The 72,089-nt window shown below is 39.4% G+C and overlaps 1 pseudogene; it reads left to right on the top strand.

Annotated features, from left to right (window-relative positions):
* Nucleotides 1-13,490: 13,490 nt before the first annotated feature.
* LOC141583598 (histone-lysine N-methyltransferase SETMAR-like) lies at nt 13,491-53,052 on the top strand (annotated as a pseudogene).
* Nucleotides 53,053-72,089: the final 19,037 nt, after the last annotated feature.

Here is a 72,089-nt window from a genome sequence, read left to right as displayed (position 1 = left end):
TTGAGCTGCTTGAAGTAGTGCTATCGATCACTAGCATTCTTTTTTCTTATTTTTTATTATTAAATTACTCTTCTTTCAGTGGTTCATTTTAGTTTCTTTCTATTGCTATGTCTTCAAATTTGCTAATCCTTTCTTCTAAACTTTCTCATCTGACATTAATCTTATCCAAAGTACTTTCATGTCACACATTGTCATGTTCTTTCTACAAGTTCAATTTGCCTTTTTTTAAAAAAATTTCCAGCTGGGCATGGTAGTACACACTTGCAGTCCCAGCTACTTGGGAGGCCGAGACAGGAGAATCGCTTGAACCCAGGAGGCAGAGGTTGCAGGGAGCCGAGATTGCGCCACTGTATACTCCAGTCTGGCAACAGAGCAAGACTCCTTCTCCAAAAAAAAAAAAAAAAGAAAAGAATTCATATGGAAAATAAACCCCACAAATGTGAAGAATGTGAAAAAATTTTTTCCATGTCTTTAGTTAAGCTTATGACTATATGGACTGCATTTATAATGACTGCGTTAATGTCACTGTTTGCTAATTCTATCATATGTGTCAGTTCTGGATCAGAATCTTTGATTGGATATCCAACATTGTAAATTTTACCTTGTTGAATGCTTAATATCCTTGAAATTTATGCTAAGATACCATTTTTTTGGGGGGGGGGGAGTTTGCCCCTTTAGAGTCTTGCTTTTATCATTTGTTGGGAAGACACCAGAGCATTTTAGAGCTAATTACTCTCCATTATTGAAGCAAAATTTTCCTGAGGATTGTATGCAGTACCCAGGGAATAATGAGATTTTTCAATCTCAATCTGGTTGGCGGAAACAGGAAGTATTTCCTGACCTGTGTGAGTACTGATCACTCTTTCTTTTAATCCTCTGGATGGTTCTTTCTCAAGCCTTGGTGCATGGCTTGACCAGTATTCTGCTGAAAATGTAAGAGGATCCCTGTGCATTTCTCCAGGATTCTTTCTATATATAGTTTTCTTCTCTTCAATACGTTATTCCAGAAACTCTAGCCTCCTTGGTATCCCTGAAATCTCGGCTTTGTTTCTTTATCCAAGGAGTCCACCAGGCTCTTCCTGGGTGCTCTCCCTCTGCATTATGGTCTGCAGACTCTCTCAAGGGGGTAAGCAGGGAGAGTTGCAGGGTTTATTTCATTTGCTTTCTGTTTTGCATTGATCACGGTGGTCTTTCATCGCCCAGTGTTTACTGCCTTGAAAATCCATTCTTTCACGATTTTTGTTCATTTAATTTTTGTTTTCAGGTAGCATTGTAAACCCAGTATTGTTTTCCCATTTTGGCTACATGTGAAAGACAAATTTTATTACTTTTGATCCACATGGTTATATTTCCAATATATAATAAAAGCCAAAAATCAAATATAATTCAATTTACATTTGTTTTCCACACAACTTTTCAGAAGTACGTACATAGGGGTGCACTGGGATGGTAATTACCAGGAAAGTCTGGTTCTGTTTCCTTTTTGATCTTATCTGGATCCAGCTAAAATTCCATTATGGTTGTTCTGAGGACAAAACATTATTGATCTGTGGCATGTAAGAACTAATTTTGTGTTAAATTAAGTTCTAACAATCACTTAATAGGTGACACTTTTGTGGTACCCTGAGTCACTGGGGAAAAGCAACCGTTTGGAAATATACAACCTGAGAAGTCAGTATATCCCATAGAGGCCGCAATCTCTCACAGGCCCGCTGGAGAGCCACATTCAAAGAAGGTACTCAACAAATATTGTTGAGTGAACCAGTCAGGGAAGATAGTATGACTGTAAAGTGATGAGACTGGTTATTTGGTATGCATATGCAAATGGATGAAGGAGAAGCCTTTCCCTTGGGGAGGGAAAAAGAAAACAGCCCTTGGGCTCAGAGAGAATTAGGATTTAATTGTAGTTCCTTATTTAATAGTTAAGTAAAAAAGAAGTTTAAAAACCCAAGCTTAATTGTTTTCATCTTAAACGTGAAATAACATTGTCCATCTAATTAAAAAATCGGATGTGTTTAAGATACACCCAACATAGAGTATGGTAAACATTAGGCATCTGATGAATGCACCTTCTCGCTCCTATAGACCACCCTTCTGTGGAAGTTAAAACCTTTGCGCTGTTGCTGCTCACAAATGTGTAAGAGAATGATCGAAAGTGGGGAGGAAATGAGTTGCAATTCCTTCACTCATGTTACATCTTTGACTTTAAGAATGAATTTGATTTTATAAGGAGCCAAAAATCATTCAAATCCAAGGCAAGTTGATAAGCGAGGTGACTGATCAATGGGGTTAAAAATAAATAAACACAAAAGGATGTGACTAAAAGTCATGTCACACAAATTCCAGTGATTCATAAGCAAGCTTGATATCATTTCTCAATTTGGAGACCAAAAGTGTTCTGAGGATTACTACATCATAGGAATAAGTTTTCCTCCCTCTTGAAGGAAGATCCTGGAAGTAAACACACTCCTGTGGATATATACCTTCTGCTCTATTTGTTAAAAAGAAAAAGAGTGGCTTGCCTGTGATCACACATGGGGAACTCTCAGCAGCGCGTTTGGAAGATAAATTGTGTTTTTCCCACCATGCTGCCTATCCCTTTTTTGTACCCTACTCTAAAAATGTTTTGTTTTCAGAACAAAATTAATGGTGGTCAATCAACTGATAATATAAATGAAAACATTCAGGGAAGCAAGTAATACTATATATTATTGCTATTATCATTATTAATTTTTATTCCCAATGTTTCACGATGGAGATAAACTTAATCTGCATGCATTCTTAAAGAGTGACTTCAGTTCTGTGTAGCTGGGTCTTGGCAATTGGGAAAACACCCACAGTGACTTCAGTGAGATTTTGAATCATTTTATCTCTGGATTCTCCCGTGGGTTGTAGGTTCAGACAGAATGAAGTGGGAATTGCCTTTCCCACTCTCTTTCTTTAGCAAATTCAGACTCGGAGTGTGGGGATGCTCCAGCTGCATCCAATTACACTCCCCCAAACAGGAAGGAAGAGGAGCTGACTGCAGTTGCCACAGAAATATTGAACAGTCTCATTTCCATGGACTGTTCAGCCTCCTCACCAGGACACACTCAGACCGTGTCATGTAGAAAGTCCATGCTCTGGAATAAAGCAGTTTTAACAAGTGGAGCATTGTCCTCTGGCATGGACAGTTTATTGCACTTTAAGAGCACACACTATGGTCTGTGCCCACACTGTGAGTCAGCGGGGGCCGGGGAGCAGACCTCAGCTCCAAATTAGCTTCCCGCTGCCTTTCCTGACCCAGATTCAGAAAAGACTGACTTTAAAAACCCTGCGCCTTTATGATCAAGTCTGGGCTTTCCCCATCTCTAACCATACTTGTTATTGCAATGTGTCTAGGACCACATTTAGATGAAATATAGAGGCCTAAGATAAATAATACTACAAATTAAGCAGCTAGGCCACAATAGAAAACCTGTCTTAGATTATGGTGGGAGAATATTGAACCATTGAGCTTTCACAGTTTTTGTTTGACCTTATCAGAAGAAACAAATCTTAGTCTACGATGAATTACTAGTGCTTTTTTTTTCTGCCTTGCCAAAGCCAGTATGTCTCACCAATACTCCCTATTGTTTGGCATTTTTTACTTAGCTCATGAAGAAGGCATGTATGGAAAGGTATGTCAAGTGGTCAAGACTACATTTAAAAAGATAATCTTACTTTTCCATTGTACTAATTGATGATGCTGTTACATTGCCACAGTAGAGTCAGTTACCATTGAATTGCATTGTTGATGCTTAAAGCTATGCAAATAGAGTGACTACCAATGCATCTCATCAAAACCAAGATAAAGATAGTGCATATTTCTTGGCTAGAGTCCAGTATTTGGGTAGTTTCTTCCTTACCTAGTTAATGTTAAGGTCAGTGATACCAAGCTAGCAAATTTAACATATTGTGAACAATTTTGACATCTAATCTGAAAAATATGAGGTAGGTATTATTATCCCTACTACGTAGAAGAAAAAAAGACTACAATTCAAAAGGACCAAGTGCACACATTATAGTCATAAGACTAGTGAACAGCAAACTTAAACTTGGGGTTCCAGTCACCTGACAGATTATTTTTATACCCCTTGAAAGCCCACAAAATACCCCTTAGTAAATTCAAGTAACTCTTGCAGAGCAGAGTGCCCTGCCAGTCCTGGGAAAAACCTCAGGTTGTGGATGAGTTTATGTATTGATAGAGGAGGGAAGGAATGAAAGAGAATTGAGTGAACAGAGGTGCAAGGGCCAGGCCTGTCTCCCTATGCATCGGTTATGTCACCTCAGGGTTGATCACAAATCCCCAGCAAAGTCTTTATGGGAATTAAATAGAAAAATGCATGTCGGATGGTTCGCCTGGTGCCTGTATGTCCTAAGAGCTGAACTTTAGATCTGGCATGGGTTTCAGAGGGAACCCCGAGCTTGAAGTCCTCATTCTTTGGGAGCCTTTTAATGAGCTTTAAGTTGGAATGTGTGAAGGTCAGACTCAATCAGTGACATTTGTCTCTTGCAGACTGTCTCACATGCAGGGAAACTGTATTGCAAATACTTGTGCCTTTTCGACTAGTGACCACTCTCCTACCTGAAGGATAGGCAGGCAAGCATTCTTGGCCAGTGACTTAGACGATGTTGCTCAAGCTGGTTTCTCTGTTCCTGTCCAGAGCCATATTTTCGGAGCAAAGTCGGACAGGTTTTCCAGCAAACCATGGGAGAATGACTTAGAGCCTTGGGGAGCCCCTTGTTGGTGGTCTAGCCTCAGCTGTGTTTGGCTGTATCTAGGGCATGATGTAAGACTGAGTATTTTGCTGTTGGGTGAGACTCATATCTGAGGCTCTGCCTGCATTTTTTTCCCCATCCCGGATGTTGCCGTACTGACATCTATTTCCTCCTCTTTCAGAGCCACTTACACACAATGGAAGGGTTTCACAGAGGTTTCCTGCACCCTCTATTCCCACACCTCCATCTGCCCCCTGCTCTCTCCCCAGGTCTCCAGGATTAGGATAGATCCTAGCTGATTAAAAGAAGCATGTTTTCAGAAACCTACCTTGTCCCACATCACAGTGAACTCTGAGAATGAGCCTGGGGCAGCAGGACACCTGGGGTGGGTGGCGTGTGTCCTGCAGTCGTCATCTGTCAGAGGGTGATTTAAGAGTGGTGGTGGGTGTGCCCATGTTTCCAGTGCTTGCAATGACCTGGTGGCTGTCCTCACCCTGGCTAGCAGATTTATATCTCACTTCAACTATGGATTAGAGTTCATAAATATTAACATATGTCAATCTCCAATGCAGGACTACGTACTGAGCCCCTTTATACAAGGGACTGCAGTAAACTCCACCTGGCTGTTTTACAGACAATTTCAACTCAACAGCTCCAAACATGAAGACGTCATCACCCCCATCCAACTAGCCTCAAATCCTGTATTCTCTCTAGCCCTACGAATATATGCATCATCTGCCAAGACACTGAAGCCAGAACCTTTCTTTTCTCTCCCCACTTATCCAATTCATTACTGAGTTCCCTTGAATCACTCTTGGATGTTTCTTCCACAGCCTTCTCTGCAGCACATTCTATCATTACATCAGTTCTTCCTCTTCTTCCCTCATTTCTTCCCTGGACCATTACAATATAGTCTACTCACCAGGGAAGTTTATATGTCATAAGAATGTCTTGAACCCATTTCTGACAAATTAGAATTACTGGGGGAGGGCAGGAAGGGTAGAGTCTGGGCACCACTACTGTTTTTAAAATCTTATGTCATTCTGATGCATAGCCAGGCTTGAAAACCACTGTCCAGCAACGCCAGTCTGTCCCTGACACTCTTTCTTGCTTGAACAGCATCTCCCATTCTTTCCTGGTCTTTAAACAGGCTCTTAGCTGGGACCCCTCGTCCTGGTCTCTATTACTATTTTCTTTGTCCTGTTAAACTCATCATGCTTAATGGCTGCCTCTCTTGCCTTTGAACAGGCTCTGCCCTGTACCTTCTTAGTCTAGCAAAACTACCCTTCTTGATGTCAAATGCCAGGGTTGTTGCTGTCTAGCTGTCCTGCAGCAAAATAAAACAAATCATGCTTATATTTCAATTTTATTTTTATTTGGGCATCTCCCAGCAGGATAACATTTTGAAAAACCTTAGTCTGAGAGGTAAGAAATCTTGTCCCTGCCTTGACATAAAAATAGCATTTTATGTGATCTTGAGTAAGTTACCATCTCTCTTACTCTTGGCTTCAATCTCTCCATCTATAAAAGGAAAGAACTGGATTAGATGTTCTCTTATGTACTAGGTACAAAATTTCATGAAAATCTTTATTAATGGTACATATTTTGCTCAGTTATTTGTGTTCCTGAAAATTATTTCTCACCTTGAAGCATTTGTTGTGCTCTGTAACTGAGCTTTGTTTATGATAAACATTTTTGTCTGTTTTCTATAACATTGAGCCCAGCACAGAACAGTATAAGTTTAATGAGTGACTGCATTAAAGACTTCACGCTAAGTCTGAGAAAGGTAAAGAGAAGGGGAGGAGAGAAAAAGAGAGAGAGAGAGAGAACATGGTCCTTGAGCTTCCAAGAGGTACCAGTGTGGTAGGAACAAAGGAATATAGACGATTCATAGTTCCCTTCCAGCCACAGTGCCTCACCTCTTCCCTAAATGCAGCCATCAGTTTTATCCCCAGACCTAAAAATAAATAAATCAGTAACTTTGGGATTTCTTAATAATTGAATACATCTTTGGAAATAGGCTAGAACCTTTGAGGTTTCAACTTTGCCTCCTTGCCCACCCTCCAACTCCACACTGAGCAACCACGTCTTTCCAAATGGAGTCCTGGGGCATGAACAAGCTTTTAACAAAATCACATTCCAATGATGACTTCAGTGTCACTAAATCAAAAACAGATGTTTCATGTTGCCTCTTAAATATATGTGTTAGAAAACTAAAGGAAGGAGTATTGGACACAAGCTCATGTCAAGTTGTTTGTACCAATCTTTTGGTGGTTTGAAAGCCAATGTTAAATATTTGGTTGACTCCAAAGGCCTCATAGTATGCAATTCATCTGTCAGCTTTCTCACTTGTAGAGGTGGGACAAGCTCCCCTCATCCAATAGATCAGTGTTCTCAACCTTAGGTAGCCATAGGAATCACCTGGGGAGTTTTGACAAGCAAAGTGAGGCTTTGTTCATTCCCCCAGAAATTCAGATAATTGGTCTGCAATTGGATCTGGGCACCAGGCTTTGTCTAAAGCTTCCCAGATGACTCTGCAACAAAGAGCAGTTTTTTTCAAATTATTAAGATGAATCAGAAGGAAAATAAAATTAATATCTTCTGTGTCCACGAGGCTAGAATTACGTAGAAAGAAACCATGAAGTTTTAAGATGGCCGTAAATTGAAAGGGTTGACTGGGATGGCAGTCAATTTGTATTACTTGCTCCCCAGTATTACAGGTTAAATTATTTCTTCTTCTTCTTCTTCCAATTTATATGTTGAAGGACTAGCCCTCAGTGTCTGAGAATTTCTGACTGTATTTAGAGATCACTTCCTTACGGATGTAATTAGTTAAGATAAGGTCATTAGGCTGGGCTTAATGTCTTTATAAAAGGGAAGATTTGGACACAGAAACAAGCACACAGAAAGAACACCATGCGAAAATGAAGGCAGAGATTGGGATGGTGCTTCTACAAGCCTAAGTGAAGCAGCTTTGGTGTCTGGGATAAATCCCTGAGATTTGTTGTCTCATAGCCATGGAACACTAGGACACAGACACACAAAGAGTGAGGTTAAGGGCGGAAGTTTAATAGGCGAAAGAGAGGAGCTCTTTGCAGCAGAGAAGGGCCCCACAGAAGTGGGTTGCCACTTGTGGGGTTAAATGCAGTGGGTTTTATAGATGATCTTGAGGAGGCAGTGTCTGATTTATATAGGGTGCAAAAGATTGGTTGGATTGGGTGTGCCACTTGCATAGGGCATGAAAAGCTGGCCTAATCTTTTATTATGAAGATGGATTCTCTACCTAGCCAGCACCATGTTACCTATTTCTTTTTTATTTTATTTTATTTTATTTTATTTTATTTATTTATTTATTTATTTATTTATTTATTTATTTATTTATTTTTTTGAGACAGAGTTTTGCTCTTGTTACCCAGGCTGGAGTGCAATGGCGCAATCTCAGCTCACCGCAACCTCCACCTCCTGGGTTCAGGCAATTCTCCTGCCTCAGCCTCCTGAGTAGCTGGGACTACAGGCACGCACCACCATGCCCAGCTAATTTTTTGTATTTTTAGTAGAGACGGGGTTTCACCATGTTGACCAGGATGGTCTCGATCTCTTGACCTCGTGGTCCACCTGCCTCGGCCTCCCAAAGTGCTGGGATTACAGGCTTGAGCCACCGGGCCTGGCCGCCTATCTCTTTACTGTGCATGTGGTGACAAAGAAAAGGGAAGATGAGGCCTCCATGTTGGATATACCTGGCCCCCAAGTAGCCCTTTTCTATTGGCACAGCTGCTGGCATTCACCTGTGCAAGCTTCTAACGTCTGCACTTCGATTTTTCAGTATGATCTTTGTCAGGAAAGAAATGATTTGCGAGATGCTTTTTTATTAAAAGAGGAATTCTAATGAGGAGTCTGTTGCCCTTAGGGTCTGCCTAAATAATTTCTTTCAGGCTCCTGTATCATAAGAATGTCAAAGATATCCCAGATACTAGGAGAAAGGTATGGAAAAGATTCTTGCTTACAACTCTCAGAATCAGCCCACCTTTCCAACACCTTGATCTTGTTCTGATGGCTTCTAGAATTGTGAGACAATAAATATCTGTTTTTACCAGTCTGTGGTACTTTGTTTTGGCAGCCCTAGAAAACTAAGATTATGAATTTGATGGTATTTTAAGGTTTCTTTCATTCAGTGACTCTCAGAAGAGACAAGATAAATGATGGGAAACAAATCAGCATCAACCGAGCACCTACTATGAGAGGACTTAAACAAAGTTAGTGGAAAGTGGAACTAAAAGATAAAAATACAAAACATAAACTTTATTTCTCAACATAAGTTCCATTAAGTTCAAAGCACCTTTGTAAGTGATGATACCAGCTACTTAGTCTATCCCTAAAGAGCTGAGAGTCCCAGGAATTTAAATATGTCACTATGGTCTTTTTCAGATTATTAACTAAAGAAAACCAGATACCCTTTAAAGATGCTTTAAGATAGGGGGACAAAAAAGAAGTCAGATAAAGCCAAATCAAAATTGTAAAGTGATGCCTAATAATTTCCCATTGAAACTCCTGCAAAATTGTCACTGTTTCATGCAAGGAATAAGCAGGAGCATTGTTGTGGTGGAGAAGGACTTTCTAGTGAAGTTTACCCAAAACTTTGTTTGGCTGAAGCTTTGTCTAACTTTCTCAAAACATTCTTATAATAAGCAGATGTTATTGTTCTTTGGACTTCCAAACATTCAACAAACAAAATTTCTTGAGCATCTCAAAAAACTGTTGCTGTGACCTCTGCTCTTGGCCGGTCCTCTTTTGCTTTGACTGGAGGGATCACTTCTGCCTCTTGGTAGCCATTGCTCTGATTGTGCTTTGTCTTCAGGATCATACCAGTAAAGCCATGTCTCATCTCCTGTTACAGTTCTTTGAAGAAATACTTCAGGTTCTTGATCCCTGTTGTTTGAAATTTCCATCAAAAGCTCTGCTTTTGTCTGCAGCTCATCTGGAAACCAGGATTTTGGCACCCACTGAGTGTAAAGTTTGCTCCACTTTAATTTCTGAGTCAGAGTAGTCTAAGTGGAACCATTGAGATGTCTATGGTGTCTAATAATTGTTTTTGCTGTTAATTGTCAGTCCTCTTCAATTAAGGAACAAATGAGATGTATTTTTTTTTCTCAAAAGTTCGTATGTATGGTCTGCAGCTGTAGGCTTCATCTACAACATCATTTCATTCCTGCTTAAAATGAATTATCCATTTGAAAACTGCCAATTTCCTTGGGGCCTTGTCTTCATAAGCTTTTCAGAACGCATCAATGATTTCACGCTTCTTCTACCCAAGCTTCACTATAAACTCAGTGTCTGTTCTTGCTTCAATTTTAGCAGAATTTATGTTGCTCCTATAGTAACTCTTTTCAAACTGATGTCATATCCTTCTTAGTGCCTCAAATTAGATCTTATTTGGCATCAGATAGTGTGCATTTATTTTGCTACAAAATGATTTTGAAATCTATGCATCTTTTTTTCATAATACACATTTTTCATGAACTGTTTAAAGACCCCTTATATATGCCAAGCATTCTGTTAAATGCTTTGTAAACTTCATTACAACTTAATGACTGGTATGATTATCTCTAGTAACAGGAGAGAAAATCTAAATGAAGGTCATTTAGATAAAGAAACCATTACAAATGAGGGGATAAAAGAAAAAAGAAGGAAAAGGGTATCTCTGATTCTGTTGGAAGGATACTTCTGGAAGTTGTATGCATTGAAATTCAGTCATTATTTTAAAAAGCATTTCTGACTTTCCAAAGATAATGTCCCTACTTCCCTTAGGTCCATACTATAAACAACTATTCAATTCCATCCTTATAGGAACAGATATAAATGCTTGTAAGTGCAGTAATATGAGCATTTGGTGGAGAAAAAATTACTTCCACTTGGAGTAGGGTAATGGTGTGCCTAGGGGCTGGATTCATCTACCTAGGCCATAACCAAATACCACAGACTGGGTGGCTTAAACAACAGACATTTATTTTCTCACAGTTCTGGAGGCTGGAAGTCCAAGATGAAGGTGTCGGCAGGGTTGATCTTTTGCGACCTCTTCTCTTGACTTGTAGATGGCTGTTTAGTGCCTGTGTCCTCTCATGTTTTTCCCTCTGTGCACACACATTCTTGGTGTCTCTTTACATGTCCAAACTTTTTCTTCTTAAAAGAACACTAGTCCTATTGATTGAGGGCCCACACTAATGACCTCATTTTATCTTCATTAACTCTTTAAAGGTCCTATCTCCAGACACACTTTCATTCTGAGATACTGAGGGTTAGGGCTTCAATAAACACATTTTAGAGGTACACATTTCAGCCAGTAACAAGAAAGTGCAGGGGAGATTCCAGGCAATGACACATTTGCTCTGATCCTTAAGGGACAAGTGTGCACTGGAGGCAGCTCTGATGCCAGAGGGCAGTCATTGTCCGAGGATTCTGACCCCTGTCTACCATAAAGACTGTTGTTTCTGTTTTCCATGCTTATTTTTCAGTAGTTTGATAGAGATTTATTTGAAGAGTGAAGCAGTATATTAGCAAATACACTTGAGGGCCTGATGCCATTTTGTGTTGTTTATTTTTGTTGTTGTTTATGCCTGGTATGCTACTGGCCTTGTTCAAAAGGCCCTCCTCTCGACTATGAGACTGTTTAATGACACAGATACCTGCAGATCCATTTTAAGGCTTGAAATAAGGCAATGTAAACCAATAGTGAAAGGTAGAGCTGGTGGTTTTCCTTGTGTAAAGTGAGAATAATAATAGTAATAGTAATACTTCTATCACATGATGACTGAGGACACTGGCCTCATCTAAAGGGCTGACACAAATAGATACTTAATTAGAGTTGGCTTCCTGCCCCTGGACTCAAAGCCAGCTAGCTAGTCATAAAGCAGTAACAAAATTGTATCCTAGGAATAGAGGCATTTGACACACCCTGAGATTTTAAGGCAGAACCAGAGTCGTAAACACTTGCAGGGTTAAAAAAAAAAAAAACAAAAAAAAAAACAACAAAAAACAAAAAAACACAGAGCCATGCAATGAGTGACAGGAGAGCCTTCCTGTGCCAGCCAACAAAGACAATTGCCTTTGGATTCTGAACAGATTTTGTTTCAATTTCTTCCAGAAGAAAGAAGAGGCGGGAAATCAGAGGAAAACAACTCAAAAGACCGTTCTATCCAGTCCTAAGGAAATGCAAGGCAAGGCCTGTTAACCTCAGCCAAGCGGATGGCTAGTTTACAACTTAGGCACTGGCTGGAGTCAGCTCTGGTGCCCCTGCCCTACCAGTATGCAGTTGGCTGTCCTTTGGCTGTTCTTTTCCTTCACAAGTGAACCAAGCCTGTTGGCCAGGAGAGATTGCCAGGCTAAGAGGAGGCACCATACTGTGAGCAGTAGACATTTGTGCTGTTTTGGTTTGTTGTACAAGACTTGCTGTCATTTACTTTGGCCCCTTTTGCAGGTTAGTGCGGAGATGGGTGAAAGCAGAAGGTGTCATCTGGCATATCATTAAAAGAAGAATCTAAAAATCACCAGGCAGAGGTGACTGGTCCTCTGGAACTTTCCACAGGAGTGTGGCTGAAAAGTCTCTATGAACTTAGAATCATGGGAAATTGCAGAGAAGAAGGGTCTCCCATTGTTTCTTCTTATAAAGCTGAGAAAGTCGGGCCCAGAGAAGGAGATCTATCTTAAATACACACAGAGCACTTAAAACTGTGTTGGGAAGAGGATATCCAGAGTTCTTGAATCTGGTTAGTGTCTCCCCACTTCCTTGTGGTACGTGTGCCACTCCACACCTCTGCTCGCACTGGCCTTCCTGCCTGGAATGCCTTTCCTCTGGGGCTTCAATGTGCCCTAAAATCCTCCCTTTTGGCTTTATCTCCTTCAGGAAGTCTTCCCTGCCCAGGCTTCTGTTCTGGCTTGAGCAGTGGAGCCATTCTCTATGTTTTCAGGGCACTGACCTCACTGTCCTAAAACTGTGGCCCTGTCTTCTCTCCACCCCACCAGAAGCAGCTCTTTGAGGGCCGAGACACAGCATATAACACAGCATAGCCTGGGGAGCTGGTGTTTGGCCATGAGTGTTAACTAGATGACCGAGCCTTTGGAGCTTTGGGAATGTTGTGGTCAGCTAGGATTTGCGATGTTGCCTTGTTTCTAAAGGAAAACAAATCCTTCTTTTACTACAAAGACAAAATAATTCAAATATTTGGGCACCACTTTCAACTTAGACTCAGAAGGTTGTTTTCCAAGGAAAGTTTGCACCCCAAGTAGGATTGGCTTGGACACACTAATAGCACTGGGTTTCCTATACAGGCTCCTTTAGAAGCCTTCAAAATGCTCCACAAATATCCCATGATTTGATTTTTGCTGTTGTTGTTGTTGTTGTTGTTGTTGTTAAGACATCAATGTCCTCTTTCTAAACAACAACAACAAAAATGTCCTCTGAGTTAGGAAATCCAAAGAGTTAGTGCCCAGTGTGGAATTATACATGCCATTAGCAGGTTGTATGAGGCTGAGGGAAAGGGACACTGAATAAGAAGTCCAGAAATGAAAAGAAAAGGGTCATCGAAATTGACAGGTAAAAGAGGAAGGTGACGTCATATGACTCTTCCTTTAAATTGCACCTAGCAAACAAACTCTACAGGAGAAGACAGAGTTCTCCAAGTCTTCAAACTTACTGCATGTTAAATTCATGCTGGGAGATTTAAAAAACTGTGAATACATGGGATGCATCACAGACCATGACATACACACACTTTCGGGCTGAATTTCAATCATCAGTATTTGCCAAACCTTCTCCAGATAATTCTGATGTCAATGTGATGGCCAAGGAGAGAGCTATGGATGTGAAGCCTCAACTTAGAGATGGTGAGACGACACACCTGTCTCTTGGTAGGAGCTGAGGTTCATTAAAACATTATCTCAAAAATTTTAAAACTGGACTCTGGGTCATTTACCTGTCATGAGAACCTAGTTGAGGGGACCTGAGTTGACTGAACTTTTGGAATCTGCTTTCACCATGCCAACACCCTTCATAGCCACAGCACTGTGGCCTCCCTAGCATACACATCCACCTTGTTCATCCTTCTTTGCTTTGCAGAAAGTGGACCCATCCATTAGTTTGGCAAATCCATGCCATGCACTTCCGTCTTTCAGCATAAAGACTCAAAACTCAGGGAGTCTCTGTTTAATTTGAAATATAGGGAGTCCTTGTGTAATTTGAATCTTCTTTAGTTTAGCAAAACTGAGGCCATTGAAGACAGGAGATACTTTTCATTCCTCCTTGGAGATATCAAGAGAGCAGACACCTTGGCACCAAAGGCACCTGGCTGCAAGGCCCAGCTCCAGTGTTTCCTAGTCATGTGCCTTTGCCAATACCACCTAAAAACCTCAATGTCCTTTTCTGTTGCATGGGGACAATAGCAATAGCCCATGTCTCAAAAGACAGTATGGAAAGCTGAAATGAAATAGCATAGGCCATTTAGCAAGCCCTGTGTAAAAATTAGATTTTTCTCCCTCCTTCCAGTGCCTACCATGATTCAAAGACACTGGGGATGAGAAAGTGGGCTACTTAGAGAATGGATAAATAAATAAATTGATTCCAAGTGTGCCATGATAAAACATCATAGCATGAACTTCTGAGGTGTCCTAGTTGAACAGTAAATGGCTTTAAAAAGTCATATTTTATGGGGTTTTAATTAATCATTTACTGGGGGCTTTCCTATAAAATGAGAAATCACCTTAGGGTGCACAGAATGAAAACACCAATTACCCTGCTACGCAAGCCCAGTCGCCCCTGAAGAACAGCCATAAATAAGCCTATCAATCCCGTGATTGTTAGGCCCAGTCCAGTCAGGAAATGCCCATCCACAGAGTGGGCCCTGCCATTTCCTTCCTGAGGCCTTTCACTGCAGACTGCAGGTCTGGGCATTCTCAAAATGACTCCCTTTCATTGACACCTCCCCAGCACCAGGCGCTGCTCACCTCCTCATCTACTTCATACTAATCCTCACAACCTCCACTCCCAGTCTTTTACCAGTGAGGAGCCTGAGACCACTCACTAACCTCAAACCACTCATTAAGTGGCAAAAGCCATCCTCACTCCCTCGTGCATCTGTGCCAGTGTCCTCAATACCATCTTGCCTTCCTTCCAGATCCGGGGAGGGAAACTTCTAGGAATGAGGAGGTGCTGAGTCATGGCCTTCTTTATAGGCCAGACCTGGACCTGCAGGCTGGTTGGGCACAAAGCTGCATGGTTTGAGGAAATACCAGGGGGCCCCAAGTTGAGACTCGAAGGGACTGGGGAAGATCTGGAAGAGGCAGAGACACAGGCAGATAAATCAGAACCTGTAAGATAAATATATTCCAACACAACGATTTTAGGCAACGTTTTCTGATTTCTATAGAACAAACGGATGGTGACAACCATAATCATGTCCCTCAGAGTGTTTCAACAAATCTATTCTTTTCAGGGAGAGGAAACCTTCCAGTGTATAAGTGTAGAGAGAAGATTGATGGCCGTCTGTACCCTCGTGTTTTGAAGTATTGGAGTGAAAACTTGCCCCAGGCATTTAAAATGCTTTTTCATAGAAAGTTTAAATGGTGTGGGAAAATCCACATACTACCCCTCGTGTCATTTGTCCTTCTAGCTCTGGCCATAGAGGTCTTATTTTCGGTTCCTTGTACACCCTGTTCACCATGCTCTTTCCTGTCCCCGATAAACCAGCACAGGCTGTTCCCTTACCTCATCCCTCCTTTATCCTAATCCCTCCTATTTATCCTCTAGGTTTATTTTCTATATTCTTCAACAATACCCACAACAGGTTTGATGAGTATCATTTTTGAATTTGCTTTCTCTGCATCCACCTGCTTTGCTGGTTTTTTAAAATTCTCTGCACCATTCTCCCTTATTCTCCCAGGGTCTGTTACACATGCCTGAAACAGCAGAAGCTCAGCTACTTTGAATGAACAAATGAATGTTGACTTTTAAAAGTGTGATTCAAATAGTACGTGCATGTATGGATTATGTAATTTCCTCTCAACAATATGTTTTAGAGATCCACACACAGAAAACATAGGATATAAATATTTATCATTAGTGCCTTATATTATAGATATACTTTCCCTTATTTTAGTCTGTGTCATCCATATTTTTCACAATAAGCCTATATAATTTTCATAATCAGATCATAATATAATCAGATAATAAAAATGAATATAATTGCCCTAAGACTTGGTAAGGAATACAAAATAATGCATATGTAGTTTTCTTCTCATAATGCCTTTTTAGATAAAATGTGTTTCTATTTGCTGAAAAGTAAAAATAGTTATTTCAAGTTCCATTGTAGTGCTTCATAGCTTTTAAGGTGGTTATATATCCATGCCCACATCTTATTTTCAACAACCCTTGACATACCTAGCAGAGGGGCCTGCTTTTCATTTTATAGACAAAGATGAAGAGGCACAGCCATGGCACACAGCCAGGCTGAGTGCCCACATGGGAAGGACATTTGATTTATCGTAGCTTCAGCTACTTTATAGGTAAAATTGAGGGAGAAGCACTTACTTTCCCAAGTTAAAGGACCGTGCTTGAGGGATCGGGCCCCTCCTTGCACGTTAAGGATGCTCAGAAACTTGACTGAGTGCACAGGCTTTGCCACCAAAACAAATCAGGAGCTTATTTGGAACGTAGGATTGCTCAAGCCTTTTCCATACACCGTACTATTAACTGAAAATAAATAATCACTTCCATCTCCACCACCTTAGGATACAACATAACAGATCCCACTTGTTGGAATAAAGGATTGGTATGTATCTGGTGGAGAAATTGCTTATGGTGGCCTTTGTCTTCTCAGGATGGCACAGGTTCTATCTGCAATGAGTTGGGCAAAGTGCAAGTCAGTGGGTCTAAGTGTGCCACCTCCTCCTTCTCCTATACTCATGGAGCATCATTGCTTGGGCCACCTTCATCTCACCTGCAGATGTCTAAGTCATAGCCTGGGAAGTTCTATGCTTATGAAATTAACAGCTGAGGAAAAACCAAGGTGGCAAGAACTGTTTAGATTTTTATGGTCTGTATAATGTAATCAAGTGACAAGGATAGCTTTCTCCCATATATGCTTCTACGGGGGCAGTTATTGCCCTGGACTATATGCTGTCTGTTCTCTGTCTCTACCTATGGAAGTTTCTCAGTCAGACATATGTTTCCTTTTTTAAAAAAATTTTTTTAATTGCATTTTAGATTTTGGGGTACATGTGAAGAACGTGCAAGGTTGTTGCATAGGTACACACATGGCAGTGTGGTTTGTTGCCTTTCTTCTCCTCACCTGTATCTGTCATTTCTCCCCATGCTATCTCTTCCCACCTCCCCACCCCCGTCCCTCCCCCATTTCCCCCCAACGGATACCAGTATGTAGTACTCCCCTCCCTGTGTCCATGTGTTTTCATTGTTCAACACCCGCCTATGAGTGAGAACATGCGGTGTTTGATTTTCTGCTCTTGTGTCAGTTTGCTGAGAATGATGGTTTCCAGGTTCATCCATGTCCCTACAAAGGACGTGAACTCATCGTTTTTGATGGCTGCATAATATTCCATGGTGTATATGTACCACATTTTCCCTATCCAGTCTATCATCGTTGGGCATTTGGGTTGGTTCCAGGTCTTTGCTATTGTAAACAGTGCTGCAATGAACATTTGTGTGCATGTGTCCTTATAGTAGAATGATTTATAATCCTTTGGATATATGCCCAGGAATGGGATGCTGGGTCAAATGGGATTTCTATTTTTAGGTCATTGAGGAATCGCCACACTGTCTTCCACAATGGTTGAATTAATTTACACTCCCACCATCAGTGTAAAATTGTTCCTATTTCTCCACATCCTACCTGGCAGAGACTCAACAAGAAAAGAAAACTTCAGGCCAATATCTATGATGAACATAGATGCAAAAATCTTCAATAAAGTACTGGCAAGCCAATTGCAACAACATGTCAAAAAGCTCATCCACCATGGTCAAGTAGGATTCATCCCGGGGATGCAAGGCTGGTTCAACATACGTAAGTCCATAAACGTAATTCACCACATAAACAGAACCAAAGACAAAAACCACATGATTATCTCGATTGATGCAGAGAAGGCCTTTGACAAAATTCAACAGCCCTTTATGCTAAAAACCCTCAATAAACTAGGTATTGACGGAACGTATCTCAAAATAATAAAAGCTATTTACGACAAACTAACAGCCAATATCATACTGAATGGGCAAAAACTGGAAGTATTCCCTTTGAAATCTGGCACTAGACAAGGATGCCCTCTCTCACCACTCCTATTCAATATAGTACTGGACGTTCTAGCCAGAACAATCAGGCAAGAAAAAGAAATAAAGGGTATCCAAATTGGAAAGGAGGAAATCAAATTGTCTCTATTTGCAGATGACATGATTGTATATCTAGAAGACCCCATCATCTCAGCCCCAAATCTCCTGAAATTGATAAACAACTTCAGCAAAGTCTCAGGATACAAAATCAACGTGCAAAAATCACAAGCATTCTTATACGCCAATAACAGACTTAAAGAGAGCCAAATCAAGAACGAACTGCCATTCACAATTGCTACAAAGAGAATAAAGTACCTAGGAATACAACTAACAAGGAACGTAAAGGACCTTTTCAAGGAGAACCACAAGCCACTGCTCGATGAAATAAGAGAGGACACAAACAGATGGAGAAACATTCTATGTTCATGGTTAGGAAGAATCAACATCGTGAAAATGGCCATACTGCCCAAAGTAATTTACAAATTCAATGCTATTCCCATCAAGCTACCAATGACCTTCTTCACAGAACTGGAAAAAAACACCTTAAACTTCATATGGAACCAAAAGAGAGCTCGCATAACCAAGTCAATTCTAAGCAAAAAGAACAAAGCAGGAGGCATCACACTACCGGATTTCAAACTATGTTTCCTTAACCTTTCACTGAAAGCTTTCCGTATCAAAGACCCTCTGCTGTGCTGGCATATGGAAATGCAAAGCAATTGTTGGTCTCTACGAATCTTTGCATTCCCAGTCTCAAGTAGTATGCATGATAGGCCCTCATTAAATTGAGTGATGAGTGAATGAATGAACATTTACGAGCCTTCTCCAGGCTGCAATTCATTACGTTTAAAAATCTCTCATTTGCTAGATTTAAATGCATGTTTTAAAGAATCTGTGGCAAGTACCCAGATCTAAATATCTTTAACAATTGCTCTTGGAAATGCTGCACAGGGCCTGCTCTCAGAAAGGCTCCATGATTGGTTTAATAATATATTATCATCACCTTGAAATCCTAAGCAGTTTTTGAACCAGGAATCCCATGTGTGCACTGGATCTCACAAGGTACATAGTTGGTCCTATGCATTTTAGGGGTGGCTACTCCTATGCTGTTTCCATGATAGTGGTAAGTTCTCACAAGATCTGATGGTTTTGTAAGAGGCTTTCCCCCTTTGGCTAGCATTTCTCCTTCCAACCGTCATGTGAAGGACATGTTGCTTCCCCTTCTGCCATGATTGTAAGTTTCCTGAGGCCTCTCCAGCCATGCTGAACTGTAAGTCAATTAAACCTCCTTCCTCTATAAATTACTCAGTCTTGGGTATATCTTTATTAGCAGCATGAGAAGGAACTAATACATTACCTAAACTGGTTTCATCTTTTAAGTGAGTATGTTCCTTGCCCTCAGCAGGAGATGTTTGCTTAAAACTGAACCAGTACCTTGAAACTAAACCAGTACCTTCCACACTGTAGAAAAACTACACACTGTATTAGAAAAACTACAGTACTGGTTAAGTTTCAAAATACTGGTTTGCTTAAAGTCCAGGTAGCATTAAACAATGTGTCCATTCTGCCCCAAGAGAATGAAGGCTGGGTCCTGAGAACTGGAGGTTCCTTCAGTGCAGAGAAAGTTTCTGGGAGTCTGAGCTCCAGCCTGTATTGGTATGTGTAGAATGGAAAGCTGTCATTAGTTTCCCTTGCCATGTCACATTTTGTTCAGAGGCCTTTATAGCAACAACCAGTGAATTTATTGGTGTCTGAGGTCCTATTCTCTGACCTCAACATGGAGTGAGACTGCAACATGGAGCTGCAGATTGACAGCCAAAGGGACGATGTGGCAAGAGGGGCCTATCTATCCTTTTTGATGATGGGACTGAAAACTTTACAATAGGAAGTCCTCCCTACCATGACACCCCCCATGATATGTTTAATCCCGTATCTTAGTCTATTATTTTTCATATGTTTTTCTGTAGTCCTGCCATTTGAGAGAACTGCAAATAAAATTGCTGATGATGAAGAACTTTGTCTCTTAAAGAAAGGAGAAAGGAACTTATATATTTGTTGAGTACCTAAAGGTACTTATATTTTTGCATTTATATATCCCAGAAATCCCATGAGTAAAGCATCATTATAATCATTTTATAAATAAATTAACTTAGCTTATGAGATGTCAAATAACACAGTAAACTATGGAATTAGTATTTAAATATAGCTAACTCATTCCCAATACCGTGTCCTTTCCATACCGTGAAACCTCAGCCCTGTGCATGAGAAAAAGTGAAGAAAATTCTGTTCTGGGTTGACTTCAAAAGAAGTGGTTTTCATAAGAAAATCTCCTTCTTCTGAGAGTTTAAGACCAAGGACCAGGATCCAGTTTGCCTGATGCACTTTATTATCCCAAGGAGGTTGCTTTGCTCCCCTGGGCCTTCATGTTCCCATTTTGCCAGTGCAAATAGCAATACCTTTCCTGCCCACTGCACTAGGTTGTTTGGAATTACAGGGAATGCATTTTAGGTAGAAGTAAATGCCAGCGTGATTGTGTAGTTATTGTTGCTGATGTCATTTGTTTTTGCAGAGAACTGAATAGGTTTATTCTGGAGGTGATAATTGGGAAGGTCTGTCCCCATGCCGCCAGGCATCATGGCTAGCCGAGCAGAGTGCTTTCAGTTGAGAATTTCATGAGCAAGGCAGAATATGTCGCTCAGCTTCTGTGCAAGCAAAGCCAGACAACAGCATTAATTAATGTGGGTGAGAAGAGACAGGCCCTTGTTTGTAATTAGGAGACTCTGTGAAACCTGTTTTCTTCTCCAGGGTCTCTTTAACGTGGTGAGAGCTGTGGCTTCCATGGGGTGAGTAGTTGCCCACCTCTCCATCTCTCTCTCCTCCCCCAGCTGATTTCCAGCCCTGGGATATGGGGTACAGGAAGATCAGGTTTACATTCTAATCCCTAGGAAACTTCACTTCAGCTCACTCGGTTCATTTCAAGCAAAAGGTGAAAGGAAACTAAGAGTTAGCTGATGCCAAAAAAGGCAATCAGACCAACATAAGCCAGGACCGAGTTATGTTACTCTGGGCTTTCTGCACTGTTGCCGCCATTAACACCTGGAAGGCCTTTGATTCTCACATTAGCAAAACATGCCATAAAGCATGAACTTCCCTTCTTCCCACAGAAACCCTGGCCCCTTTGCAAGAGGGGAGGTGGGGCAGTATCACAAAGGCAGCTTTCAGCCCTGGAAGGCTTTCTTGATTAGGCCTCTGAGGGGAGACTTCCACCAAGTCTTCTCACAGGAATTTGCAGCCAGTTACAGCACCGATTTCCAGCAGCTTTTAGATGAAGGACTCCTGGAATGTCTGAGCCCAGAAGGACAGTGCAGATTGGTGGGTCAAATCACCTAATTTTATAGCGATGAAAATTGATGCCTCAGGTGAAGAATTTAATTTTCAGCATGATTTTTTTCTGATCACCATGTGTCAAATGGTATGCAAAATGTTGAGGATGCAATGATCTCCAACTTCATCTCATTCAGAAGCAGAGACAGCCTGTCATGTGAAAAATGCAGGAAATATTTACTAACCAACACCAAAAAGAGCAGAGCTGTCAATATAAGGACAGCCGCAGGTTCCCTATTAGGAAGTGCAAAATAGGATCACACACACACACACACACACACACACACACACACACACAATATCTATACAAATAGGTAAGGTGGCCAAATAATAAGCTATCTACTTTCAAAATAGCTACACATTTAAAATTCAATCGTGTGAAGGATATTAATTGTTCTTCACTCATTTCCTGATGCAAGTTTATTCAACCTCATCCTGTCTCCTTAGTGTCTTCTCTTCCTCATCAATCAAAGTGCTCTTTGAGACATTCAATGCACCTCATCTTTATTTCTATTTGGTTTGAAAGGCAGGTCTTCTTGAAACTTTATAAAAGGTTGCCACTGGAAGTTTCTTCCCAAGTCACAAGTTTCTATTTACTATTCATGATCTTTGCAACATACATCTCTTGCCCAACTGTGTTCTTAAAGTCGTTTTAAAATCCTTGTTTGTGACAATGTGCAATAAATGGACTGGGGAGGTCATTACCGACTCCCAATCCCCAGAGAAATAATTACACCCAAATTAAATTCCTTTGCCCCCTTTGTTAATAAGCCCATTAAGTGACTTCTCTGGGGATCCAATACCAGCGTTTATTGAGATTGCTTCATGTTAATGTATCTCCTCCAAATACCAATCTTATTTGAAGACTCAAATATTGGGAAGAGTCTTCTATAGTAGATTTTATACAGAACTAGATATGCTGTAAGTCCTTATTCTCAAAATGATGTGTTTGGGGTAAGACAGTTTTCCTTTTAATCTGACCTTTATGGTACAAGTAGAAAGGTAATACAGTAGTCCCCCCATTTCCATGGGGATTATGTTCTATGAAATATGTTCTAAGACCCCCACTGGGTGCCTGAAACTGCAGATGGTACTGAACTGTATACAGATTACACTTTTTCCTGTACATACATACCCACGATAAAGTTTAATTTATAAATTAGGCACAGTAAGAGATTAATGACAATAATAAAATAGAACCTTGATCACAATATGCTGGCTTCACTACTGTTGCACTCTGAGGCCATTATTAAGTAAAACAAGGTTTCTTGTACACAAGCGCTGCAATACCAGGACACCAGGTTCTGAGAGCTGAGAAGGCTACTCAGTGACTCACAGGCCAGGAGCATATGCAGTGTGGATATGCTGGACAGTGGGATGAATCAAGTCCTGGATGGGAGACAGCAAGGCAGCACAAGGTTTCATCATGCTACTCACAAAGGCACACAATTTACAACATGAATTGCTTCTGAAATTTTCCATGTAATGTTTCCAGACTGCAGTTAATCATAGGTAACTGAAAAGTAAAACCGGAAAGGGAAACTATAGGTAAGGAGGAAATACTGTATGAAGGAGAGTGTGATCAACTTTTTCTAGAAGAAAAGGGGTGAGTTAAGAAAATTTCCAGGAGAGAGATCCAAGATGGCTGATCACTAGCAGCTCAGGATTGTAGCTCCCAGTAAAAGCACAGAGAATGAGAGGACACCACACTTTCAGATGAATTCTTGTTGCTCACGCACCAGGAGATTCCCAATGGAGGAGCCCCACGGGTCACCAGCATGACTCTTGTGACCGGCAAGGCAGTTTTGCTGGCGCCTCAGAGCATTGGTTCTTGGTGCAGAGTCAGAAAAGCACCATCAATCTTAACGCCGCGTTTTAGTCGGCGCAGTGGGTTGCTCAGATTTCGGCGCTGAGAATCAATAAGTTGGACGTCCACTCAGAAACCCAATTACAAAGACAGTAATTATAAAGAACATAGATGGATAAATCTACAATGAAGGGAAGAAAACAGCCAAAAAAGGATGAGAATACCCGAGATCAGAATGCCTCTCCCTCAGCAGGGGATCACAGTTTCTCATCAGCAATGGAACAAGGCTTGATGGAGAAGGAGTGTGTTCCAATTACAGAAGCAGGCTTCAAAAGGTGGATAATGAGAAACTTCTGTGAATTAAAAGAACTTGTTCTAACCCAATCCAAAGAAACTAAGCCCTTTGAAAAAAGGTTTGATGAAATGTTAACAAGAATACACAATTTAGAGAGGAATATAAGTGAATTGATGGAGCTGAAAAATACAATATGAGAACTTCATGAAGTATGCACAAGTTTTAACAGCCGAATTGATCAAGCAGAATAAAGGATATCAGAGGTCGAAGACCAACTTAATGAAGTAAAACGAGAAGACAAGATTAGAGAAAAAAGGATAAAAAGGAACAAGAAAAGTGTCCAAGAAATATGGGACTATGTGAAAAGACCTAATCTACGTTTGATAGATGTACCTGAATGTGATGAAGAGAATGAATCCAAGCTGGAAAATATTATTCAGGTTATTATTCAGGAAAATTTTCCCAACCTAGCAAGGCAGGACAATATTCAACTCCAGGTAATACAGAGAACACCACAAAGATATTCCTCAAGAAGAGCAACCAACCCCAAGGCACATAATCGTCAGATTCACCAGGGTTGAAATGAAGGAGAAAATACTAAGGGCAGCCAGAGAGAAAGGTCAGGTTACCCACAAAGGGAAGCCTATCAGACTTAAAGCAGATCTCTCATTAGAAATCCTACAAACCAGAAGAGAGTGGGGGCCAGTAGTCAACATCCTTAAAGAAAAGAACTTTCAACCAAGAATTTCACATCCAGCCAAACTAAGCTTCATAAGTGAAGGAAAAATACAATTTTTTTGTGAACAAGCAAGCACTCAGAGATTTCATCACCACCAGGCCTGCTTTACAAGAGCTTCTGAAAGAACCACTACACATAGAAAGGAACAAACAGTATCAGCCTTTCTAAAAAATACCAAATAGTAAAGAGCATCAATATAATGAAGAATTTACATCAACTAATGGGCCTAAAACCCATCAGTATGCTGCATCCAGACCCATCTCACATGCAAGGATACACAAAGACTCAAAACAAAGGGATGGAGAAAGATTTACCAACCAAACGAAGAGCAAAAACAAATACATAAACAAAAGCAGAAGTTACAAATTTTGCCTCTGATAAAATAGTCTTTAAAGCAACAAAGATCAAAAGAAGCAAAGAAGGACATTACACAGTAATAAAAGGATCAATGCAACAAGAAGAGCTAAAGATCCTAAATATATACACACCCAATCCAGGAATACCCAGATATATAAGACTTATAAAGAGACTTAGACTCCCACATAATAATAGTGGGAGACTTCAACATTAATATTAGACAGATCAATGAGACAGAAAATTAACAACAATATCCAGGACTTAAACTCAGATCTGGAACAAGCAATCTTAATTAACATTTATAGAACTCTCCACTTTAAATACACAAAATATACCCTCTTATCAGTAACACATCATATCAACTTACAAGTTTAAATGAAATATTGGTTGACTCCTTGTTTGCTATTTTCTTCCCTCATTTTTTTTTGATGTCTCCATTATTAAGGACAATTATAGGCATACCCATATTTAGACAACATTCTAGCCCGGGCAATAAAGCAATACCCCCATTCTCTCTCCCTCTTCCTCTTTCTCTTTCTTCCTCTTCTTTATTCTTTTTTAATTATTATTATTCTTTTTTTTCTTTCTCTCTTTCTTTAGGAAAAAAAATTAAAAAAAAAAAAAAAAGCAAATTTCCAAGGAGGAAGTGATACCTGAGGGTGAGTTGGAAGAACCAGAGGTCATGGTCTTAAGGAAGTGAAGTTGGAAGAACCCCTCATACAAAGGTTCTATGGGGAAATGTTAGAACCATGGAAAATCTGAGATGTTCTTTTCTTTGAAAACTAACAAGTTAGCTCTTGCAGTGTCATGAATGCTGGCAGAAGAAACGAGACTCCTGGGTCAGAGACAAAGGACCATTATTTACAACACAGACCTCATGGTCGCATTGGTTCTCCTTGAAACATAAACTTCATGGTTGCATTGGTTTTCCTTTCTCCAATTTCTAATGAAGACAGCAGAAGAGTGGGTCCAGGTGAATGCTGCATGCACAGGTGTGCATCACAGATGAGGAACTCCAATCTCAGGGAAACCAAATCTTTTATACTGGATTGCCAGAAAACTTGTGGAAATTTTTCCCAGAAGGAAGACACTATCTTTTACCTGGCAGTACACAAACTTACCCTCTACTCTAAAGGGTGACACTCTCTCTATCTTCCAAGGCTTCTTGCTGTACAAACATCCTTGAAAACGTGATCTTTTAATGCTTCTGCCTGCAATACATTCAGAAATGTGAAAACCCAATGGAGACTCACAGTAGGAAAAGTAAATATACTTGAAATTACTTGGGGTTGCAAAGTCAACCAGATCTGCTCACAGGCTACCATGGTGCACACACAGTCTACTCCTGACCTTTCCTGCTGACATCATTCTTCCGTGGGATCACCGGCTCCTCTAGACAGCATGCAAGCTGGAGGAGGCAGGCAAAGAGGGAAGCACCCATGTGACAGGCAGAACTCTAAAGTTGACTCCCAATGCCCCACATCCTTGTATAATGCTTTCCCCTTGAGTGGAAGAGCAATAGGAAGGCTATCTCTCCTAGAACTAAATCAGTTACACAGCAAAGGTGAAAAGATTTTGAAAAATGTAATTAAGGCCCCTAATCAATTGACTTTGAGGTAATCTAAGAGTGATTATCCTCAGTGAGTCTGATATAATCAGGCAAGCCCTTTTAAACAAGTGCCTTCTTGTGAAAGGAGCAACGTGATAGAGAATGGCAGATGACCTCTAGAAGCTGAGGACTTCTGTCTCACAACCAAAAAATACTGAATTCTGCAAACAACCAGTGAGCTTGGAGGAAGATGTCAAGCCTCAGATGAGTTCACAGTCCTCGTAGACACCTTGATTAAGCAGAGAACCTCGTTACTCTGTACCTGGGCTTCTGACCCACAGAAGCTGTTAAACAAGAAATCTGTGCTGTTTTAAGCTACTAAATCTGTGTCAATTTATTATATACAACTAATATACCCCACGACTGACTTCTAGTTGTTACGTGTTTCTTATCTATGCTTGTATAAGATAACAGAATGAAGACACACATATTTATTGAGCACTAATACATTACTTGTACTTATTTGTCTTTCTTAAATATGTGTATAGCTAATATTAATTTCAATGTTTAATATTAGAAGTGTTTTGGTCTTTATTTAGAATTTGGATGATGTTTTCATGACTAGAAATATGCTACAGAAACTTAAGTCCTGTTTATATCAATTAGCCTATGGCAAAGTTGGTTTCATTATACATCATTTAGCTTGAAGTCCCAGTTTTCAAGAACCTGTCTAGATATGACTTATACAATGATATCAATATTTTGCATACTCAAATATAATTACTAAGAATGGAAGAAAAAATCTCCAAGTGGAATGCAAACAGAAATAAATTAACCAAACTACATTTCAAGTTAATAACATGAACACACTAAAGGAAGAAAGGAAAAAGGAAACCTGTCGCTTTTGAGCACATGTTTCTCTAGTTAATAAGTCCTCTGCATTAGAAGCTGGCAAATATCCTTTGAACAGGGTCAGATAGCCAATGTTTCTGGCTCTGTGAGCTATATGATCTCTGTTCCAAACATTCTGTCTTTGGATCCAGACATCAGCTGTAGATAATATGTAAATGGATGGGGGAGTGGCGCTGTGTTCCAATCCAACTTTATGCATGACATTGAAATTTGAATTTCATATAAGTTCCGTATGCCACACAATTTTATTCTTCTTTGGGTTTCTTTTTTCCAAGCCATTTAAAAATGTAAAAGTTATTCTTATCTCATGGGCAATATAAAAACAGGGATGTGCCAGATTTGGCCTGTGAACCACTGTTTGCTGACCTTGCAGTCATCAGTGATTGAGTAAATCTAAATTCAGCTTTTTACTGTCTCCAGTGTATACTTTATTTTTTGATATCATACTTTAGTTTAATTACATTTTCACCCAACTCTGCCAGCTCTTTTGAAACCTTAGTTTTCACTTGACCAACACAAATTCTGTCTTACTTCATAGCCACAATATTTTTTTATATACTGAGAACACAAAGCAGATGCATTCTATTTTTTTTCTGCCATTTGTAGTGAATTATTTTGTTTTTCTCTGAGTCTTTATTGCTATGTCTCACCTTGTCATGTGTCAGAATGTTTTCATACAGCCCTTGTTGTTGTTTTCTGTTGTTCTTTTCTAGTTTTTTCTTCTATGAGATAAGACATGGATGTGTCTGCTGTTTGCCAACAGATAAGGAGTGTGCATTCACTTTGATCTCATAGTTATTCACCTGGGTGCTGCCTTAATGTCCCCTCACATCTCAAACTATGCAGTAAGCACGAGCCCTACCCGTATGTCTAGTGTGTGGTAGGCCTTTATCTTGCTCTGCTTTGTGGGAGGGTAGATATTTTTCCTCGTTCCCTCAATATGGTTCCTTGACCATCAGAAATTTTTTGTTCTTCCATCCTAGCTTCTGTATATTTGAAGGTGAAGGAATCTGTATTTTTTCCTTTTCTTATCAGTGTGGGGCATGTAAAAATGCACGATTTATAGCATTCTGCTTCTAATTCTCTGCCTGTCCTTGATGGAAAGAGTGGAGGTGGCCAGCAGCATTTTCTAGCCACTCTTTTTTCTGGTTAGAATGCTCTGTTTCAGAGGTTTAGGTGGGAGTCAATCACCAGTCCTTTCCCTAAGCTCATTCCTGCCAAAGTTAAGGACAATTCCTTCAGAGACTGGCCTGCCATTCATCAAAATCCCCACTACTACTAATACTACACCTTTACTATTTAAAAAAGTTCTCATAGGTATGGGTTCAGAGACACTAAGTGATTTCCCTAAGATTTTACAACAAGAATTGGGAAAAGGATTTAAGTCCCCTTCTACCTAAATGTGAAAGTATGCTCCTTCCATAGGGACCCTGCCTCCAGAGTGATTAGGCCACCAAGAAGTCATTAACTGGCAAATAAAAATGTAACATAAACATGCATAGTATGATATTATTTAAAAAATGAAAAAATTCATCAGTGGAATGGAAGATCAACTGTACTCAATGTGTTTTATGGGGTGGGGTGTGGGGAATTGTTTGATCCCATCTATGATCCTCCAGTAGACATCGGCATAAAGACACAACTTAAAAAAGAGGCCTCTGTTGTCACAGTTCCAAGTTCTGTAGCTTCTTGATTTATAAGTCTGAGGCAGTTTGGGGAATGCAGACACCCATGATGCATATTGTAATCCATAAATTAATGAGTGATTAAAATCTTGCTAAGGCAAACACATAGCCACAAATCTAAATGATGCACAATTATTGCCAGCCATAGCCAGCAGATGTATAGAAATAATTGGCTTTTAATGCTCATTAGTCAGTTTTATTACAAATAATGCATTTGCATGAAGTTTGTAAATTTATGCTCCAGTGGGAAGATATGGTGACTGCACAGTACAAACAGGCAAAGCAATTACAAAAAGTGCATCCAAAATTCATTAATTGTTCAAAGTTACATTTATTTATAGGTTTACTTCTAACCTTGCCTCATTCCAAAACAAAATGATTTCTTATATTTGAAGAAATATAGCCATTACAAGAATTTTTAATTGAAGAAAACATGGAGAAAGGAAAATGAAGGTCCAAAAATATGATAAATCAGTGGTGAAGTTAGTATGCAAGATGAATGTCAGAACATTCTATATGTGTGAGAAAAACATAATTCAAAGCCACCTCTGCATTCATTAACATTCAACACAAAAGTGTGAAAGCTGATTTGTGTATGATTCATGGTGTTTATAAGAAAAAAATAAAAACAATAAATAAGTTCTTCTCAAAGGACATATAACCTTACTTAGTTAAATGACCAGAGAAAAATTTACATTAAAATTGATCATATGAGTGATATGAGCACAAAAAGAAACTAACGTTTAGTAATGCCTCCAAAGCAAATGCAACAGACTTTTTTCTGATAATGCTCCAGTGCATAGTCTGAAAACCTTCCACCAAATCACACTTAAATAAACACTATGCACTTGAAGAGGGGAATTAACCTCTCTTTCATATCCCTTTCCCTGCCCTATTCATGCATACTTCCTAGTCCATCATCTTCCAACCTATCCATATTTTAATTTTAGTTGGGTACAAAATTTAGTGTTTATTTTATTATGGCTATGTAAATGCTAGGCATAACTGACAGATACAAAACACTTATATTAATTTTCTTACACAGGTTTGTTTTTCTTCAAGTTGCCTAATTTATTTGTTTACTATTATTACTAATTCATCCCCAAATTCTTCCCCAGAAATAAAATATTTTTATAATACAGTGGAGTGTGTCCAATCCTAGGAAAGTTTTATCTGCTCAAAGATGTCCCTTCCAGAAGCTTCTATCTGGACTGGCAGCTCACTGAGCTTCGGGCATGGTTGCCTCATTGAGCCTGGGACACGGCTGCCTAAAATCTCCCCTAACTGTCCTTTGGAGATCTCTTAGCTCTTTTGAGTTGAATTTCTACTTTAATGAATCTCATGTCTTCTCATTTTTTATTTTTTGGTAAATTGCCTCCTTGAGATCTAGAAAAATGCATATGGCATAATTTTTTGGATCTGTGAACATCTCAAAATGACTATTTTACAAGCAATCATAATGGATGATCTAGGTGCCATAGAACATTGATCGGAAAAGATTCTCTTTCATAACATTCAAGGAATTGCCACTTCTGCTTCCCCTTCATTTGCCTGGGACTCATATTTTCCTCCTACTGGGAACAGAGCATCATATAACGAACTTGCTTCGTGCATAGACTGCTTCCTGAAGATGGGCACTCCATCTTCCGTCCATCTCTTGAACTGGTGCTTCAGCTGTGCTTTCACCATTCCAATGTTCTTTCAGGCCTGAAGCTTTTAGCTGGTGTAATATTTCTCAAGTTCACTTCTGTAGTTATTGACTCACTCCCTCACCTACATTTCTGCTAGGTGGGCTCATTGGTTTTTGACAGTTTGTGGAGTCCTGTTTCAAGCATCCAACACTCTGTAAGGCTTCAGACAGTGGGCCTGTCTGATACTCTGCAGGAAGGTACGTATAATTCATACCTGAAATATCTATCAACTTGTTCTCAATGAATTGCTGGCATCTGCAATGTGGAATGGGCCCACTTGGTCAACTGTTACCAAATGACTAGTTGGTCTTCAGACTATGAGAGGCTCAGTATTGGCCTCTGCATTTGACACTGACACTCAGTGGCAGCACTAGCTAGCTTAGTGTTGGTCAGTGAGAGATTCTGCTGTGGTGTCCACACGGAGGCTCTGTGTCTATACCACTGCTTTGGCCGTATGTTCCTGTGCCAACACTGGTCTATGACAAAGCTGGCTAACATTCTGTTTACTTGGGTGTTCAGGACCTCTTTTCTGGTGGATGTTCTGAGGTGGGTGTTAATAGGTGATTCCAAGATCTTCATACACCATTTTCACTCCCAAATACCTCTATCCCCCCCACTCCTTGACCTTCTCATTGCAAATTTTGTTTATTTGTTTTTTCAGACTGGCCAGGCTGCTTGCTGCTGCCTATGAATCTGTATAGTCTTACCTTAGGACACCTCTTTCCAAAGCACACAGCTAGGTGCTCTCCCCAAAATGCACTTCCCCTCACCACTGTCTTTTAGGGATGTCTCCAAGAAAGGTTGCTATTTATGACATGGGCCACATTCAGAGCTAACCTGCCTGTGAACCAAGCTCCTGCTCTTCCCTCTTCATAAGCTGGCATGAAGGATCACACCATGTGGCACCGGTACATGAGGGAGGGTGCTGGGACATCATTGGTGGGTGGCCTGGGGTCAGGTTTTCCTTTGCATGCAGCTTGCTCTGCCCGTGCACCGATTCATTTTCACACTATTTTTACCAGGTGCATCTAATTTTATAACATGGTGTGTTCCAACAGAATGTAGCTCATTGTGGGCAGTTCATCTTGCAGGGTGAAAAGAGTCCCATGCACAGATGCTCCACTTTCATTGGGTTTAGTGGAATGCTGGCAGTTGTTTTTCAAAAGCTGTTTCTCCACTGCATCTGCACTGCCTGTGTCCACTGGCATTCATGGTCCAGAGTCCCAGAAGCTCTCCCTTGAGCCTGTCATTGGCTTTCCATGGTCTCTTTATTCCACCAGTAATATCTTTAATATCTTAGGATCTGCTGGGTCACATGGCCCAAGGGTAAGGGCTGCTCGAACTTCAGCCTCAACCTTTTACAGTACACTTTCTTGTTCTGGGACCCACCTGAGGCTGGCAGCATCTCATGTCACCTATTACATGAGCCAGAGCAGTATTCCCAAGGGAGTACACTGCCCATGGGGTTCTGGGAGCCACCCAAAGCAGGTCAAGGTAAGGAATGGAATTTTTCCATGAGCATTTTCCACATTTCCATGAGGTTGTGTGGCTCTGTCAACACTTTAATTTTGGACTTTTGGCTTCTAAAATAGTGAAATAATAAATTTCTATTGTTTTAAGCCACCCCTTTTTAAATAATTTGTCATGGCAGTTACAGGAAACTAATACAGGTGGGATCCTAGTTTTTCCTGAACATTAGCATCCTAAGTATTTTACTAGTGTGGCAGGCCATATAGCTTTGTCGGCTTCATATGCCACCCTCAGCTGTGTGTCTTACTAAGGCTCTCAACCAGGTTGCTACCTTTGGCTACACCAATCCAATTAGCATGATGGATAAATGCAGATGATCAATATGATGCTCTGGAATGTCAGACAGTCCGGTACCTCCTCAGACTGTGTTATTGACAACATAGGGGAAAGAACAAATCAACAGTGCCTTGAGGCACAATAGGAACATGTAATTTTTTCATTCAATGTAAATATTAACAATTTTTTATCTTCTTTCTGATAGGGATATTAAAAATGGCCACAATACATGGTCTCGAACTATGTACTAAAACCATGTTAATCTGCTCCATCAAATGTACTCAATCTGGAAGACAGACTGCAATTGCAGCTGGAGTTACATTTGGTGTATTTGGTGGTAGTACACTGTTCTCCTGTAAGACTCACTTGGATTCTGTAGGAGCTGGATTGATAAATTGAGTGGTATTTGATATACGGCCACTATCAACACATCATTTAAATACTTACGAATGAATCTCATTTTTTACATACCCTGGAATGTGATGTTAGTTTTGATTCACTGTCTTGGATTGATGGGGGGAACAGTTTCAGAAGGGCCTGAGAAAACAGCAGATATTGGGGACTCACAGTCGGTTAGATATTGGCCTTGAACTTTATTAGTTAGCTCCACCCCAAAACTGGGACCATGGTGACTTTTAGACTTTCTGGTATCACTGCCAGTTTGAGTTTTCCTATTCTCCAAGCGTAAAGTTACCTGAGGTACCTGTCTATCTAGATTTTGACAACGAAGTGCCACAGCCTGGCTTCAATAGGGATCTTACTATCCTTATCACTGTCAGCAACCCTAGCCCTGTAATACTGCCTTCTCCTGTGGTCAATTCCACCTGCAAAGGGCAGCCACAAATGAACTTCTTGGTGAAGCTGATTCCCCTCTCACCAGAACACCTTTCATTTTCTCTGGGGATTTCCCATGAAGTATAACCACATGGTGGGCTTTTCGTACATCGTATATCCTCCCCAGCAGGCTCACTCCCTAGCTTTTTATCCCATTCTCCACCATCAGATGCAGTGCCCCCAACATGTAGAGCTCCCTTACTCTCACCATCACTTTTTTCATGCTCCTAGGAGCTAGTTTGCATGCTCCTAATATCCAGTTTGCATTATCTTTTAGCTTTTTTGCTACGTTTTAAATCCTGTACCTTGGAAGAGTGCTCCCTAATTCACTAAACCACCAGCAGATAACCTCTATTATTCTCTCTTAGTCTTCATCCTTCTCGATCAGTCCCATTCCTGCTCTCTTGGACCCTGCTAGTCTATGTTAGCAGGTTTTGTAGCTCCTTTGGGATGTAATTCCTTTCCTTTCTTACCAGGCCCAGCACATTCAAGGCTGGGTTATGCTTCAATTTACCATAGTTATTAGCCTAATGGTCGGCAAGCAAGGTGGGGAAAGATCCTGAGTGGGGTACCTGCTCTCTTTCAGGGGAGTATCCTCTGAATGTGCTAAAATGGAGGGAAAGGCTGCTTCTATAGGTTCAGAGATTTGGGAGAATTTAGGAATTCAGAATTTTTCAGGTCATTAACTGAATCTCCATTCCATGTTTCAGGGTCCCATTCTTCCCAATCAGTCTTCACCTAGATACAAACTACTTTGTTATGAGTACATTCTTTTTTGTAGTTTAGCTAGCATGACAATGAAGTTGTGGAGCTTTTCTCCAACATTCTTCCCTGCTGTTAAAGGAGATGAGAGGCTTTTATAGGGTACTGTATAAAAGCTTTGGCTTTTCCCATTGGCTTTCACACTTAACCTTATTTTTGTTTTTTTTCTAGAGCTTAAATAGAGTTTAACAATAGTCATACAACCTCTTTGCCCTTATAGTCCCCATTCCTCCCATAATTTTCAAATGCATTGAAAAGCATGCATTGCACCAGCGAGTACATTCCCTTTCACTGATCACCTTCATGAAAGTTTTACCAAGCAGTTCCCACCTTGCACCAGGATTCGTTATGTTCCACCAACCACAAGTGACTGCATCTTAATCACTGGCTGGGTGGTGAGTCATCCAGTTCCGAAATTCCATCTTAGCCCCACTTGCATTAATGATACTATTTAGGTTCACCAGGATGCAGACTCTGAGATGAAGTTTAATGTTCAGAGTGTTTATCAGAGTATTCTTGTAATCAATCTGTGTGAAAGGGAGATGCATAGGAAGTAGGACTGGACGAAAAGAAAGCTGAACTATTATGCAGGCACAGCCTCAGCCAGTTTCATGCAGAGCTCTGCATCTAAGATGGTCAGAGTTCCCCTGCATTGGGCTGCAGTGCCTGGGCCTTTATAGCTCCTGCATCCATCAGTCGTGGATGTGGGTCATACATGGAAGGGCATGACCTTGGGCAAGGTGGCTCTCTGCAGCTGAGAAAATCACTAGCAGAGCTGGCATCTGAAAGCTGTTTCCTAATAGCTCTACCAAGAGCTGATGAGAAGAGGGGGGCAAGATTTTTCCTTCATAGGAAATAAGGGTGCTGCATCTTTATTGGTCCCGTACCTTGACTCTGCGGAAGCAGGATGTGAACAGAAAATTAGAATTCCTTTTTATCTTCTACAGCACCAGTCTTATCCCTGCTCTGAGACAGAATTATAATCTTATTCTGAGATGATCTCTAAAGGTCTTAATAAATGCCAGAATAATTATCAATGCACCCAAAACATTATCTTAAAATGTAAGTAGGGAATATAGAAACTAAAGTATTAATTCTTCAGAACATAGAGGAATGATTTCAAAATGATTCAGTCAATAAAAATCATTGTCTATAATGTACTGGATAGTGTGCCAGGTGGCAGTGATTCTAAGATATATGCTCCAAATCCACTAGGAGAAATAGAAATGCATTTGACATGAATATTGCTCAATATAGGCTATAATTAAATAATGTCCCAATTAGAGTGAGCGCTCAGAAAGAAGAGCTTACAAAGAAAACTTCACAAAAGAAAGGACCTTGGAACTGAGGTATCTGACACCTTGCACTCACTCAAGGAATGTTTGGTGAATAAATTACGGGTGCAATATTAATAGGCAGCAGAAATGATGGTGGATGGGAGAATTCCAAGCAGACCTCAGAGGCCTTGAAATGTTTCCCTGTATAGAAAGCAGTAGGTAGTCTGTATGAATATTTATTAGGGAAGGCTAGAAATATAGGATGATGTCATATTGCTTTGAATTCTCTTAGAAGGAGTACTGACAATATTCTGTGGACAGTGGGAGAAGGTGTGGGATTCTGAATGGTTTTTGAGCTGGCGAGCAGCTGACACATGAGCAGTTTATAGAATGGTTTCTCTGTGGAAGCCAGGGGAATGGACTGGTTAAGGGAGAACTAAGGGAAGATGAACGAAGGGCCTATTGCAGTAAGCCTGGGTAAGTGGCCGTTTCAAGTATGATACGGCTGTCCCTGTGAGAGAGCATCTCCATGAGGGAGAAGCTCATCACCAACTGTCACATCATAAATCAGCTTCTGCAGGAGCAGCACTGGTAATGTTTCTGCCTCCAGAACAGGACTGTCACCTCAAATTTAGTGTCTCAGTTAATAACAAGAGACCCATCATCTCAGTGAATGACGAGAGTTTGGAAGGGCATTCCAAACTCTTCCATGGAAAAAAAAAAAAAAAAAAAACTCTTACATTCTACGTATTTATTTGTTTATTTTATTTGGGAGGAAATGTCATCATTTAAATGTATGTTTGTTGTCACCCCGTACCAAAGCTCTTCAAACTCCGGCGAAAATGGCCATTACACAATAGAGAGTACATTTTCCTTTCTGTCGTCCCTGCATTATATTCAAACTTTGATCTATCATTTTCTCATATTATGTTTTCACAACTTTCAGGATGCCTTCTGGATCATTCAAATAGATTCGCAGAAAGCAGATGGGCTGTTTCTGTCAGTGTGGCCTCAGGCAATGCCCAGGAGTAAAAGGGTCATTAGCAGTTATTACTTTGATGACATCACCAGTAATGTGCCTCACTCACTTTCTAACGTGTTGTAATTTTGCTTTGAAAATGCTGCACATAATAAAGAATTATTGGCAAGGGTTTTGAACCACTACATCTCAAGTGAGCTTACAGTTTAACTCTTCTAGCACTGATAAATTCCTGCCATGCTACAGCTTGAGGGAATGGCCGTGGCAGCTGAGGATTGTGCACGTGTGCAAATATTATTTCATTTTTTTCATGGCTTCAAATTAGGGCAGCCTCTCATCAACACACAGTCATCTGCAAAATGATGAAGTGTGAAGCAATAGTTGGGTAGTGAGAAGAACACATGACTTTGAGTTAGAAGATCTGTGTCAAGCCATGAGTCTTGGCCAAGTTACTTACAGTCTTAGAGTCTCAACTCCCATCTTTCTGCTATGATTAGGTGAATCACCCAAGAGCACATACCTAAAGGGGATTTATCAAATCAATGAAAATATAACAATAAGGTAAGGTGTAAAAATCATGAATATGTTGCTCTGTAAATTTTACTAAAGGAACAGACCCATGAAAACTACAACAGAAATTAGAAGCTCAAACATTACCAGGACCTAGGAGTATCCTCTTTCCCTATTCCATTAATTATGCCAGCTTTCCCAAAATAACTTCGATTCTTACTTAAATTATTATAGTTAGGTTTGGCCATTTCTGAAACTTGATGTAAATGAAGTTGTGCTTTATGTACTCCCTTGGGTTAGCAGTATTCTTTTACTTAACGTTCTGTCTGTTAGTTTTATCCTTGGTGTCTCACAGAGCAATAGTTAAAACTTTGCTGTTGCACCATAATATTACCTTATGTGGTTTTACAACAATGAATCTATTGTATCATGGGAGGTTGTGTGTGTTGTTTCCATTTTGAAGCTATTATGAAAAATGTTTCTAAGAATGTTCTTGTGCCATTTTTTTGGTGTACATATGTGTGCATTTTCTTGGGGGCATATTTCTAAAAGGGAAATTGCTCAATTATCGGGCATGCATACATTTAGTCTCAGTAGATACTACCACAAGGTTTTCTAAGTTACCTGTGCAAATTCACATTCCTGCTAGCAACGTAGAGAGTTATTCCACATTCTCACCACCACTGGTGTTGATAGATTTGTTGTTTGGTTTTGCCTTTTTTCTTTTTTTAATTTGACATTTCAGATGGTGGTGTCTAATTATGATTAAATTCATAGATTTTGAAGATTTGTGATATTGAGCACATTTTTATGCTGATTGGTCCCTTGAATTGTTTTTTCTGTAAAACACCTGTTCATGACTTTTGCTCATTTTTTTCCAATTGTATTTTCTGTATTTACTTGAGAAAAAAGGAATAAACATTTTTTTCTATTTCTCTCATTAAGTACAACTAAAATCAAAACAAATAGAAAGGAAAGTAACAAAAGTAAGAATTTAATGAAATAGAAAGCAGAACAAACTAGAAAAGAAAAAAAATCAAAATGAATTTTTTGTCAAGAGTAATAAAATTAATATATTTCTAACAAAATTCTTAAAGATAGAAAAAAGAAATCACAAATTTTCAAAATCACAATGAAAGATATCCTATAGTCTTTTACAGGATTGTAAGGAAATACAGATCAGAGAGATCCTAAAATCAGTAAAAGGATTATAGATGAATAAGTAAAATAACTTTTATACTAACAAACTTATCTACATTAATATATAGCTCCCTTTTCATTTTAGCTGAGGTGTACTATTCTTTGCAGTTGTTTTATTGTACATTTTATTTATCTTTCATCATTTTTGTGATAATGGACAACTGGGCTGTTTCTAGTATTTTCTTGCATGTCCAATAGGCATCAATGATATGTTGGTGATATAAATGGCAATTACCTTCTGCCATCCTGTAGTTTTTTTAATTTAAAAAAGCTGCCTTGTCTTTCATTGTACAAAATTTTCCATTTTAAGGTAGTTGATTTTATCAATGATTTTCTTTAAGATTTATATATTTTATTTAAGAAATTCTTTATTGCCAAGCCCAAGGTCATAATGTTAACTTACAATCTGTTTTTCCAGGTGACTTAAAAGTTTGTTCCTTTTTAGATTTTAATCATCTGAGAAGAATATTTATTTTATGCAGTTTGGGATAGAGGCATTGTTTTTCCCCTATGTAAAGATCAGATTTTGCAACACCAAGTATTGGATAATCTTTTCCCCATCTGATTTAAATGTTACTTCCTATATTGCAAGTTTTCATACATGTGCCAATCTGACTTTGGATTCTATATCTTGTATCATAACTCCGTTTTTCTATTACTGAACTGATACTATACCACACTTTTTAAATTATTATAATAAATATTGATTATTTTTTCTTTTGGCTAGGGCAAGGGCTTTCACTTTATTTTCACTCAAATATAAATGGCTATTCTTAGCTATTCTGTGTATGTCTTTTGGAATCAATTTATCAAGTTATACAATGTAATTATTGGAAATTCAAAAAGTCATAGTATTATTGAAGTATAAATACACCCTTTTGCTGTATAACAATCAATTTTTTAGCATATTCACAGATTTCTGCAATCATTACTACTATTTAATTTTAAAATATTTTCATACCCCCAAAAGAAACCCTGTACCCATTATCAGTCACACTCTATTCTGCCCACCACCTGCACCCTGACAACTTCTTATTTACCTTATGCCTTTATGCATTTTCCTGTTCTTCATATTTCATACAATGCAATCACAAGATACATGGCTTTTTGTGCCTCGCTTCTTTCACTTAACATAATACTTTTCAGATTCATCCACACTATGGCATATATCCATGCTCTGTTCCTTTCTATCTCCAGATAATATTCCACTAGGTGGATATACCACATTTTATTTATCCCTTTAGGCACTTGATAGGTATTTGGTTGTTTCCACTTTGGGGCTATTACAAATGATGCCACTACGAACGTTTGGTAAGAGTTTTTATGAATGTACATTTTCAAGTGCTTTGGACATACACCTAAGAGTGGAATTATTTATCATATTGTGGCTGTATGTCTAATTTTCTGAATGCACCAAATTGATTCACCTTTTGGATTGTCTCTATCAATTGTCTTCTTTCTTAAGAACTGATCACACACTTTCCTCATTATTTTTACACCAAGTACTTCTGGATTACCACCCAAGGCACTTGCTACCCATATAACAAGATACACAGAGCACATTCTGCATATTTAAATGGTGTTCTAGGGAGTAATGTACATATTCATATCTGTAGATATCCATAAGTACATATATACATATCTGTGTATATGTGTACACATGTGTTTTATGTATTTGCATATATAATGTTATTATTGCATAAATATAAATATTACATATAGTTATATATACTTTAAAAATATAATGCACTATAGAATTATAGTTTTGAATTTTATTTGGAGTTTTACATGGATGTTCATATGTGGCATTCATCAGTAGTTTTCTCTCTGTGGTCATTTTCAGATTTAGGGTTTAACGTCATGCTGGCTGGGTAAAAAGAATCTGAAAATTTTTCTTCTCTGTGGCTGGAAGAATTTAAACATACTGAAGTTACATAGCATTCAAAAATGTAAAAATAATTTGCCTGTGTAACATCTCCTTAGCATGCGCTGTGATATGTGAGTATGGGTGTGTATGCGGCAGGGTAATTGTCCTATACTCCCTTATTTAAAAAACTGTGACGTTTGTTTCTTTGCGTCAATAATATCTTTCCTAAAATACATTCCTGTTCTTGATATTTTCCTGGAAATTCATCAATTTTCTGTATTAACAAACTTATTTTATGCAAAATTTATTGATGCTACCACTTGGCAACAATTAGCAATATTGTATGTGTTTTTCCTTTAACCAAACAATTTCATTTACCTTAAAATAATTCCTACACATGTTCTTTAAAAAAGGTAATGAAAAAGCATGTTTGATTTTTAAAAATGCATTTAGCACTATAACATAGCACGATACTATTTCTGTAAGTGTTAAAAGAGCCAGTGATTTCAAATATATTTCTCAAATGTGAATAGCTATGTTGTTCATGGACATATGTATGTTAATTTATAATTTGGTTCAACAGATATACACAAGTTCTTCACAGTGTCTGTTTCAGAGAAGAGTGAAAACAGGAAGGCAGATGGAGAGTGTGATTAATCTGTGATGATTTATTTATTTCTTTATAAAGGTCTTGAAATAAATATAACACAATGTGAAACTGTCAATTCAGTATAATAGATATCTAGCAGTTTCTCACCTTATTCTTCATATTAGTCTGTATTTGTGATTTGTTTCTCAACAAAAACAAACAAAACAAATAACCAGAAAGAAGAATATAAAAAGCCCATTCCTATTCTACCAACTCCACTCATTCCATCACTGCTCACCTTCACTTCTCCAGATCTGAGTTTATGCATAGAAAAATGTGCATTTCATTTCATTCAAAAAGATTGGAATTTGGAGGAAACATTTGTTTCTCTTTTGTTTTTAATTTGCATTTTCTTTTTCAAAGTTTAAAAAGATTTTGTATCTTTTTTTTAGGGTTTATCTTTATATACAAAAATAAACTTTTCCAATAAACTTGCCACTTTTTGGCCTTCCACTGTGAACATAGGGAAATAGGAAATTTACACATTCTCTTTTCCCTCTCAACTTTCTGATATTTGTTTTAAAACATCTTTCCAGGGTCCATCAGAATTACCTAGTTATTTTTATTCATAATGAAAAAAACATTTTTTTCTGTTTTAAAATATAACATATATTTTAGGTAACCATAATTGCCTCAATTATTTCACTTTGGTTTTATATTTAAATGAATTTAGCACTTACTGCCAATCCTTTCATTCAAGGTCTTTCCATTCTGTTAGTTCAGTTTTTTTTACCATATAAATTGCTCATTTTCATCAGTGAGCTTTTTCAAAAAGGTTTCAGTCTCTGTATCCTAGCAATTTTTAGGATGCCTGTTGATTTCCTTTATACCTGAATGACTACCAGGCTGTCATTCACAAATCATACAAATTTCCACCACACAAGCCTCCGCTGGAATTCCTGCATTGTCTTCTGGCATTAGCTGATGCAGTGTAGAAGTTTGAATGTAACGCAACTTTTTTTTTTTTTTTTTTTTTTTTTACACTTACAGAATTCTTTCTTTCCTCCATAATATTCAGGAACTTTGCCAAGATACAAACAATAGCTGACACTTGAAAAGAATATCCTCTGTACCAGTAACTCACCTAAGTATATGACATATATTACCTCATTTCATTCCCATTCACAACAAACCAAGAAGCTGGGATTTTTAATAGTCATGGTTTGCAGATTAAAAAATCAGCCTGAGAAACCTGCCCAGAGTCACAGCTACTGAAGAATGGAGCTAAGATTCATGTCAGATCAAGGGATCTTTTACTCCCTTTACATGTGTGGATGTAAATGTTTCTCGTATTTGAAGTTTTGGTAAATGTTTCATTTCAGGAAATATTTTTCTGTGTCTCTGAGTGTTCTTTATCTGTTCTGTTATTTTCTCTTCTCCTTCTCAAGGACACAGATGTTCACATGCTGCTTCTTTGATGCATAACTTCTATATCTGCCATCTTCCTTGAAATTGTTGTCAACCTGCCCTGCTTTCCAATGACAATCTTTATGATTATTTCCATTCTCTCTTCCATAACACAGCATTGATTTTCAACTGACAGTTTCTTTTCCTCACTCTCTAAAGCATGTTTATTAATCTGCAGTGCTATTGCTTGATATTCAAATAGTTTCACTACTTTTGAAAATTAATTTGGTGGTACTATATTTTATATTTTTATCTATATAAATATGTTCATTATTTTAATTGTAGTTTTGGTGTTTTAAAAGTTCTTCTGAGAAAGTGTTTTATGAGAATATTTATTCTATTACTCGGTGTATACCTTCTTCTAGAGAAAATTCTTCTCTTTTATATACTAGCTTTTTTTCTTCTCTTTTTTTTAATCTTTCATAATTTTTAAGTGGCATGACTCTTTTTTTTCATTTTACTCATCTTTGATATTAGCAGCTCTACGTGGGTGCTTTCTTTGTTGATATATAGCATATACAAATTCTTCCTGCTTACCTGCCTATCTTAGTGGAAGCTTATTTGTTTATTCTACTAGAGGTTCAGCTTGTGACCTGGTTACTGCTGTCTGGTTGTAGGTTTCTGTTTTCGTAAGCAGCCTTAGATGCCATTGTGACTGTTTTGATTTGTTGTTTTCTTCTCAGTTTCATATAATGTTATTATTATAAAAGAGTTTATTATGAGTATTGCAAGGTATGTCCTTCTTAGGTGAGCAGAGAAATTGTGTTTATATTGGATTGTTCTGCCAATGCAGGCATCACCTGATGGCTACTGCATTTCACATTGCCATCCTCCTGAGCTCTTCCATGTTGTTATCCCTGCTGACCAAGCCAGAGGTGGGGAAAATGAGTTAAATTTATCATTTGAACAAGGTGCTATAGGAAGAAAGGCCATATAGGACTTTTTTTTTCTTCCTTTCACATTATTCTCTTTGACAAGGGATGAACAAATTGCATCAAGATTTTGTCTTATCTTGATGCTGTTTATTATTGGAAATAGTTAGCTGTGCTCAATCTCTGTTTCTACTCCCTCATCCTCAAGGTGTAGGGGAAAATTGATGAGCACTAGCAGATTTTCCTGTGTTGAAAATTTTTTCATCCATGATGTTGGGAAGGGGCTTCTATTATGAAAGGGACATTTTATAAAATTACCCAGGATGGCCTTCCAAACTGGAGAGAATTTTATGCAGTTTTACCTATAGATGTCTTCTCACAAAAGAATTTGTGTACCATTTTCTAGATTCCGCTGTCTCTCTGTTTCCAGATTATCTTTTATAAAATGAATAATAATTTTTGCTCCATTTATTTTTGTATTGCTCTTGGATAATTAATTTTTAAAATAGTTTTAAAATAGTTTTGCTCATTTCTGTTTATTTCATTAGGTTTTGGGTAGGGACATTGAGGATTCTGCTTTGTATCATTCTGTTTTCCTAGAATTCCCCATGAGCTTCCTTCCTGCCTCCAAAGTCAGCTCACTCATCTCCGATTTCTGCTATTTCATATAAAATATTCAAATAGCTCCCCTTAATATGGTTTTCTATCTTACAATGTATCATCCATGCTTTTTTGGTTGCTTGTTTCATTTTGTTGTGTAACCTCTCTTCCCCAGATAGCCATCTTTCTTACTAAATGTTACTAAATGTTACTAAACATTGATTTGATCATGATGTTTTTAGTCTAACCATTCCCTCTTTATTTTCTTACAGTCTATCTTTGTGTCCTAGTTATCTATTGCTGCATACATAGTAACCAGAACTTAGTGATTTTAAAATAACAATAATCACATTCTAAGGTTTTTCGCATCTCTGCAGGGTGACTGAGCTCAGGTAAGCGGTCCTCAACCAAGGTCTCTCATTTTGTGATAGTCAGACGGAGGATAAGGCTATAGTTACCTGAGAGTTTTGTCCTGTCAAATGTCTAGCTGGACTGGGAAAACTCAAACATCCAGGAAAAGTGACAGCTGGAGCTCCTTAGGCATCCTATGTTTCTCTATCACCAGGTGGCCTTGCCATCCTATTTCTCCAGCATGGTGATGTTAAGAGCAAGGTAGTAACAAAGTCCCAATCAATTTCAAGACTGAGGGTCAATAGGCTCCACTTCTTGATTGAGGGATGAGAAAAATTCCAGAAGGGCCATGTGTGACCATTTTCTGAAAAAATAACAATTGATCAGAGTCTTCCCTCTGGCCACAATAATCTACTTTCTTTCCACATTAAAAACACACTAACCCTTACCTTCAAGACCTTCTAGAGCCTTATTTCATGATGGGATCAGGCTGATGTCTTAGAGACAGAATATTATCATCTCAATTAGTTTCAGGTATACTGAGGCTCCTAGAGTGCTCTTCCTCAACTACAGTTCCTTGAGAATGGCTCCTCTTGACGTAAAGACTTAACGATTTTCAGATCACAAATGAAAAGTTATCTTCCCCCTTCCCTCTCTACACTTAATGTAAAGTACAACAAGCATAGAATAACCACTATAGGCATTCCCTTTCAAAGGGGAAATACTGTGGTGCACATAGAAGTTGCTGGTCTGTGTGATTCCTGAAATCAAGCCTGGCACATGCTGTCAGTTTTTTAAAACAGCTTTATTGATGGATAATTGATATACCAAGAACTGTAGATATTTAATATGTAGAATTTATATGAGTTTTTAAATATGTAAACACTTAGGATACCATCGCTACAATCAAGTTAATAGACAAATACGATACCTCCCAATGTTTCCTGTGTCCCTGTGTTTTGGGGTCTTTTGTGTGTGGGTGTGGCAAAAATATTTAACATGAGTTCTAGCCTTTTAACAAATTTTAAAGTGCATAAGACCTTGTTGTTAACTATAGGCACTGTGTTGTACAACATATCTCTAGAATGTCTTCATTTGGCTAAAATTTTTAAACCCATTGAAAATCAAATTCCTGTTTTCTCTATCCCCTTAATCCCTGACAACCACTACTGTATTCTTATTTCTGTAAGTTTTACTATTATACATGTCTTATAAAAGTGGAATCTTACAATATTTGTCTTTTTGTGACTGTCTTATTTCACTTAACATAATGTTCTGTAGTTCCATGTTGTCAGAAATGCAGGAATCAGGATTTCCTTCTTTTAGGGTGAATAATATTCCATGGTGTATATATGCCACATTTCCCTTATCTGTTCATTTGTCAATGGACAATTATTTCCACATCTTGGCTCTTGTGAATGATGCTGCAATGAACATGGTAGTTCAGCTATCTCTTTAAGATCCTGAATTCAATTCTTTGGAATATGTAACCAAATGTAAGATTACTAGATCATATGGTAGTTCTATTTTTAAGCTTTGAGAAACTTCAATATTGTTTTCCTTAGTGGCTATACCATTTTACATTTCCATCAACAGTGTACAAGGGTTCCACATTTTCAACATCTGCACCAACACTTAACTTCTATTTCTTATTTTGAAATTAGCCATACTAACAGGTGTGAAGTAATATGTCATGGTGGTTTTGACTTCCATTTCCCTGAAAATTTCTGATTTCAAAATATATTAAAAGCTCCAGAAATTAGTCTGATACTGGCATAAAGTCAGACATGTAAATGCGTGGAACAGAAGAGAGCCCAGAACTAAATCCATGCATGTACGGTCAACTAACTTTTGACTAAGGTATCTATCAAGAGTATACAATGGAGAATGGATAGTCTCTAACAAATAGTGCTGGAAAAACTGTATATCTTCATGTCAAAAATAAAATTGGGGGTTCAGTGCAGTGGCTCACACCTGTAATACCAGCACTTTGGGAGGCTGAGGGGAGATCACCTAAGGTCAGGAGTTCAAGACCATCCTGACCGGCATGGAGACCCCATCTCTATTAAAAATACAAAATTAGTCAGGCATGGTGGCACATGTCTGTAATCCCATCTACTCGGAAGACTGAGGCAGGAGAAACACTTGAACCTGGGAATGAACTGAGATCATGCATTGCACTCCAGCCTGGGCAACAAGAGCAAAACTCTGTCTTAAAAATAAATAAATAAATTTATTACTTAATTAAATTGAACTATCACTTTATACTATACACAAAAATAAACTCAAAATGTTTCAAAGATTTAAATGCAAGACCTGAAACTGCAAAACTTCTAGAAAAAAAATAGGGGCCAGGTGCAATGGCTCAAACCTGTAATCCTAGGATTTTGGGAGGCTGAGGTGGGCAGATCACTTGAAATCAGGAGTTCAAGACCAGCCTGGCCAACATGGTGAAACCCCATCTCTACCAAAAATAGAAAAATTAGGTGGGCATGATGATGGGCACCTGAATTCCTAGCTACTCAGGAGGTTGAGGCACAAGAATCACTTGAACCGGGAGGCAGAGGTGGCAGTGAGCCAAGATCACACCCTGCACTCCACCCTAGGTGATAGAGTGAGACTCAATCTAAAAACAAAACAAAACAAAACAAAAAAAATGGAAAAGCATGTTAACATTAGTCTTGGCAATGATTTCTTGGATGTGACATAGAAAGCATAGGCAATACAAGCAGAACTAGACAAGTGCAACTACGTCAAATTCAAAACATTCTGTATAGCAAAGAAAAGAGTCATTAGAATAAAAGGCAACATACAGAATGGGAAAAATGTCTTCAAATCATGTATCTGAGAAGGAGTTTAATTTTCAAAATAAATATGAAACTCCCATAACTCAGCAGCAAAACCAACCAACCAACCAACCCCAAATAACACAATGAACAATTTAAAAAATGAACAGAGGACTTAAACAAACATATTTCCAAGGAGGCATTCTCATGGCTAACAGGTATCTGAAAGCAAGTTGTCAGTTGATTAGAGCTTAGCTCTAATGTCTGGAAATCATTCTCATAGTATATAGCTCTGAAAAATGTAGCATATGTTCTCTACTTTATAGTTTTTCAGCCTGTTTTGTGCCTGTAGAAGCAAAGGATTTTGAAATCTCTTTGTATTTTCTTAGTTTTGATAGCCCTTTCAGTATAAACTAATATAATTACTTTAAAAACTTGGATTTTTAATGAATCAATTTATAATTCACTTCAGAAGATACAAACCACTCCACACATTTCTTGAAGATAATTCTTTCTGTGCTATGGACTCCCCTGGGGATTGTGGTGGGTTGACGATCTTAACATTCTTAGAAAAACTGTTTGAAGAATAGAATCTTTGGGTCATACCCTCAAGATCTGTGTAAGGATTTCTGTCTGTTGAAAGGGTCTATTAGACAATATTTTAAATTGCTCTATGGTCTCAAAGTGCTTTACTTTGATGCCCTTAGATTCTCCCTTACATCATATTTTCCTAAAATTGTAAATTTGTCTTCTTTCCAGAAGTCATTTCTGAATTTCAGCATTGTTTGCCCACTGGTGGAGGGCTGGCCATGAGAAAAAGTTTTATTTCAAAATCTGGCAGGTCCTAGCTTTTATATTTAGCAGTTCTTTCTTTAGTTCTATCTTCTTTCACATTTTACTATATTTAATAAGAAGAAGCCACATAGCACCATCAACATCCACCTAGAAATCTTGGCTGGATCATCCAAGGCATGAGGTAGACTGCCTATTTTCCACCTTACAGCTGGAAGTAGCAATGTTAAACTTTCTACCACTCCGTAAGAAAGTCTCTTTTCTTCCAACTCCAATTGCCTTATTCTCACTTCCTTTTAAGCCTTTCCTGATGATCTCTCTGGGGTTCATTCATCTCTTACTGTTTTTCTAAGCCTTTTTCAACTTTTGCATCATCCCTTAATCTCCAAGTCCCTTAGTCACTTAGTCCCAAAGCCACTGCCTCATGGCTTAGATTCTGTTAGAGCAGCACTTCAATTGCAGGTATCAGAATAACAAGTCACCCTATACCACAGGGGCTTCAAACAGCAGTATTTATCTTATTTTTATTTCTCACATTTCTAGGGGTTGACTGGACTCACTGCAAAAGTTCTTACCTAATGCCTTCCATGTAGGTATCAACTCATCCAGTTGGCTCTTGAAGCTTCTTAGTGTTTGCTCCCTATCCTGTATGGTGGCGTTGCTGGGAGATTCAAACTGCTGGGGGTCCAGATTGGCTGGAGTCCTTGGAAGTCTCTATGTGGTCTCCCAATTGGCCTTTCCAGCATGGCAGCTTCAGGATAGCTGCAGGATTGCTGGAATTCTCATGTGGTAGATGAGGGCTCCAAAGAGAGTTCCCTAAAAGAGAGACAAAGACAGAGAGAGAGATAGAGAGAGAGAGGAGAGACAGAAGGAGGCTAAAACCATAGTATTTTCTCTAATCCAGCTTTAGAAGCTACCTGTGTCCCTTCGGCCATGCCTCTTCGTTGGGCCAGCCATTAAGATATGTCAAGACTTACAGTGTGGGTAATCTGCTCTGCTTCTTTGTCACAAAATTCTGGAAGACCATGTGGAACCACAGTCATTATTATGGAGACTATAATGTGCCACACTGAGTGCTGCCTATTATATCAAGTAATCAACGTTTCTAGGAGTGAAACACTGTGATGTCAGAGGTGTGTGGACTAGAGCAACTTCATCTTGAATAGGAGCTGAGTACACTAAGGCTGAAACCAACTGAGCTGTATTCCCAGTTAGGCATTCTAAGTCACAGGATGAGATTGGAGGTTGGCACAAGACACAAGTCACAAAGGTCATTCCACACTGCATCGATTTACAAGGATGAATCCTCAAAGGAGATCATGAGAGGTGTCTGCTCTCAAAGGAAGTGCAGACAGCAAAATCCTGGGTCCTGCAGCAAGAAACACAATGCTGAATGGTGGATGGCCTACCCCTGTTGACTCATAGGTCAGGCTTTTCCATCCTGTGGTTTACTCTTCATAGCAAGCCTATGAGGTAGCTCTCTGCATCGTAGGTGAGGAAATGGAGGCTTCCATGATTTGATTAACTTCATACGGCTTTAAAGCAGGAAACTAGGAGACAGAAACCACATAAGTCTGTCCCCAACGCCTACAACCTTTCACAGCAGTGTACTGGGATAGGTGACTGAGAGGACCACAGGCAACCCCACTTATCAGGGACTGATTTGTCCTCTCTGGAAACGTGCGAACGAAGATTACAAAGACTAAGAGATACTGGCCTGAGGAGTGGGACATTCACTTTGCTCCTTCTTTTCTGTAAACACTTATACCTTGAACTAACTTGTTCCCAAATATTCTCTTGTAAATGGCGAGTAAATCATTTCGGCTGTTGATTGTCTTACTTATAGCTAACAAAATGCACACATTAGTTAGGAGAGAGGAAAGAAAATAGTCTGTCAATTACTTTTGTGCTCACAAACTATGCTAGACATTTCAAGTTCTTCATTCAAAATTCCATAGCATCTGCTTAAGGTGGTAGATACCTACTTCATTTCACAGGTAAGATAGCTAAGGCTCAGAAAGGTGAAACATCTTGCCAGTGTCACCTAGGCAGTATATGGAAGAATCAAGGCTTACTACAAACTTATTTTTGGGTTTCCAAATGTGCGCTAAAAAAACACTGGCTAGGCTGCCTGGGAAGAAACTGAAGAAGAGGAACTCATGTAGAACAGGGAAATGATTGGACCAGCCAAGGCTGCCTAACCTTTTCTGCTGTAATAAAATGTTCAAGGGTGCCATGGCCTTAGTCAGCAAGGGTTCAATCCACCTGTATAAAGCTGTGATTATGCAACATGCTCGATAGACACTTATCTGAGTCTGAATTAAAACTTCAGCAACCTCTGTCCAGATGTATTTTCATCTATAGTTTTAAGATAAATTATTACTGAATGTCAGTCTTATTTCCTGTAAATATATACACCATGCTAAGTGCTTTACATACTCAGTGTCAGTTAATCTTCCCAAGAGCTCTGGGCCGTGGGTTGTTATCCACATCCAACAGATGTGAAAACCAAGGACCCTGCCAAGGTTACACAGCCAATTTTGGTGGAACCATGATTAAGATGCAAGTTAGTTTAACTCAGAAAGCTGTGTTTCTTCATCAAATTGCACCTCGATAACATTAAGAGAGGCCCTCCTGCAGGCCCCTTTCATGTTTAACGAATAATCCACACTTCATGGTTGGTGCTGCTTTTCTTTTCCTGGAGGATTTTATTAAGAAATCCATTTGTCTTTGCGCCCTGGGAGCTGCTTCCTCCTGCTGTCCGACTCAGGCTTTCCAGCCTATTTGCACCTCAAATCCCTCATTAGGGAATCCAGTCTGGGGAGAGTTCTGGGCACAGATTAAAAGGTTTTGTTTCCAACCCACCACCCCACCCCCATACCACCGCTGACGCCCACCCCTTCCTACTTTTGCTTTTATTTTTAACTGCACTTCTTTCTGACAGGAACTCTGTTTGTCCTGACTTGAGTCTGATGCTATGAGTCACTGGGGAGATATAATATGCTGATTGCCGAACCAGGTTATTGTTTTTTTTCTTTTTCTATGACTCATTCTCTTCAAAATCTCTAATTTATGATAAAAGTCTGAAAGATGTAAGCACAGAAAATGTTTCTAATGGGCTGTCTTATTATGTTTGGGCCCACTTTGTCTAGTTTAATTCTTGAGATGCTCAGCAAGCCTCTTTGAAAGATCTGGGGCTGGTGGTCCATAGCTTTCCGTGCACCATTGCCAGACAGGGCAATGAGCAGCCCTGGGACTCCACTCAGAGGAATAGTTCGCCTATGGACCCAGTTGAAAGAAGGAAAGGCTGCTCATGAGATACTACTAATGCTGCCTACACATGTACATCAGAAGGATATAGGGCCATACAAAACTATCTTGCTTTATAATGTTTCTAATGAAGGAACATTATGAGTCATCATCCCATTAAAATGCCACCCCAAAATGAGGCAAACTCATATGAAAAATACAAACATAGCTCACAAGATTACAGTGTAAACTAAGAAAATGTACTCGGACGTAGAAAGAGATGGGGACTTTTTATGATCCACTTTATTATGTAAACAAAGAGTCAGACTATTAGACCAGGACAAGATTTTCAAGGTCTCATTCAATGCACAACCACTTTTCATAGCCCCTTGGATAGACGCAGCCTTTGTCTGAAAGTCCCCAGTTGTGGGAGCTCCCTGTGTTCTCAAATATTTAGCCATCTGAATTTCATTGAGGAATAATGGAACACCTACTCTGTGCCCCGATGTCTCCTAGGAAGCAGAGACACAAATTTGATAATGATGTCTCTAAGCTACCCTGATCTTAGGAGGACAAACTCCTGACTCTTACTCAGCAACCCCTGCTGTGTCCCTGGCTTCTTAACCTGCTCAGGAGCCACACCATGAGGCTGAGGCAGCTTTTAAGCTGCTATAAATGTGGCCTTTAGTCCCCTGGGTTGCTCTTTTGTGTCACCTCTGCCTGGTGACATAGCTTGTCAGTGCCACTGCTTGGAAGCTGCCGCAATGCAGCAGCTGGAATGAATCATACCCCTCTTTCAGTTTCAGTGGTCCTCTGTTGTTATGGACTAAATTCCGTCTGCCTAGAAGCCACATGTGGAAGTCCTAACCTGATGTGACTGTAACTAAAGATAAGGTCTTTAAGGAGGTAATTAAGCTTATTTAATTTTTTATTCATATAAGTTTACAGGATATAAGTGCAATTTCTTTGCATGTATAGATTGCATGGTGGTCAAGTCAGGGCTATTAGGGTACCCATCACCTGAATAGCTTACATGGCACCCATTAAGTAATTTCTCATCCTCTACCAGTTTAATTAAGTTGAAATGAGGTCAAAGGAGTGGGATGCTAATCTGATAAGACCTGTGTCCTTACTAAAAGAGGAAGAGACAGCAGGAATGTGCAAACAAGCATGAAAGGTCACATGAGGACACAGTGAGAATGTGACCATCTGCAAGCCAGGAAGAAACCAACCCTGCTTCACCTTGATTTTGAACTTTTAGCCTCTAGAACTATGAAAACATAAATCAAGTCACCAAATTTGTAGTATTCTGTCCCAGCATCCCAAGGAGGACCAATACACCTCCTTTATCATCATTTTCTTGTCCAACAGAAATTCTTTTCAGGCAGATAAATGTCTCAGTCTTGGCGATCAGGCCAGGTTCCATCTTACTCCATTTAGCACCAAATTGGCATCCATGTTGTTTTGATTTGGTGCGTAAGTACTTGTTGTTTTTGCACTGTTGCAATTGGAATATATTCTTAAACAAATGTGATGATGCTATGCATCATTTTAATGCATATTTCTCGCTTTATGTTTTTTTGCTTTATGTTTATTTTATATTTATTTTAGACTGTGAAAATTACCTTACACAAAAAGAAAATTTGAGAGATTTTCTTATTTGAGTTCAACATGGGTTGTAACGCATCAAAGATAACTTGCAACATCAACAAGGCATTTGGCCCAGGAACTGCTAATGAACATACAGTGCAGTGGTGGTTCAAGAAGTTTCACCAAAAAAAGAGAGAGCCTTGAAGATGAGGAGCGGAGTGGCCGGCCATCGGAAACTGACAACAGCCAATTGAGAGCAATCATCGAAGCTGGTCCTCTTATAACTACATGAGAAGTTGCTGAAGAACTCAACCTCAACCATTTTACAACTGTTCAGCATTTGAAGCAAATTGGAAAGTTGAAAAAGCTCGACAAGTGGTTGCTTAATGAGCTGAGTGAAAATTTTAAAAATCATCATTTTGAAGTATTGTCTTCTCTTATTCTAAAACACAGCAAATCACTTTTTGATCAGACTGTGACATGCAACAAAAAGTGAATTTTATATGACAACCAGCAACGACCAGCTCTGTGGTTGGACAGAGAAGAAGCTCCAAAGTACTTCCCAAAGTCAAACTTGAACCCAAAAATGTCATGGTCGCTGTGTGGTGGTCTGCTGCTGGTCAGATCCACTACAGCTCTCTGAATCCTGGCAAAAACCATTACATCTGAGAAGTAGGCTCAGCAGATCGATGAGATGCACCAAATACTGCAATTCCTGCAGCTGGCATCAGTCAACAGAAAGAGCCCTATTCTTCTCCATGAAAATGCCGGACCAATGCTTCAAAAGTTGAATGAATTGCGCTATGAGGTTCTGCCTCATCCACCACACTCAACTGACCTCTTGCCAATCAACTACCACTTTCTCAAGCATCTTGACCACTTTTTGCCAGAAAAATGCTTCCACAACCAGCAGGACACAGAAAATGCTTTCCAAGAGTTCATCAAATCCCAAAGTGTGGATTTTTACGCTACAGGAATAAACAAACTTCTCATTGGCAAAAAGGTATTGATTGTAATGTTTCTCATTTTGATCAATAATGATACATTTGAGCCTAGTTATATTTAAAATTAATGATCTGAAACTGCACTTACTTTTGCAAAAACTTAGTAATTGCAGTTTATTGTACCAAAGACAAATCAGTCTTTCTTTTCTCTTCCCTTTTGTTAATTCTACTTTTATTCAGCCACCAAAGGTCTTTACTTAGTATTCCACTTTCTGACTTCAGAAATCACTATTTCTTCCATCTTTTTCCAAAAGACATTTGTTTTTAATTTTTATGAGTGGACTTGACATGAGCTTTGCATTTTTCTTCAAAAATATCATGACCCCTAACCTACCTCACCAAAAGAAAACACTTTCACAGAGTTCATAGTTTAATGATGGAGACACCTGTCAAAAAAAGTTCATAAGATGAGCCAAGGAGGGATATACAAAGGGAGTGACTTCTTCTGTCTGGTGGCATTAAAGCAGATTTCATGGTGGGAGTGATAGTTAAGCTGGGTCTTGAAGGGAAGGTAAGAAGTTATGGATGAAGAAGAGAGGAAAACGGTCCCAGCAAGGAGAATAGTACATGAAGCTGCAGGGAGACATAGATAAAGCACATTTGAGCAAGAGTGGGTGAAGTCCTGTGGTTGCAGCCCAGGGTTCTCAGTGTGAGGGAAGGGCTGGTCGGGTGGCACCATGTGGGATGTGATTATGTTGGAGTTACCAACACCTTTAGGACCTGTCCTCCAGGTGCATGAGGAGCAGTTCTTGAGCACTACAGAGCTCTCCCTTCTTCTGAAAAAGGCTTGAATAGATGACCAGTGAATGACATAGTGGTTTTGGCCATAGCACTTGGCATTGAGGAGAGCATTCTGGGTAAAACAGCTTCTTCCCATTCTTTCTATATATGTTTATCTGTTCATAGAATGGCATCAAAATTTTTTTGAAAACTCAACTTCACTTCTCCTTGAGTGGCTGTCACTGATATTTTTACTGTCTAACCAATGCACAGTGAGGTAGGCTATGCAACTTTTTCAGATCCCTCACCTGGTAGCTAATGGGGCATGAGGTCAGCCTCAGACCTATACAGTTCCAAAGCTGTGCTCTTTCCACCATGTTCCCTTCCTCAAACGTGGAATGGAATTTTTGCAGAAAAATAAAAGCAATTCAATGCACTGTGATCATTTATTTTGCTGACCTTAGGAAAATGTCCATCAATTATCTGAATTACCTATGACAAAAGCATTTCCACTTTGGAATTCCCTCCACTTTCCTCTCTTAGTGAGTTAAGTGGACTTCTGTAATTACCTTAATGGGTGTATGTATTTTGAAAACAGTATACATGAGGTGCTTAAGCCAATACTTTTACAGTATTTGTTCAATACATGTTGACTATTATCAATACGAATAAATAATATTTTCTTAATTGTATATATAGTCAACAATGTAGATACATTTATATATGGAAATTTTTTAAAATGCAGTGCTCATAATGCATTTCTTTCTTTATTCAGCCAATAGTCCCTCAGCACCAATATCTTCTAGGCCTTTGGATTGGAGATTACATCTTTGTGGAATTCACAGATCAAGAGGGGCTAGGAATCACTTAAGACTTATTAGCAAAAGGCTATGGCAAGTGCTATAGTCTTTGAAAACTTCTTCAGACGACAATAATTTTATAATTTATTTTTTTGAGACGAAGTGTCCCTCCATTGCCGAGGCTGGAGTGCAGTGGCATGATCTCAACTCACTGCAACCTCTGCCTCCCGGATTCAAGCGATTTTCCTGTCTCAGCTTCCTGCGTAGCTGGGACCACAGGCATCTGCCACAGGCATCTATCAAGCTCAGCTAACTTTTGTATTTTTAGTAGAGACGGGGTTTCACCTTGTTGGTCAGGCTGGTCTTGAACTCCTGACCTCAGGTGATCCACTGGCCTTGGCCTCCCAAAGTGCTGAGATTATAGGCATAAGACACCATGCCCGGCCTATAATATTTTCTATAAAGAAAAGGGAAAGATAACTCAGGGTCTTTCCTTGCATAGTCAGTTGATTTCTTTAATTTACTAATTCAGAAAAATTTCTGTTACTTTCAAACTCCCTATCAGTGAGGCCATTAAAATGTTTACTCTTGTCAAATTTGGAAAAAAATCACATCACATTTATTTCAAAGCTATAGTATTTCAAGCCACTTCACATTTTCTTGTGCAGCAACCGTTCTTAAAATCTTTGATTAGACAAATTCCATTAACCAGCTTTTTAAGAAGTCTTTGTTGCCATGGCATATTATGAGTTTGCTATTTTGACGATGTCAGTATTTCCAGTCAAATCAGCAAGAAATTTAGTCACGTTCATAATTCTATTTTATCTAATTCTCTTCTGAAAAGAAAACAATGTGGGAAGTTTTAATTGTATATGCCGTATTATTGAGCGTATTCTGAGAAGGATAGAACTTCTGTTTCAAATTATCTGCTTGCAGTTTCACATGTTCGGCAATTGAAAGCATTTTCCACAGATGAGCTTCTGAACCTTCACATTTCAAAATCTGTTTCTTCTCTGCTCTCCAAACATTTCTGCAGCTGTGGGGCAAGCTCATATCATGTATCAACCTCTGGTCCTGCTCTTTTTTGTCATGGCACTGGGTGAGTCAACACAGTGGGCGGTAGGAATATTCTAGAATCCATTTCTACACCAGGATGGTTAGCAAAAGCTCAATTATTCTGGAAGTGACTAGGAGACATATGAATTTATTTCAATAAACCCAAACTAACTCCAAGGGAGATTCTTCTCAGGTCCTCAAAATGCTGCCAACCCCTGCAACACCACTCGGCACGAGGAAAAGTTGGACAGAGAAGAAGTGGAATGGAAAAAGGCAGCAGTCTTCACTGATGACAGTTAAAAATACCTTACTTTTGCAAACTTTGCAAAACCAAATGAACATCTAAACACATGGTCAGGGACTTTCTGAGAGCCTTGGAAGGAGCCCATGCACATGGTTAGCTCTAGAGCTGAAGTTTCCTTAAACTCGGGAAAACATACCCCGGTCTCCACGTCTGGAGCCTTTGCAGTGTGGACGACTAGCTTACATCACCCTGAAAAGCAACCAGTGGGATAAGAAAGAGCACATGCTAATCCCCAGACCATGACATGGGGCACGGATTTTTTTTTTTTTTTTAATGAAATAGCTCTCTGGTGACCACGAAGGCTGTCAAGGCCTGGATATAGAAGTCATCTCTGTTTCCATGTACTTTTTGGCACCCAAACTGTTGACTTATGAGCTGTGGTCATTGAAATGGTCTGTGTTGAAAATAGCAACTTTGTGCCTTAATCAGTCCACTAGGATGTAGCTAAACCCTCTTCGTCATTGTAATCTGATCAAAAGCAAAGGGAAAAAGAAATTGTGCCTTGGGGGTGGCCCAAGCACATTGTAAATTAAGCTGTCAGCAGGAAAGAGTTGGGCTCTAAGTACTAGGAAGGTTTGAATGGCTGGAAAGTGGGAGACATGCCTCGCTGATGGGCAGAGATTCCGTGTGAATGCTCTGAGGAATTGTTTTCTTGAAAGCCATGGTCTCCTAAATCTAGTTTCCCTGGAAATTCATTCCTTACATGCCTACAAGCAGGTGGTTTTCCAGGAAATAAATACGACCATTTTGCTCCTCTTCCTGAAGACTACCAGTGGTTCTGATGAATCTCGGAATAAAACCCCAAAGCCTTCAGTTGATACCAGAGTCCTTCATTGTCTGGTCTTGGCCACACTTTCTGGTGTGGCCTCACTTTCTGGTCATCACCCCCTCCATGCCTATGTTAGTCAGGGTTTTCCAGAGAAATGAAACCAAAGGATATGTATGTCTGCATTTGTATATATATTCATATCATTTACATAACCTATCTACATCTATATCTATATCATGTCTATATCTATATTTATATCTACATCAATATCTAGAGAGGTTTTAATTGCTCATCACAATAACTTTCCTAGCTTGGTACATAATACTGATTTCTCTATGGCATATCATATTGTTCTACAGTTCAGGTCTATTGAGGAAAACTCAACTTCTATCAGTTTATGTCCGGTCAGAAACCATTTTAGGTGTTTCAGATGGAGGGAATTTTAATGCAAAGAAGATGTTATAAAGCCAGAAAAAAATATAAAATGGAAAATAAAGGAGTGGAGGAATAAAAAGGATGAAAAGTCTAATCTATCCGTCAGCTTACGTTAACACCCTAGTGCTGGCAGCTAGTCGTCTCCTGCTCTGGGCTGTTGGAGACACTACCACACCTAATTCTGGATCCTGACTCTATTAAAGGGGCATTGCTTGGGTCAGGACTGGAGCTTCTAAGCAGGTGCTACTTCCCCTGGGGTCACTGGAGGCTGCTGTTCCCTTATGCCCACTGTCAGCGGTATCCAGTAACTTCTACACAATCAGAGGCACAAACCCCCAGCTTTTCTTCCCAGCCTTGTAATCTCCAGCCAGTGCCTCCCATTGGCTGAATCTAGTGGGAATCCTGCTGGCTGGGGCGCTCTGGAAACATGGTATGCACACTCCTGGTTTTAGTTCCAGGCCGGCATGTCTTGTCCTTTGCAGGCCTCCTGAAACCACGGATCCCAAGGATTTTACTGTGGTCCTTGCCTTCTCCTTTGCAGTGTCTTCTTCAAAGCAGTGATGAAAGTTTAAATAAGTTAATCTGTTGCCAAGCAACACTCTTTTACATTAGCACACTTCTCATTGCTAGTGGTGGCATTTTTTTTTTTCATTTCTGTGACAAGGCACTGGCAGGTTTTAAGGAATTATACATACACCTACAATATTGAGAGGGTTTTTTTTTTTTCTTCTTCTTCTTCTCTTCTAAAAATGTGCTGAGTTTTATTACCTTAGATAGAGGCTTCTGTGAAGCTAGAGAATGAATTAACATGTCTTCTTTCAAAACCTCATGTGCTTTCAAGAGACATCAGTTGCATATTTATTTTATGGGCTTTTCACTTTTTATTTTGAAAATAAAGTAAACCTGGTGCCTTAGATAAAACCATGAGCTTTTCCATCTTCTCTTTTTTTTTCAGTGCTTTTCATTTGAATATTAATCATATTCCACATTGGGCTTTGTTCCTTGAGAAAATAATATTCAAAGCTAACTGATGAGTCAGAGATTTTTGGCCACTGCCATTTAGCTGTGATTTGTTCTTTCAATTAGAAACATTTTTGTTTATTTTTTCATGTGGAGAAATTTATATGCACCCACAAACTTACAAGTGTGCATTTCCTCACCTATGTTGTATCTGTATAAATTGAAGAAATAGACATCTGTTGTTTGTTCTGCTTTAATAGGTGCTGTTCTCAGCAATTCTCATCCATTGCTACAGCCCCGAGTTGGTATTTCCTGTTGTCTCCTTAGGTTTTATTGCTGCCATTTGACAGGCGAAAAAAAATGAATAGCAGAAAAGTTACGTAACTTGCCAAAGTCACCATAGTCATTGATGGAGACAGAAATCCAACTCAGGTGTGTTGTTGCTAAGATAGAGGCTTTGCCATTAGTTGTCCCATCATGGCAGCACACAAGGTGCTTGCCTCGTGCTCATGATCATGGTGAAGCTGATGAACTCTAAGATGATCTTTAACTCAGAATCTCTATAACATTAACTCATTTTAGCTTTGCTTAGTTATTTTTTATCACTATGATCCTAACCAAAATATTTTCACATGCACAATTATAGCACAACGATAAGCCTCCAGAACTGAAAGAATGGATCTGTGAACAATCACTCAAGAATTCTTCTTGTTTCAGTGTAGGAGAGCAATCGTCTCAAACTGGTTCTATGTGCTTGATGAGCATATTTTAAAGACATGGCAGTATGTTCATCCATACGATTGGTCTACCAATTGGATAGTTTGAGCTGATGTTCTGAAAACACACACACACACACACACACACACACACACACACACACAGAGTTGCATTCTATTGTCTTTAATATCTGCACATTAGCTAAAAATAATCCTATGTTTAACGTTACTGTATCTCCGCTCTGTCATTTTTTTGCTTTGTTTATGTAACTGTACATTTGAGTAATAGTTAAAATGGTATCGAGCATTTTTTTTTCCGTTATTTTGCTTACTGGGCTGACCAAGACTCAGGAGAACAGAAAGCAAGACCACATTAAGTATATTAGGATTTTCCAATCAAAAATACTAATCTTGCTATCTACCGCTACCTATCACCACCACCACCCCATGGAAACTATGTACCATTGCCTCTTAAAATAGTTATCTCTATGTGTTAAAATGTTAGCACCCTTGGTGATATAAAAACTGAGCTATCGACTGGTTAAACTCTGAGAGGGAAGTTGCTGAATAGTTTTACGTGGAGATAGTATAAGAAGAAAGGGTCATTGTCAAAGTAAAGTAAAGCACAATTTGAGTCCAAGGTGAAATTTCAAAATCTTTCCTTTTGACCTGATGTCTTTGTTTTTTTTTTTTCAAATCTTCAACTTACACCCTTTGCAAAGAGAAAAACCTAAAATATATTCTGTGCAAACAACAGCCATTGTATAAGTGTATGTTGGAGTAAAAAGAAAGGCTGCTCCAAAGAAGGAAGGCTACGCACAGCCAAGTGAACACCTTCCCATCTCTCCTGGCTTTGGGACAGTTAAGCCAGAGGGTCTTCTTGCATACAAGATTAACTTTTATTTAATAATTCTAGTCTATATATTATGGAGAATTTGATAGTATTTTGTTAAAATGCAATAGCATCTTCCATATTAATTATTCACTTAATTCTCAGCAGACACCTGCCCCCGACCCCGCCAACCATCCAGGCTGTAAAATCTCTTAAGGTAGGGATGAAGTCCCACTGTTTCCTCCTCTTCTGGCCCCACTCTCTCCCCGACACAGCAACCCACACCAGCAGGTATCTCACAGGCAGTTCTAGGCAGAGTGAAGGGTCCAGTGTCCTCTCTCCTTTCTTTTTGGGTCTGCCTACCTGCAGAGAGGATAGACTTTTAAAAGGTGGTTTGTGTTCTGGCTCAAAGAAGGCAGCACTGATGGTGAAGAGGTGAGTGTCTGTCCAATTCTAGGAATCAGTATGGGAAGCAAACTGTTGCCACAAAACTAAGTCATATCCTCTATCTTGGCCTTTCTCGATATATTTTGAAATTCAGTTCTCTGGGTCATATGACTATCTCTCTATCAGTTCTGAATCTTAACAAAGAGATGGGTAGCTATTGGTTTCTCCAACTCTGAACTGCCAACTATCAGCCAGTCATCATACTAATTGCATATATTCACCCATTTAATGCTTATAAAATTCCCACAAGTTCCAAAAGGGGAAATTGGTGCTGCAAGGAATTACGAAAACAAAAAATAAATAAATGAAACTTCCCAGTGTTAAATAGCTAATTAATGGCAGAGTTGAAAGTCAAATCTAATGGTTTAATTCCAAAACTTGTGTCATTTATACCTCCCTCTATAACCTTTAGTAATCATCACCTTTGTCCCACTTGAACCTCTTCAACAATATTTCTTCTTGACTCATTTAAATGCCTATTCCAGATGTGTTGAAAGAAAATCTCCCACATTATTCAGTTACAGATTCTGCTTCTCAATCTCGTGTTCTTTCTACTGCACCTCTGGGTAGGATCTGCAAGAGAGGAACAGGTCACTAAGTTTCCCTCCAACTCTTCATTCTGTGGAGCATCTAATTTTCTGTGGGTAATCCGAGATGATCTCTTTTCTTCATAACCAAGGACCTATTTATACCACAGTGATACTTTCTCATATGAGAATAAAAGGATAGTGACAAAAAAAATTTTTTTTAAAGTCCAATACCGTGATCAAGTTTGCATGTTTCCTGTCCATTGATTTATTATCTTTTATAAAAGACGTATTAGGTCTATTTAATACACAGTGTTTTGTAAAGGTTCACTTAAAATAATAACAGCAAATGACTTTCACAATTGTTTCTATTCATTTTCTTTAAATTAAAAGGAAATCTGGGTGTAATTCCCAGATCCTGTCAGAACCCTAAGTAAGATGTCTACAGACACTCAACTTGTTTCCATAACTTGACTATGTTGAATAGTGCTTCAATGAACATTAAGGAAAAAAATGTTTCTTGGTGTCCTTTTTATGAAGATGGTTAAAAGACAGACTTAAGTTTTGAAATAGCTGCCCATCTCTTGTTTTAAAAGGCAAGTCACTGGACTTGATCTGAGTGAAATCAGATACCGTGTCCCCTCCCTTGGATGGATGATGCACTCTGAAGTTGCTGATTGTACGCTACAGTAGAAAAACAATCTGCAGATTACAAGAACCTAGAGTAGGAGAAATAGCCCAGACCTCGCTGCTTGATGAGACTTTTATCAACCATGTGGGACCACTTTAGGTTACTCAATCACTGTAGCACTGAAATATTTTAAAATTCTGAGCCATGTGTTGCCACACACTAAACACAGATTCAGCAAATCTTCCACTGTGGCATGGTCGAGAATCCCAGGCTAAGGACTGACAGAGATTCTGAATTTGCAAACCAGAAAGAATGGCACTTCATCATGGCTTCAAGAAGGCCTCTGGGACAGGAAGGCCTTCTGCTTTTCTTTCTTCCTCTCTGTGTAAGCTCCCCAAATGCCCATTTTGGTCACCTGGATAATCGTTTAGTTCATGTGAAATTCTCCAATGTTGCACTTAATGAGAATCACATCAGTTGTTGGAGGAGCCTGAGGAGAGATAGACGACCAGAGCAAGGCACAGCTTGTGGGTAGGGGGTGCTGTCCTTGGGGATGATCCACACTCAGACAGAGAATGATCCTTGCCTGCATCTGGCCCAAGGAAGTTGTCACTCATGCAACAGATTGCTGCTTTTCCTTCTGCTGATATTTTCATTTAGGGCAACAAGCCAGTCTGTACATAGAGGCTTTTAAAAATTTTATTCCTTTGCACAGACAGTTCCCTCTTTCTGTAACACTGTTCCCACCCACATCCACAAGCAAATGTACTCCCATTCTGATATGCAGCTCAAGGTCATCTCAGGGAAATGCAGTAGTTCCACATCACACCTCTTCTGTGCTGACACCCCACGTGTATCTGTGTTACGTGGAGTTGCAGCTGTTAATGCCCACTATACTGCCAGCTCAGGGATGGCGCGGTCTGATGGATTTCTACATTCCTAGGGGTCAGCACAGTGCCTGGAAAAGAATTCTCCAAGAAATTATTAATTGATAAATTAGTGGATGAATGATGACTGCAATTGAGAAGTTATTATTCGCTCTGCTTGTATGTGCGAATTGCCAATCTACCTTCTGCATGAAAACCCCACCCTGTCTATATGTACTCATCTGATGGACGTTTATATTTGTGTGTGCCACAAGCCCCTAAACTCAACATAACTAAAATTTCCGCATTCTTTAAATTCTCCCAGTGCCTCTCCTAACTCAATCCTCTTTCTCTATTATCTAGTTCAGCCATTTGTCTATCCTGCACTGGACATCTGCAGTCATCGTAAATTTCTTCCTCTCTTTTCAAAAGTGCAATGTGTCATTAAACCTTCATAAATGGATTTTCTTTCCACGCCCTCTTACATTCGGAGATAACTTGCTTACAGTTTCCACGATAATTTTAAAACCAAATCTCTGGCCAATCTCTCTGCTTTAAGCAACAAACAGACAACAAGCTTTGGTGGATGTCTCTGGCCTGTAATCTGGAGACCAAAGTTATGTGATGGTAACTCAGGAGCCAGCAAGAGGGAAGCCCAGAGGCCAAGGGTGCAAAGGGATACTTCCTGATCTCAGGGTTCACATTTTCTGAGATCCGCAGGTTGTCTACGTGGGTCTAGCCACCCCAGAAAGCAGCAGAATATCTCTTCTGCATGGGAAGAAGAATAAATGGCAACTCAGGACCGCAGATGTGAGGGGAAGCAGCGTCTAATCACTGGGCCACCCACATCACATTCCAACAAGGCACACAATTTGTCAGCAGACTACTCTTTCTTCTAGGACACATAGTCTGAATTTCATCCAATATATCCACAGCTTCTTCCTCATCTCAAATTTAGCCAGGGCCTGTAAATACTGATCATTCACTTTGCATACTTAGTACAATTTAAAGGTACAAAAGAGACTCTGCAAAGAAATCAAAATATTTCCCTTAGCAAGGCTTGTGTGCAGGAATTTTAAATTTATTAAATTTAAAATATAATTAAATGACTGAACCATGACTGCTACAATCCATTTTATCATTCTTTAAGAGGTGAAAACACTGGCTTTTAGAGTGTTTTACAGTTTATGAAGAGGTTTTAGGTGAATCAGTTCCATATATTGTATATTTCTTTAGGGAAAGAAGGCCGCAGATGATGATTTTCGTTTAACATAGGTTAGAAAAGAAAATGAAGTCTTCTAGAAGGTAAACGTTTTGGCCAATGTGACATTGCTGGCATGCCAAGAGACCAGGCAAGAAGCTAGATGTTTGGGTTTCCACAATTCTTGCTTGAATCTCACTTTCCACCACTAGGTACACGAGGTATTCACACTGTCTGCTTTTGTTTTGTTTTGTTTTTAGTTTCTATTTTTCTCTCTTTTTTTTTTTTTTTTTGGAAACATACCTATTGTCTTTGATCTCAATTCTTCAAGACAAAATTGGCTTATACAAAAGTGTTGGCTGTGTGCAGTGGCTCACGCCTGTAATCCCAGCACTTTGGGAAGCCAAAATGGGCAGATCACGAGATCAAGAGATTGAGACCATCTTGGCCGTGGTGAAACACCGTCTCTGCTAAAAATACAAAATTTAGCCAGGCATGGTGGCACGTGCCTGTGGTCCCAGCTACTCTGGATGCTGAGGCACAAGAATCACTTGAACCTGGGAGGCAGAGGTTGCAGTGAGCCGAGATTGTGCCACTGCCCTTTGGCCTGGCAGCAGAGCAAGACTCTGTCTCAAAAAAGAAAAAAAAAAAAAAAAAGAGTTAGAGTATGTAAAAACCTGGTTCAAAATAATACTCTTGTTTCTTATTTGCTACATGACATTGGGTAATTTATTCACCATTGAACTTCAGTTCTTCAGTTTTCTCATCTTTAAAAGAGAGCTATGACAATCTGCATCCTAAGGGCAGGCTTACAGGGTACACAGTGAGAATACTTGAAATCTCCACATGCATGATAAATGCCAGCTGTTGTCTCTGTAACGGCAACTCCTGCCCAGCAGGCCTTGAAGTGATCTCTGTTCAGCTCAACTCATTCCTAATTTGTGGCCTCTTGCTTTGCATTTGGGCCATAAACAATGGGATTCAGGTCTTCAGTGGGGGTTCCATGTGATATTTGCTTCTGGGTCTGTTTTTCTTTTTTCTTTCTTTCTTTTTTTTTTTTTTTTTTTTTTTTTGAGACGGAATTTCACTCTTGTTACCCAGACTGGAGTGCAATGGCGCAATCTTGGCTCACAGCAACCTCTGCCTCCTGGGTTCAGGCAATTCTCCTGCCTCAGCCTCCTGAGTAGCTGGTATTATAGGCACGCGCCACCATGCCCAACTAATTTTTTTGTATTTTTAGTAGAGATGGGGTTTCACCATGTTGACCAGGATGGTCTCGATTTCCTGACCTCGTGATCCACCCGCCTTGGCCTCCCAAAGTGCTGGGATTACAGGCGTGAGCCACTGCGCCCAGCTGGGTCAGTTTTCCTTATGTGGACAGCAACCAATTAGATTTAAGGCTTTTTAAGAAACAATTTTGTTTATGCAATATAATTAGAAGCCAATTCTGTTGTTTGTTTGTTTTTTGGTTTTGAGACAGAGTCTCACTCTGTCACCTAGGCTGAAGTACGGTGGCACAATCTCAGCTCACTTCAGCCTCCGCTTCCCAGGTTCAAGCAATTCTCTTGCCTCAGCCTCCTGAGTAGTTGGGATTATAGGTGACAGCCACCACACCCGCTATTTTTTGTACTTTCAGTAGAGACAGGGTTTCACCATGTTGGCCAGGCTGGTCTCAAACTCCTGACCTCAGGTGATCTGCCTGCCTCAGCCTCCCAAAGTGCTGGGATTACAGGTGTGAGACACCGTGCCCGGCCTAGAAGCCAACTCTGAATGCTGTTATAATGGGAGGTATAATTTAGTTTCATTCAACATGTTTATTGAGCAGCAGACATTTTATACACAAAGATAAATGAGGCAAAGTGTCCTTAAGCATGTATGGTATATGAAATCAGGAAGATAAACATGTAAATAATTTCAGAAGTTGTGATAAATACTCTATGTGCACACAGAGGCTGTGAGGACACAGGAAGGAAGTGTAAGTAGCTGGGCTTGGTGGGAGGAAGGGTTCAGGGAAAGCCACATGGAAGAGACAGCATTGGCCTGGGACGAGGACTGAGAAGATGCTGCTGTCTTGGCAGACAAGTAGAAAAACATCAAAGGCAGAGAGAACAGTCCTAAAATATCAACCGAGATATTTTGCAACCAGTTGTGACTCTGATTCTGATTTTCAAGCTTCCTACCTATTTCACCTTGGGTAAGTTACTAAACCCATCATTTAGTCTTTCTTATGTGTAAATTGATTCTAATAACACCTTTCAAAAAGGTATTGACGTTGAGGACATTCCGTTGTAGGATTTTACTAATCTAATGCTCAGTATACAGAAGGTACTCCATAAATTTCAAGTCTGAACTAGCAGAGGCATGGCTTATTCCTGGAATGCAAAGGACATGGAAAGGGCAGCATAATTCCATGTTTTGATGGTGTCCAAGGGCAAAACCCTTGGGAAATGAACAATGTGCAGCATGGCTAGACGTTGATGTCTGTGAGAGAGACGATTGTGAAACGGTTTTGTGGTGGTGTGTTTGTTTCTTGTTTAGACCATCAAACCGAATCATTGTTGTGCCTTTCTCCCCTCTCTCCAAACACCTATTCCCTGTTCATGTTCTGAGGACTTTATCAGGTTTCTTGGAGCTGAGATCTCTTGCTTCAATGTGTGTGGTAGTCATAATGTTCTCAGCATAGCAACCTGTCCACCGTGACAGCATCCCATTGCTGGCCTTTCAGCAGCACAGTGGATAAGCTCTGTAGTTGATGACCATCCACCCTGGCTTAATGTTTCACATGACTGAGGTTGTACTGGGGAAGCCAAATTCCAAGAGGAGTAAATTATGTGCAACTGTTCCAAGAGCATCTGTTCAAGCTCCTGTTCTAGGGCCCCCCAAACTTAACTCCACACTTGTTTTCCCCGGTACACAATCGTACTTTTGACCCTGGATAAAATGATCCAGCAGACAACAGGTGAAATAAGTCTCTCTCACCAGGTACCTAGTGGGAAACAAGCAAGTGGCTCATGTTCACTGTGTAGCTATCTTTATTTTTAAGGTCTCTTAAGCAAGAGGGCCAAAGTCTAAACTTCCCAAATTCATAGTATTAAGTTACTGTTAATAGGACCACATTCAGACTACTGTGCTGCAAACTGACCCTCCAGCTCATGGTTTTGTTTTTTAACTCCAGGCTTGAGTTTGGAGCAATAAGTTTGGCCACCTGAAACAACAACATTTGCCTAATCTAGTGTGATCTATTTCCCCAGCGAAGATTGCTTTCTGTGTTATTTTATTTTTAAAGGGAGTTAACATTTAACGCACACATTAGCTCGTTCCCGTCGCCCTGAATGGCTCTGTTTGTTTCAACACGTCTCTCCACCATGCTGTTGAGCCCCATTTTTCCTAAGGTTTAGGAAACTCTAAATATTAATGAGGGCCAAAGACCAATGCATTTGGCAACTCCTTCCCCACCACACACTCCATTAAACACAATATCCGAAGGCATTTTATAACTTGGGAAACTTGACCAGGCAAAGTATAGCACCACTGCAGTTGGGAATAATGGCATTTTTTTTAAATGTCATTTATGCTGAAGGAATTAATAGTATTGGCTGGTCAATAGTTTATATTAAACAACTCCAAAGATTTACAGAGATGAGTGGTTCTCAAAGTGACCAGCCATATTAGCATTGCCTGGGAAACTTGCTTGAAATGCAAATGACCAGACCCTACACCAAATCTGCAGAATCAGAAACTCATCAGAGATTCTGAGGGGGGCCTACCAACTGATGACTCTGATACACTTCACAGTTTGAGAACCAGTAGTATAGACATAACCTCCTACTTTGTAGTGCCATAATAGTCAGCATTAGGGAAACACAAGTATACTTCAGGGAGCTTAGGACAGAGGCCCAGACAGTCCTGAATTCTATTCCCAGTTCTGCTTTTGACTGGGCATTGATCTTAAGTATGTTTAACAATATATCTGGGCCTCCTAGTCCTCATTTATAAAATGATTATAGCAATTTATTCCATTCTGCTTGACTCCTTGAGTTGTGATGGTATTAATAATAAATAAAACATTCTAATAATATTTTACAATATATTTCATTTTAAATACGAAAATGAATATTGCTCAAAGTGTTTTGAAACATTGAGAGGGCTTCCTATAGTGACCAACATGTGGCAGTGCTTTATTACAGAGATCTCCTTAAATAATCATTCTCTCCTGTTACATGGGGATCTCTGAAATTTCAGACATAGTCTTACCACAGTGCAAAATTATTATGTCCTAGAAATGGTAACAACAAAAAGCATTCATTTCAAGTGATTAGTAGGCAGACCAAAAAAAGGAGGTGTCAGTAGAACTTGAAGGATGAATTTGGCGAGCAGAAATAGTAGCACGTACTTCTTGGAGCAAGAGGGAGCAACCTGCGATCACTAACGACAGAGCTGAGGAGACCAAGAGCGGAAGGAGCGCATGAATGTGCACAAATGCCTGTGTGTGTGTGTGTGTGTGTGTGTGTGTGTGTGTGTGTGTGTGAGAGAGAGAGAGAGAGAGAGAGAGAGAGAGAGAGAGAGACAGAGAGAGAGAGAGAGAGAGAAGGAGAAGAGGAAGAAGGAGGACAGTGGCAAGGTGGAAGCACGCAGCCCCCATGTGTACCTAATGGTACTTTCTCTTTTACAGAGTACTGCACTCCACTCAATCCTTACCCAGACTGTGAGGTTGACACAGGAGGAAACTGAGGCCCACAAGACATAAATTATCTCCCTCACTGATACTGGCAAATAAACAGTTGAATTCATTTGGTTAATATTTATTTTTTTTCCCTCCGAAAAGAAGCTGAGGCAGAAGCTGAAGGCATGGCCACAGGAGCCAAGGACGGGCACAGAAGCCATTGATGATTCTGGTCCTGCTGGGACCACTGACCACACCTGGACCTCTCTGCAACTGGAGCAAGAGAGGGTCACCCTGGGTGACAAAGACATAAGCAGAGGTGGCCCGGGTGTCTCTGTGCATGTCCATCGCAGTCTCAGCAGAACATAGTTTCAATCCCCGGTAATGCTCCAAACTTGGTCCTCCCCACACTTCCAGACACCCCTTGTTAAGTCAAACACTAAGAGAAGTTGGACAGTATTTATTTTTTCCTCTCTGCCTCTACTTGTTCTTGTTGAAATAGTAATATACTAGTTAAGCCATCTAAATAAAAATGCTATCTCCACAATCTTCAATACATAATATTTATTGTAATCTTTCATTCCTTGTCCACAGTTTTTTTACACAGTTATAATCGTAGCATACATATCCTCTTCGCCCTTGCTTTTTTATCGCTATTATATAATAAACAATTACACTTGTTTCTATGGTATTTCCACCGTATGTCTCTATGTTCATTTTAATAGCTACATAGTATTTTATTCAGAGAACAGACCGTGAATTATTGAACCATTTCTGTTTTTTTAGTTGAATTCCCATTTTGTGTTAAGACATTCATTGTGGATATATCCAATAATTCATTCAATTTTTACTATGCTTTTTGGTACTTTGGTTAATATCTATTTCTTGTTATGTTTTGATAGAATTTGGAAGGTAAGCACTTTTTTTTTAATAGGATGCTCATTGTTATCATAAGAAGTTCCGCAAACATTCCGAATACTGTGATGTTCTATTTATATCCACCTACTCAAACACACGGACACTCGGCTCCCTTTTATGGAGTTTTGTGCATTTGGGCTCTTCTCTCTCCCCCTCTCCCTTCCCATTCTTCACTAGTTTAATCTGGGGAGTCTGACATCCCTGCTTAATCTCCCCGCCGACACACCACCACCAGCAGCAGTTTGCTTCTTGTGTCCTGGTTTCAGTCAAAAATGAGTTAGACTGCCAGTTTTTCTTCTCTGTTTTTCACTATTCCTTTTCTCTTTTTGCTATCATAACTGCCCATCCCATTCCTTTCTTTTTAAATTTAGTACTTGATTTCATCACTCATATTAAGTATTCTTTTCAAGAATTTTTCCCTCTATTCTGTTCTTGCTGCTAATGGATTTAGGGTAATGTGGGAGTCCCTGGCAGGAAGAGCACATCAGGGCAGCATGAAAGATAATTATAGGCCCCATGTTTGAGGTCGCCTTCTTTACTTTGGCCACTATTAAATAAGCCTATTTACAACCCTCATTTTTATCCCTCTCTTTTAAAGACATTCATGTGTACATTAAATGTAATACCCTCACCCCCAGCTTCATTTAATTTTACACCAATAATATTTCCTTTCCAAGGTCCTGGGTCTATTATGTACTTGTTGAATTTTATTTTATAAGATGTCTTAATTTACTTTTCAAAGGAATGGAAAAACGAAAGAATAGATGTCTACATGATTAAATGCACATAGATTTGACAGTGGAAAAAAATCGTGGAAAGATTCCCTGATGTGGCAACTCAGATACAACTGATCTTTAAAACCAAGTTGAGCAGAATGCCTTAGTAATTATTATTCAGAATATCAAGACCCTGGCCCATGGTACAATTGTCGGAAGCTCCATTTTTGATACTTACTCCCTGTTAAGGGAACTCTCTGGAGAGGATCTGAAACAAAACAGTCTCTGGAATCACTGAGGAAAATCTCTCTTAAATGTCTGCTGCATACTGAATGCAGATGAGCTGTGGTCCTTGTCATACCTTCTCACTGGAAGAGGAAAGATGGTAGAACGGGGATTTCTTCTTTCCCTTGAGTAGCAAAAACTGGCCTGCTATCTACCAAACCCATTCTCTTTATCTCCTGCGTGCACAGCTAGGAGACATTTCAATGTTCCCTGAAGTCAGACAAGGTTATAAGACTGAGATGTATGTAGAAGTGTTAAGTGCGACTTCCATGGTTGTCCACAATAGTCGATTACATATCACTTACTGTGCTCTTTCCTTTAGTTTCATGTTCACCCAGATGCCTTGGATAATTTGTTTTGGAAAACATATATTGAAGATATCAGAGCCACAGTATAGTAGAAGACTCGGTCCCAGAATCACACCTGGAAGGAAAGTCATGTCCTGATGAAGAAAGCAATTCTTGAGGCATATGTGAGCTAAAAACAAACTTCTGTCATGTTGCTGCCTTTATCCATTTTTAAAAGATGTTTGTCACCAGTATGCTACTCTAATAAAATGCATCAGCAACTCAATAACTTAAACTAGTCTCATTATAAATACTGGATCTCTTATCATTGCTGTTTAAATCCAGCCTACTGGTGTGGAAAGGTATGTAAATGCATTCCAGAATCTAAAATGCATAATTGTGTTCAATTATTTCAGGTTTTACTAAGCATTTCATATCCTTTGCTTCTGTTGAATTATTTCATAGACACTATTTTGTAAAGTAGAGAGAAGAGGTGCCTTGGATTTGGGGTTTTTAAGGGGTCTTTCCATCTTCTCAGGATGCCTACATAGTAATCATTTAAAATACAAGACAATTCTTTAACATGACATGAGGCTTTCCAATTACTCAAAGAACCAATGAGAATACCCTTCTCTAAAATACTGGTGAACAAATACTTGCCAGAGTCAGAACAATGAATTTTAATTGAATTATTGCACTCACCAGGCATTCCAGAGCCAAAGCACTTTTCTTTTTTTAAGTAACAATTTTGTCTTTTAAAAAGTGTATTTCTAGCTTGACATAAGCAAGACTTTTTCTTTCATGTGTCATGTATACATGGAGCAATTTATTTTCTTTGGATTCACAGAGGAAATCCTCATCTTTGCTTGTGCTGATGGGGTGTATGCATGTGTGGGAGGAATTCTGTGAATGTGGAGCTATTCCCGTGGGTGCAGAGAGAGTTTGATGGGAGCTGATGAGGTGTGTATGTTCTTCAGACTTATTGACCATCACACGATGCTGGAAGATGATGCAGTGAATTTGTGGATGTTGAGCTGTTGGATACTCTGGATGCAGGGGCTTTTTTTTTTAATTATAATTTAATAAAACCCAGCTGACAAGCTTTTTTTGTAAATCATGTTATGAGATATGAGTCAGTGATGACATATCCGTAAGCGATTCCAGTGAAAGGAAAGCCTTTAAGGCAAGTGGCCGTTGGTTCTGTGGCAAGCTTAGCCAAGCATGTTGCTCTAGCCTCTGGGGTGAATTCTTTCCTAGCTTCAGTGAGATGAGAAAATCTTCAGAGCGCATTCCAAGATGGGGCTTTTTTTTCTGTGAGAAGGTGAAAACAGAGACCAGTCTGGTTCGGTGGTTGTCATTCCAACTCTCCACCACTGTCTAAACAAGGACATGGCTATGAAAGATCACCTTGAAGATGAAGCAAACCCTGTCTCAGTAGTAGGGAACCTTTGTTTAGTTTTAGTTTAGTGTTTTGTCATTGAAGCTTTTAAAAGTCTTCTCTAAAAGTGGTTCTGTGTAGTAGAGGGGAGAGACAACTTTGTTGTTTTCTAAGAAACAAACAACCTGCTTTTCTTTGAACCTCCCAAATGCAAAAGCAAAGATACTTTCAGTAACTTCCTCCAATTCCTGCCATGCATGTTTGCTTTAATCAACTTCTTTCCTTACTGGGCCACCCAAAGAGATGTCATGGCTCTTGAATGGCTTTATTAAATATCTGACAGGAAATATGTATGCAGTCGTGAGGCACAGGAAATAGCAAACATCCTAAAATCCTCTAAGTTAGCTGAACATTTTACTTAAGGCAAGATATTGCAGATGTTCCGCCTTGAGGAAGAGAATACACCCTCTATAAATTTAAACCTTTTATTACAGATTTTTAAATCTCGTCTTTTCAGTAGGAACTGGAAATAACATCAATTTTCTCTTGGGACCTATACT

Source organism: Saimiri boliviensis, chromosome 1 (assembly GCF_048565385.1).
Source record: "Saimiri boliviensis isolate mSaiBol1 chromosome 1, mSaiBol1.pri, whole genome shotgun sequence".
Taxonomy (NCBI): Eukaryota; Metazoa; Chordata; class Mammalia; order Primates; family Cebidae; genus Saimiri; species Saimiri boliviensis.
This window is presented reverse-complemented; position numbering and strand designations above follow the sequence as displayed.